Source organism: Onychostruthus taczanowskii, unplaced genomic scaffold (genome assembly GCF_017590055.1).
Source record: "Onychostruthus taczanowskii isolate IOZ18803 unplaced genomic scaffold, ASM1759005v1 scaffold35, whole genome shotgun sequence".
In the NCBI taxonomy this organism is placed as follows: Eukaryota; Metazoa; Chordata; class Aves; order Passeriformes; family Passeridae; genus Onychostruthus; species Onychostruthus taczanowskii.
The window spans coordinates 7,339,355-7,411,443 of record NW_024500905.1 but is presented as its reverse complement, the minus strand read 5'-3'; the positions used below and the strand labels follow the sequence as shown (position 1 = coordinate 7,411,443).

The 72,089-nt window shown below is 40.2% G+C and overlaps 1 protein-coding gene and 1 long non-coding RNA gene across 2 annotated transcripts in view; one reads left to right on the top strand and one right to left on the bottom strand.

Moving 5' to 3' along the window:
- Nucleotides 1-832, top strand: part of LOC121339491 — an 11,381-nt gene extending 10,549 nt beyond the window's left edge. The window contains exon 4 of the long non-coding RNA XR_005953188.1: nt 1-832. This exon is cut by the window's left edge and continues 703 nt beyond it. This is a non-coding gene — a long non-coding RNA (uncharacterized LOC121339491).
- A 30,776-nt stretch (nt 833-31,608) lies between these two features.
- Nucleotides 31,609-48,820, bottom strand: SLC38A4 (solute carrier family 38 member 4). The gene is made up of 15 exons (XM_041411299.1): nt 48,702-48,820; nt 47,812-47,902; nt 46,412-46,527; nt 43,418-43,491; nt 43,199-43,291; nt 41,539-41,620; nt 41,360-41,442; nt 41,192-41,250; nt 40,547-40,825; nt 40,349-40,428; nt 39,162-39,262; nt 38,095-38,219; nt 35,387-35,531; nt 34,305-34,402; nt 31,609-32,887 (listed from the first exon to the last, which is right to left on the bottom strand). The coding sequence occupies exons 1-15, from the start codon at nt 48,818-48,820 to the stop codon at nt 32,786-32,788; spliced, it is 1,647 nt and encodes a 548-aa protein (XP_041267233.1). The 3' UTR covers nt 31,609-32,785.
- Nucleotides 48,821-72,089: the final 23,269 nt, after the last annotated feature.

The following is a 72,089-nucleotide window of genomic DNA, read 5'->3' as shown; positions in this document are numbered from 1 at the left end:
CTATGCTTGGGCAGGGAAGGGAGGAACCGCTGTGAGCCGGTGGCTGCTTGGAGTAGCTGGGGTTGCAGTGAGGCTCAGCCTCCCTAGATTAAAGCAGTGTTTCATGTCATGTGTGCCCAGTCAGTGTTGTTCATGGCATAACCATTTCACAAACACTGGGCTTAGACACATCTTTGGGAATTATCTGAAACAAAGAGGAGAAAGCATCAATTACTGTGCCTGCCCATGTGCTCTGGTCTGTTCCCCTGCCAGAATTGTATTTCTGTCGGGTGTGAAAATTATTGGAGACTGGTAAAACTCCGGAGCACTGCATAGAGCTGCTGAGTGACAGGAGAGAATGTATTAGGTAGCTTCTGGGCCACCAGTGCAGGGGCAAGCAGCCGGGGATCTGAGACAGGTGCTGCTCCCAGGGATGGCTGGCTGTGAGCCAGCTTCATGTTGGGGCTGCTTTAGGTGGTACTGTGCTGGGGCAGGTGCATTCTATTGCATGGAAAACTCATAAGCCCACACAGAGCATCATGATAATGCAGCTCTCACCTTTCTGCTCTTAGAGTCTAGACAATTACAATAATCCTAGACAATGACTACTGCCACAAAGACAACTAAATCCTACCTGCAGGCACATTTAATTGAAAACTGCCACAATATTCATTGGCCCTAGAGGTGCTTTAGTTTTTACTAGCAATTTCCTAGAGGTGCTCTCAGTTTGGTGGCAGCACAGCACAGGCCATCAATGCCATGCTGGCTAAATGATAGGCTGCAAGGTGCTTCTCCCAGCCAAGACCTTGTACACATGGCTCAGCATCAAATCTGGAGACTTTGCAGTTGTGGGGCCGACATGCTGTCTAGTCATCCTGGGCTAACTTCCTATTCCCTGAAGAGAATTGAGTGTTTGTGGAAAGAGGTTTGTCTTATAATAAAATGGCTGATTGCCATAGGTATACAGTAGCTCCATGCCTAGACATCTTCCTGTGGGGTATAAGGCAGGGATTTAGATCTCTTCTCTGTCTGAGAGGATTCTCAAGCCCACTCCTTTCTGCTAGTCCCAAATCACTAAGCTATAAACCATACTGTGAGGGTAGGTTTGAGGGGGAGAAACATCATCCTTCCCTGTGCCCAAAAACCTTGGTGGATGAGAAGGCCACTGCCTTTACAAAACTTGGGCAAAACTGAAGAGCAACAATGAGAGGAATGGTGTGCTTCTCCTCTGCCAGTGCATATCTCTCAACAAAGAAAAAAAAAGCTTATAGCTGAAAGACGTGGCAGCAGGCAGAAGTTTCCCACCATTTGAGGAGAGCAGTGCTGTACTGGGCTATTTTCCTCTGTTCTGCTCCTGTGTTTTAATTAAGAGACAAGTGCCTGAGTAGCTGAGTGAAACCCAGGCTTTGTGGTTCTTTCATGTGCCAGGAGAGGCACCTGGAAGAGAACATCTGTGGTGAGCACAGCATAGCACAGCTGAACCTCTGAGAGCTGGGACAGGCAGGGATGAATATACAAAACTGAATTTTGGATGCAGACGCAGGAGTGGTTGGCACATGCCCTGGCCATCGAGGCAGTGCCTTGACTGGCAGCTCGTGATGGGCAGCTGAACATGTCCCCAGAAGCACTGGCAGCATCTGCAGGGCCTAAGGCCTTTTGGCACTGCAAGCTTGGGGACTGCCACAGGGGCTGAAGCACTGCTCTGCCTCCACTGCAGCAGAAGAAGTGATCTGCCCAGTACCAACTGAATATTTTAATCTGCCAAGGACTGATAGGCATGGGGGCCTGATTAGCTCTCTTTTGAGGAAGAAAGTTTTGGCTGCAGGAGAGGTTTCACAAAAATGTTGCCTTGCAATAAGCATAGGCTTTTAAAAAAGGCTTCAGGTTTAGACATATCCCCTAGGGCAGCCTTTGGGCTCTGTACCTCCTGTACCCTGAATGCCTGTGCTGCATCCATGGGGCACCTCTCTGGTGGGGCTGAACACCCTATTGTGTGGTGGAGCCCCCTGAGACAGTGCTCAGCCCCATGTGGGTTTTCCTGTAGCTGCTGCCCGGAGACATGTGCGGACTCCACCTTGCAAGTCACTTACTCTTAAAAAGGATCATCCTGGCCGTAGCTAGCACTGAAAAAGGGGTTGACAGTACTTGGATCTCCCCCATTTCTCATTCACATGTGAATTATCTGTGACTGGTCACACCTAGCCATGCTGCTGATGGGGCTGTGCCGAGGTGGGATGTGGTGCCAGCGCAGCGCTTACCCGCTTGGCTCTGGGACCAGCCTTCCCAGGCCCATCTGGGGGCAATGTCAGAGTGGTAGCATGTGGTGCCATTTTACCAAGATAATATTCACCTTTCAGTTTTCCTTATTATGCTTTTCCTTAGTAGGTTACAGAGGATGGTCTTTACCTCAAATATGAGGCATAGCCTGGTAAAGCCAGGGAGTGAACTCCCTGGATGGAGGTGGCTGCAGTCTACCTCCATCAGCCAGCAATAGGGTTGGGCAGGTAGGAGCATTGTCACCAGAGAAGGAATTAGTTAATGTTTTTTCTGCTGTACTGCTTTTTCTTAGTGCTGCAGACCACTTTGCTGTGCAGCTGGGAAAAAGATGCCCAAATTCCCTGCTTCCACCCACAGCAGAGTTGGCTGCTGCTTCATCACAGGAATTAAAAAGGGAGTTGGAAACCAGATAAATGCATTCATTAGGTGAGTTTGCCCTTTACTTACTTGGACTTTTTCTGCAAACACAGTACTGATATGAGAACCTAGGAAGGCCATGGGAACGTGCATTAAGGTTCCTGCAGGATTCAGACGGAGGGACTGGAGGTATGGTAGTCCCTGCATGGGCTCACCAGCAGCAGCTCTGCTGTGCTGCAGTGGGGTTGGTCCCCATGGAAGCCATGGGAACAGTCTGTCCCTGCGATGCAAATAAAACTTCAGCCAGGGCTGGTTGCTCGTGACAAGTAGTGGCACTGTTTCAAGGTTTCATGAACCTAAAGAAAGAGGGTGATTGAAGGGAGAGAGGTGTCCTTTATGTATCTGTTAAATCAAGTTTGAAGGAGATCTACTATTGTGTATGGAAGAAAAGACGGTTGTTATGGAGCAAAGGAGCTGAAGTGTCTGCCAAAGTGTCTAATACCATTCAAAGCCTTTTGACTTTATATAAAGAAACTACACAGCTCAACTAAGTAGGCTGATTAAAGCCAAGCAGTCTCTTACACTTTAAACAAAAACTAGATAAAAGCTTCTCTCGGCCACGTGGCTGGGGATAATGTGCTGCCTCTGGACTCCTTGAGCCTGACCTGGCAGGCACTAATTTATCTGCCATGACTGGGCAGCACTGAAGAGCCCTTCCTTACTTCAGGGAGGCTGTAAATATGCCCACAGTGACAAATGCAGCTCTTGCTTACACTACAGTAGGAAAAAACAACTTGCATAAAGAATACCTGACTCTAAGTTGGCAAGTTTTGGAGAGTATAGTGCCAATCAAATCTTAAAAATCAGTAAAAAGGTGCCATGGAAAAAAACCCCAAACTGCATTGTGTAAAGTGTCTTGGTTTTTTAAAGTGGTGATTGCTATGGCGATATAAGGTGGTATCTGTCCACTTCAGTGTATTTTAACAACAGAAGAAATATTTTCATGTCTGGAATTCAGACATTGAAGTGAGTCTGTGTGGTCCAGGGCCTGACCCTGGGAAGGGGGCCCAGCTTGAGGCATGGGAAGGCCCATCACATGGCTATGTAACAAATCTTATGAATGCTCTCTTCCATCAAAATACCAAAATTAAAAGCCCACTTTTTCTAAAATAAGCACTTCAATTAATACATGAGAAGTTGTGTGTAGAAAGAGCTGAGTACATAACTTTTTCCTATCAGTAGTGTGTCAGGTAGTTCAGAGATGTTCAAAATATGTCCGTGACAGACAGTGAGGCTTGACTGAAGCAGTGACTGGATAGAGAATGCTTCCTCCTGAAACAGCTACTGGCATTAAAGTTGCCCTTTGAATTTATGTCAGACAATATGCTGAATAGAACTGTTAATGGGCTACAAAATATATATGTTCTTCTTGAATAACTCAATTTCTATGTACATATCTTGTTTTTTTTTTTCTGGTTGGTTGGATTTCTTTTTGTTTACTTGCTTGTTTGTTTGCTTTCAGGATGTTTTCAAGAAAGTGCTCAGTTTTTCTGTTGGAGGGTGATACATCCACCATGTCACATTCACATTATCTGAAAAATCCCTTCACCCAGGATTTTTCTCCTGGGAAGATGAGAAGCCTCAGAGAAAAAGGAAAACAATATTATCTCATTTGCTTCTCCTGTGTTTTGTTCCTTTGGAATGTGTTTGGAGATTGTTTACCGACACGTGATTGTTTCACTGGTTTCTGCTGTGAATTATTTTGACTCATTGGGCAACCAGTGCCAAGCTGTGTTGGGGCTCTAGAGAGAGTCACGAGTTTTTATTATTATTTTTTTTAGCCTTCTGTAAGTGTCCTTTCTATATTCTTTAGTATAGTTTAGTATAGTATAGTATTCTTTAATATAATATAGTATCATAAAATAATAAATTAACTTTCTGAGAACATGGAGTCAGATTCATCATTCCTTCCAATGTTAAGGCACCCTGCAAATACAATACCATCAGGATGGGAAAACTCACTGGACCTTCCCAAAAATTTCATTTTAAGCACTCATTTGTTTAATACAGAGAACGAGTTTTATATCAAAACATGTCTGTTTTTGTTTAGGTAAGCATAGCAAACTTGGTGGTAGGGAAGTAATGCTCATTACTGCTATTATTATTGTTAGTTAGCCAAAACTTTTGAGTATGATTGGGTAAAAATATGAAAAAGTCACATTCTAGCATGTCTTCATCACATGACAGAGATTTTTTTTTAAAGTCATGCTTGGAAATTTTGTGTTACCTTGTGTTGACGACACTGGTATATTTTAAAATGCTGGGGTTTTTACCTTCACGTCAGAAGTCAATTCCATGAGTGTGAGTAAAACGCGTGTGTGTACTCTAGATACAGCTTCTTGGGGTGAAGACACTTTTGCCAGTGTCTGTAGACATTTCTCCATTTTTCCAATTGTCCAAATCTATCTTCCTGAGAATAGAGGACCTGGTGTGGGAGGTGCAGAGGGGGAGCATCCTACAGAGCTGTCTGCCATTGTGGTGGGGGCCCTGATCCTGCCTGCACGAGGGGCAGGAGTGCTGTGGGGAGCAGAACACTGGGGCTGAGAGACTCCCTTGCCCTGCTTGCCTTGCTCTCCTGCAGCGTGCAGAACTTGGTACCCATGGAATGCAGAGATGCAGACACACAAAGTAAGACAGAGGTTTCACCACTATGATGAGGAGAGAAAGAGGATGCCTGTGGGTTAGGATCAGCAGGGATTTTATAAGTGTAATTTTGGTCTCTGTGGATTTATAAATTGAAACATGTTTTTTGGAAGTTTTATATATTCTGAAGCCTTTGTCCAAAGCAATTATATGATTTATTAAAATTTTTTGATATGAAGGGAATCTCATATAGCAAGGATAAAACAGGAGAGATTTGTTGTCAAAAGTCATTAATAAGCTCCAAGGGGAAGAGACTGTCAGGAAAAGGAAATTCTCTGGCACGGCAGAATGGCAGGTAATTAATAATTGCTGCAATTATATTACATAATAACTAGAGTACATTCTGACGGTTCATCATTGTCTTGCCAGGCTTCATTGCTCCCAGGTTCTTTCTGGTAAAAAAGCCAAACCAACAAGCAAATCTCATCATGTTTTGGTGTGACTTCAGCTCTTCATGAAATTTAGGTGATGTTTGATGTTGAGTCAGAAATGGTCTGGATTTCAATTTACGGAGAGAAGTCCTTCTGAAGACTTTGACACAGCTGGACAGGGCTGTCACCAGAACCTGACAAGATCTCTGATGTAAAAGAATTTTGGCAAAACTATGTAGTGATTAAAAAATTAGAATTTTGTGTTGTGTTAAATATGGGAGGCAGAAGTAGTTGTGAGCAAAATTAGTGCTACTTAGATAGTGATGTCTGATAGTCATTAAAACTGTGTGGACAATAACTTGTTTATTTTCATTCATGAAAAACAGACAAATGCCTTTTGAATGCAGTGATCCAATGGTATGGGTGAGTGCTGGTCCATCGGCTGGCTTTTGCAGAACCCAGTGAAAAAACGCCTGAAGACTTCCTACCTGGGATGGAAGGTGTCTCAAAGAAACGACAGTGTTTCTTGACCAGGGAAAGGTCAGCTGTATTATGGCAGCCTCAGTGACATGGACTTGGAATCTGCACTTAAGAGAGTATATGCTTATAAGAGGAACGTGCAGCTCTAGCAAATTAAATGTTGTGGGATGGATACCTTAGAATAATTCATTTGACTGACAGAGAATATCTGCTGAGTCCTGAATTATGTGCCTTTTTTTCTGCTGTGTATAACTACCAGAGCATTGACAAAGAGGCCATGTTTGATGACAGTCGTGTTTGAGCCAAGGTTGTACAAGTGTGTGATGCTGTTCTGATATGTGCTGTTTTCAGGTAACTGAGCCATGGTGACACAAGGTGGAAATTATTTCTTTGACTATTGTTTAATGGATTATCTTTGTAAAAAAGCCTTAATGATAAAAGATGGATAAAGAAATGTAGCATGTCTAGTCGACAATTTAGGGCTCAAAAAGCATTTTAGACTATGACACCAGCATAAAATTTTAGTCCATGGCACACAATGATGCAATTATTGTGCGGTGACAGGTGTTGGAAAGGAAGAAGAGGATGCAGAAATCATGGGTGGGGGGTGAACTTCAGAGGAGGATGCAAAGCCTTGGGCAGAACTTGTCGTCTTTCTCAGAAGTGGCTTTGAAGGTGTGCAGATGTGAGGGAAGCCAGTGGTACTCCAGGCTCTTATGTAGGAGCTTCAAGAGCAATGGTGTTTTGTAAATGATTATAAAGCTGTTGATAAACCCAGAGCTTTTGGCTGTGATGAGCTCCCTTGCCATGAGCTTGGCAAGGTGAAATGTGGTACAGGGTCATTGGAAACTATCTGGTCATTATGATTCCATAATTAGACCAATGTGGTATCATAAATAAAACAAAGCAGTTGAAGATTCCAAGACTTTCACCAAAAAAAGAGACTTAGTGAGAGTATCAAATACTCCCCCTGACTCTCCCACTGAGCAACTGAAGGCAGAGAAACTGAGTGTCTCCTCATTTCAGAACTGAATGTGCTTCTGGCTTCCTCAAATTCATCATGGTGCTTCTGGATGTGCTATTAACTTGTGAACATGTGGAAGGGGAGAGTTTTCTTCAGAGAACAAGGATTTCTGCCAACTCCTCTGTGCTTTAAGTGTTCAAAATCAAAACCACCCTGTTGGTGTAGCAACAAGAAGAGGTGCAATGATGGCATTTGGTGCGCAGAAAACTTCCTTATACTTTTTTAAGAAGGCATGGAATTTGTGTGGCATTTGTCTCAGACAGCCAGACATGGTGCTTTCCTAAATTATCCATTTGACCCAAGCAAGTAGTACTAGGGTTTCTGTTGTGGTGGTTTGAAATATGGAGATTAAATGTAGCAAGTTCTTGGTTGTTTACCAAGAATGAGGGATGAGATATCTGAGAACTTGTGTGGATGTTGAGCCTTTCCAGGATTGGAGAAACTAAACTGAACAGTGCAAGCTAGATGGCATGGGAATTGAGTGAAAAAAAAGGCGGTATGCCTTTAAGATGATGAGAAATGAAGGTCATCTTTGGATGGTCTCCCAGATGCCTAGCTTGTGACAACATTAATAAGCAGCACAGAAAATATTGAAACACCTGTCTCCTTCCCTCTATATGGTTATGCAGCAGGTTGTGACAGCTTGTAAACTGTGAGGTGGCAACTTCCAACAAAGAGCTGCAGAGGCAGACAGATACAGAGGACAATCCTGTCTTGCTGTTGTTTTGCAGAGACCCTGTGAACCAGGAGCTGAGAACTCGATTTCTATTCCCTTCCATTCTTAAAAGGAGCTTTACCAGTGCACTAGAAGTCTGTCATAGTTGACATTAAGTGGGAGTTTTTATTCTTCTTCTGGTAAAAAAGTCCACAGTAATTCCCTCCCCCATCACCTTTAGAGTTGCAGGCAGACCTGTGTTTTGATGATGGTTAGATCCAGAAGGTATATGCTGCTTTAATAAGTGGTTTAAAATTTTGCTTAAAATACTTTCCTCTGCTTAATCTGTAATTTTCCAAAATAGTTTAAAAGGCCTTAGGGATTTCATTACCCATCTTGTCTTTTTAGGCTTAAGGCCCAGTTATTTTTGATAGATAGCCCGTCTCACTGCAGATGTACTTTGAAAGAGCTTTTTTTGGAGAGGTGCTGCATACCTATACCCTGTAATCTCCCAATGTGCATCTGCAGCTGACTCTCCCTACTGCTTCTTATAAAACTTAGTTTTGCTGGTTTGGGGAAAATATAGACAGTCTATAGTTGTAAAAGTTTTTGCCTGCCCCTGAATTATTATTTCTGTTTGTTGCAGAGGCCTTAAGCCCTTTCAAGCCCAATACCCCGTTGAGGCTGCAATAAATCTTGAAGATATTCTTCAGTGTAGTCATGTCTGGTAGATGTGCTGTTATATGCCAATGTCAGAATGGAAGTCCTGTTCACACTACAAAAATTGACATTTTAATGGTAAAAAACAGCATTTCACAGAAGCTGGAGAATAGGAGATATTTGTAAGTAGAAAAGTTAGAATCCCTTAAAACTATACTGTCATGGTTTGAGGCTGGCACTTATTTAGCTTACCCTCTTAAATACTAAATACTTGTTTAGCTTACCCTCTTAAACAGCCATATCACAAAAAGCAAAAAAATAGCTGTTAAATGAGAAAATAAATGCACGGGTTTGAAAAACCTCCAATTGAATTTTACAGTCAATGTGAAGAGACTTTAGAAAGAAGTGGGGCTAGTGAGGCACAGTGTTGGGCGTGGATGTACCTGGGATCATTTCCAAGCAAGACCCATCTATTCTGGAAAATTTTTCTGTAGAGATCTTTGGTTCAAACCATACACGGAGCAGTCCCAGCATGGGCTGCCTCTGTGCCCATTTGTTGTTAGCTTGTTAGCTAATGAACCACTGTCCTCTCCTTCTCCAGCTCAGATCCTCACTGCTGCTGCTCTCCTGCAGCCAGACCAGCTCTCTTTGGTCCAGGGTGTCCCTGGACAGCTGTGGTTGGTCTCCTGGGCTCGCCTGGGGCTTGTCTTCTGCTGGAGATTGTCTGGAGAAGATCAGCACCAGGATGCCCTGCTTCCTACCTCCACTCCTACTTTGCTAAAGAAAGAGGCTTGTGGAAGAGACTGCAAAGGTGGGATTTTGGATGTACACGGCCTGTACCATATTACATGGCATTTCGTTGCTTGGCACAAGGAAATATGCAATCTGCTCAGATGTTTCTAGGTGTCAGATGAGGCATATTCTGCTCTTACATCATAGGACTTGTGCCTTTTACTCTCAAAACCACCCCAAACTCAGCTGTAAATTAATACATATTTGTGGACTCCCTGAATAGGTACCACTAGGATTAAGCCTGACTCCAGATGAAAGCAGCTACCTTGGGCATCAGAAGAGCTGTATTTGAGCTATTGATCTGTTAGAAAAAAATTGCAAAGTCATTTGAAAATGGTGAAAAAACCCATGGCTAGCAGTTGAATTCATGGTACAATGGCACATAGCTTTACTTTCCATATGTGAGTTCCCCTAGCAGTAGTAGTAGTAGTAGTAATAATAATAATGAATGTTTATTTTGTAAACTTAAATATTTGAGAAGGTATTAAACACCTAAACCTGATCTCTTCCAACTTGCTCTCCAGTTCTCTGTTTTTGGAGCTATGACAAGCAGCACCAGCAAGAGCCTGTTATGTTCCAGCCCAGTGGTGTTTTCAGATGATACAACCCAGGCAGAAAGGTGGTTCACTGCAGAGTTTGTACCTAATAGATTGGATTACTTATTTGCAGGCAGCACCCCAGTTGAAGTATGTTCTTCACAACATACTTCCACAAAAATTAATTTTAAAATTATTTGAGACTTTTGTACTATCTTTAACGTATAATGTATGCTGATGTTCCTGTCTGAAAGCTTTATTATAAATCAGCTGGGACAGGGATTTTCACAACTCTTTTCATTAATATGAATACTGGGACAAGCAGTGAATGAATAATACTCAAAATTTCAAGCTGATGGTTTTGATTACAAAAGTTCATCCCATACATAACTCTGTGTTTCTGAATATCTCTGAAAATCTTCTTCTTGTTACTTCTGAATATGCATGGAATGGAGATTGTGCTGCAGCGTTGTAAAACTGTTCAATTTCTGAGTCTTTGGATTCTTGTGCATCTCTATCTTGTGCAACAAAAAAGGAAATCAGAACATAAAATTAACTTTTTTCCATCAAAATAGGCCATAATAGCTCTTTAAACAAGAGATGGCAAATTATATAGCTATCTGAAATTACCTGTATTTGCTCTTCTATTATATGCTTGTGGTAATTGAAATTAGGTAGAGGTTGAATACCAGCAGGTGTCTTAATTTCAATTCATTTTTCTTAAAATAAATCAGAAATGAATGCTAAAAAATATGTACACATATGCTGCTAGGAAGGCATTTGACACACTTGATACAACTATTACCTTTTAGAAGTTGTAAAACATTTTTGGCTGCTAATTATCCCCATTTCATGTATGTGAATAACAGCGGAGAATTAAAAAGTGAAAGTGTTTTGTTACAACAAAATGTCCTTTATATGTTAATGTGAATTCCAGAAGGTTTTTGCAGCTTGAATGTAGTGCTTGCTGGGCAACTGCTGTTACTGCAATGAGGTGCAATAACAGGAGCTTAATAGTTAGCTTTGGTACAGGGAGACTTGCAGGAGCCAGGAACTTCCATAAAGCACAAGACAAAGGGGCAACTTTTCAGATTCTTTCTTAAATATAGCTCTTTCTGGCAATCCCAGAAGTTAAACAAGCACTGGATGTTGTCATTAGACTCTCTGGAGTGAGATTGGAGGAAAGTGAGAGACTCCACCTTGAGCTCCCATGGAGGTCAGGGCCAGAGAGCAGAGTTGAGGGGTAGGTGAGGTGGGGGTTGCACCCACATGGAATTGAGTAATGCAGAGTTTGGATAACTCAGTGACAGTCTATCTTGATATAATCCTGAGGGATGGGGCCAGAGAGGTGAAAGAAAGTATGAGTTATGTCAATATGGGATTTATCTAGATTCCTTTCAGGCTCTTGATTTTGGCTGTGCATGACAAGGATGTGCAGCCCCTCCTGTCTCATGCTGTGATTTAGAGCTGTATTCTTGCCTATTGGTGTCTGCGAGGATTTTGACATGGACAAGTTTTCCAGATACTTAATTTTTAAATTTTCTCTCTTTGTCTCTGTTTGAAAAAATAAATCTCTCTTGCTTGTCTTAAAACCCATTTGGATATTAAAACAGCCAGATTTTTATTTTCTCTCATCAAATAGCTTGCTCCAAATACAACTTTAGCTTATCATGGGCTGCCTATGGATTGGGGATAAACTTGGCAACAGTACGGATTAAAAGAACAGAGAAGAATGTCTCATAATTTTATGAATGGTTTACTTTGATGTTTCAGAAAGAAACCAGATTTGCTACATAGAACAATTAAAAAAAGAAGCCAAAGGCTTAGGGGGTAACTGGTGAAGTCAACCTCTTCCTTCTCCCATCAAATATCCTCTGCTCGTCTGGGATTCTTCCTGAGACGGTGGTTTGCAGCCCTTCTCTGAATTTGACCTGTTTGCCCTCTGTGAGCTTGTTCTACCTGCTGGGAATAGGAAATTGGGTGGAATGTGTCCTGCAGCTTTGGGGTAATAGTATGTTGTCTAGTGGCATGAAAAATATAGTAACTCAATAAAAGTTAATATTTGTCATCAATTAAAAAAAATACCTTCTTCCATTCTTCTGTTCCCATTGTACCTCAAATCTCACCCATCATGAGAGACACTATGGGTAGTTTCTGTGAAGAACAGCCTGGGAAGAACAGTACTGTTTGCATGCTCCTACTGCCCTTCCATTCCTTACTGCAGGATTTAGCAGCTGAAGATGTTTGCCAGTAACAATATTTGGTGCAAAGACTGCTATACTGTGCTTCATGGTGATAAACAGGAATTGACTCTGCACTTTTGTCCAAAGAAGAAAAATGAAGAGAAATGTCATAAGGGACCCTGTATTTCCAAAACCAGCTCTGAGACACTGTGTACCCACCAGAGTGCTATGAATACTCCCACAGACTTAGCATGGTTTTCCATGCTGGAATGTGACAGGTGCCAGTCCTCTCTCCTATTGGCAGCACTGCCAGTGTAGCTGCACCCTGGTACAGTGGCTGTTCCTTCTTACACACAAACATACTTGTCCCTTTCCACTGGCACAGGGTCTGTGCCATGCTTTTAATGGAGAAACTATTTATTCTCTTTTCCCAGAGGTGGTGGTGCCTTAGTGTCATTTCCATGGTGATTTAATTTTGGTCATGGCTCCTCCTCAGGTGCCTTGTCAAGGCTTACTTGCAGCTGGCTTCAGGCTACCTTTGATGGCACCCATCTCTTGCAGAGTTAAGATGCCTGCATTGGGAAGGGAGAGCTATAGCAGGCTGGTGATTTCATGAGGGGGGCTTGGAAAGGCACAGATCCTCCTTGCACGGAGGAGTACTTCTCCTTCTGTGAGAAGTACTGTGGGAGGAAGCAAGAGTGTCTTTTGTGGCAGAATCCTGGCTCCTTGAGAGAGCCGTTAGCTTGCCTGCCTGACTTAACCTTCCCTTGGTGTCAGAAACTACACTGGCTATCCTGAGAGAGGCCAAGGACAACGGGGACCTGATCCATTCTGCTCTCCTCAAGAAGTCTGTTGCCTGTTGTGCCTATACCAGGAACCAGCCCTGTGTTGGATACACTGTTGGTGTGCTGGCATTTGGTGCAGGCCCCTCTAAGAGCTTCCCTGGATCCTCTCATTCATGAAGAGTGATATCCATGATAGACCAGCAACTGTGGCACAGTAGAAAGCCCCTCCTGGGAGAAAGCATGAACAGTTATGGGTTTTTTCCTACCATTAAAGATTTTCTTCGTAATGAAGAATTACTTCTGTAAGTGGATGAAACTTTGGTCTCTTGGAGGCCAAGTCAGCACATCTGTCAGCCTCAAGAGGCTAAAAGAGCTTTTTCACCCCCTTCTCTCCTGCATCTTCTGCAGGCTTGATCTTCACCCTTTGATCTCCGGATCTACAGCCCTGGAAAAACAACAGTTTCATTGGGTTGGGGCAGAGCCCTCACATCTTCCAGGCTGTAAATCTGACTATTGTGTTTGAGCATTGCCTGTGATGCTTCTTATCGAGATTATTGTTCCACCCTTTCCTGTTTGGTTTCTTTCACAACTCCTTTTGAATGGGCTCCCTAGTAAAGAGCCCATCATAAACAAACACATAGAGCTTTGCACAATGCAAAATAACATTGATTTCCCAGTTTTCCTCCCCAGCGGTATAAAAAATGCACCCCAAATATAAAATGAAAGGATCCCAAAGGGATGGAAATCATCCAAGAAAGTCATACCCTCGAGTGGCAAACCACCACTGGTGTAGCTGAGACCCACCCCCGTCCAGTTTCCAGCTTTCCCAGAGTTTTCATAAGTGGGAGAAGGCAGTGGTGTGCGCCCGCAGAGCCCCCCCCATCCCATTCCTAGCAGCACCCCGCACTTCAGCTCTCAGCAAGGTCTCATGTTGATTCAGTGTCCTCTAGCGGCAAACCTGCGACACACACACGAGAGCAGTGGGACGTGGGGACCCTCTGCCTGGCTTCAGGAGAATCAGGAGGATGTGTCCTTGAAGCAGATATCTTCGGGGAAAGAGGTCTACTGCACGCGTCATCCGAGCCGCGGGTGCAATGTGTGGCAACGTGTCAGCCAAGTAAGTCACAGTGCTACTGCAATCTGCTCCAGTCCTTGGAGTTGGACGTGCCAAAAAAGGCTTCTGGAGAGTGCTGTCAGTAAAATAATTCAAGATATTGTTATAAGTGAGCAAACTGTCTGAAAATTTTCAGGGTTCTTCAGTATGAATGATTGAGATACTTTCTTAAGGTAGAGTTTACAGCTTCACTTAGGTGAAAGATAGAGCGGCAAAGCTGTAGTAGTGAGATGGAGCCCCCAGCTTCCCTGCCATTGGCTGGGAGCCAGATTTGTGGTGCAGCAGCAGCAGTGCTCAGGGGGCTATCAGAATGGCCCCAAAATCTCTCATGTGTATCTTTGGGAATAGCACACTCATTCTTCATGTTTTTAGCATGTTGGCATAAATTCTTATCACATTCATGTGCCTTTAGTTACTTAAAGTATCATAACAAATTGCATTTAAGGTGTTTTAATTGATCCCCAAAATTTTATTGCAATTTCTAGCTCTTTGTTTTTCCCCAGCCTCTATTCCCATCCTACCAAATTCTTCTGATCTCTGTTGTTAGAAGCCATTTCCTGATCTATGATTTAGTGATTTCAAATCCCTCCAGACTCTGTCTGGAGATGGACTCTGGCTAAGCTCATTTCTAGTGGCGACATGAAGGCATGACTTGTTATTTTGGCATGCAGAACAAGTCGATAGAGAAATCAGATCAAATGGATCTCTGCATTAGATGAGCTTCCTGGAAAAGATGATGCACTTTTAGTTGTTATCACCACAAGCTCACAATTAAAAATATGTCATGACACTACCACTGAGGAATAATGAATCAGCTTCTCAGATAATGGAGTGTTTATTCACATCAGAACACAACATTTTTAGTGGCTGCAAAATGCCCCAGAATATCTTTCTGTGCTGTAAAACCACACATCAAACCTTTGGCCATAATCATCCCCCGCTAAACGTAAAATTGAGCACTGCCTAGTATTTTCCTTAAACAGATGCAGGAAAGACTTTTTCTTCCCCTCCTCTCCCTCCTCCTTCCCCCTCCTTTATTTTTTCTGTCACTGAAGGGCAAAGAAGACTATATAAAATGTCTGAGGCTTTTCAGATGGCACTGGTTGGCTGCTTTTATTCACTGTATTGGGACAAATCAAGACTGCAAAATGACCTTATTTCTACTTCTGTTTGCACAATGTTTTGCATCAGAAAAACTGGTTTGAACATGTCCAACATACTTTTTTCTTTAATAATCAGCATTGTTTGGATAAAATGCTGAGGCAGTTCTTGGAGGTTGTACAGGAACCCAAACCTTGTCCCAGCCTTACTAAGTGTTGAGAACCTCCTAAGGCCCCCGGGACATCCTCACTCTCTGGTCTCAGTGAAATTCCCTTGCAAGGCAGAACCACTTTGGAAAACAGGCTTAAGGACTTCAAAATTAAAGGCTGCTCTTGGGATCCATCTAGAAGGGAATCAGCAGCTACTGTACACTGGGAGAAACCCAGAACCTGATTCTTTACCCTGGTGAGGCAGGCGGAGGATCTGCTGAGGATGGCAGATGGTTTACCTGAGATGGTAAAACACCTCTGGTCTTACCACCAGGTTGGACCAAGCCACAGCTGTGTAAATACAGGTTTGCTGCCTTCTGCCACTTAGGGGTATGTTGTGACAGATGCTGAGTTCATGTCTGGCCATTGCCAGTGCAGCAATCATTACCTCCCTGTCACAGTGGGCTGTAGAAGTGAACAGTCTGACCCTCCTACACCATGCCATCCCTTCATGTTTCTCCCTTGCAAGGAATATCCTCTTCCAGTCCTTCAAACAGAGCATGGCAAACCACAGCTTTTCCCATGTCGCTAAAAGCCTGCTCCTCATTCAGATGGTGCTCATTGCATTAACTGTGCTCCAGGAATGGATGGAAAAGACAGGGCTCACACTAGGAGAAGGCAGTGAGGCTGCTTTAGGGCTCCACTGGAGGTATTTTGACTCAGATGCTCCTGTTTGCTGCTGTACATGGAAGCCCAGGGAAGCTGGGAGCATCTGCCTCTGTACTAACTGAACCAGGCTGCTCCTCTGTCTCTGCAGAAATAATGTTCCTTGTAATTCTTATCAATCTTTACCTTTTCCAGCATGTTCTTTAAACCTCTTTGTAGCTTCCTGTTCTTTCACCTAACTGCCGGCTGGGAAAGAGGCAGGACATTGTCTGTCTGTCTGGAGACATGGCCAAATAGCCAAATGGTCCAGAGGAAGAATGCTTGATTTAGTGATTTTCCTCTGGTGAAGATTTGAATCTCTTTTTTCTCTTGATGCTGATTTTCATGCAAATCTTAAAAACATTGATTATTTGAGGACTGTGAGGTCATGTCAGATTGCATTAAAACAAGCCAAAAATTGGTCCAGAAAACTGCAGGAAGAGCTGATGGAGAAAGAGAAATTACTTAATCTTCATTTCCAGGGGAACCCCAGGCTAACAGGAAGATTTTATCTTATCAGTCCAATCTGAGTAGTGAAAATATATGACAGATAATGTGATTTGTGAAACTGCAGGCTGTGACTTTCAGCAAGTCTTTATGCCCTCATGCATCTCCACCATCTACTCCTTGTCACCACTCAACCAGCAACGGTGGTCACGAATGCCAGCAATGCTGTTCCCATGACCCTGCAGAGAACAGCAGAGTAGCAGTTCTGTGGCCAGCTCTCACTCCCAATCACTTTGTGCATAGCAGGGTATGTGGAAGCTCAACAGGGATGTGAAGAAATGTGTTTTGTGACTGGAGAGTCTAGATCCTACTTTTATGTGCTCAAATTCTTTTGTTGTTGGACCAGAGTTCAAAAGCTCTCAAGGAGCTTTCCAATGGATTCATTGTAAGAGATTCTCAGTGAATTGAGGCACCCTCACGAGAACAGCACTGATGGACCATGATTTTAATTTGACATTTTGCTTCAGATTACCTAAAAAATTTGCTTTTATGTTCTGAAGAGTTATTTTGTAAGACAAATTAATAGTCCTGTATGGTTTTATGTTTCCAAGAACTTATTTTTTTCCCCCTGTATCCTAGATGCACCAGACTTTGATGCCTTGGAAGAAATGGGAAGTTTTCATGCTGTTGTACTAGTGTGGTGTCACCTTTCTTCTTGGAGAGACAAGGTGATATAGTGATAGTGCATATGCTTTCTTCTGAATAGGGACTTGACAAAAATTCCCACAATTAGCTATTCAGTAAACAAGGGGAAAAAGGTCAGGCCTGATGAAGTAAATGGTTAAAAACCCAGAAGGATCTGACTTGATAACACATAGATCTGTCTTGAATGATGGTTTGAAACTATTTGTCTTCATAAGCTCATGGAAGAGGGAGTGAAGAAAATCAGACATTAATCTTGCACATGGTTTTTCTAGTTTAATGAAAATAGTGTGACTCACTAGTCAGATGGACCAAACTCAGCTACCCAACACAATGATACACATCATATTAAATACTGCATATGCATGTGGAAAGAGTAATTTGGGCTGGAAAGGATTTTTAGTCACTAAGGAAATCAGAAGTCATTTTGGATAGCTCAGTGAAAACATCTGGTACAGAGGATCAAAGGCAAATGCTATTTTGGTTTGGAGTAGAGTGCTATTGAAAGTAATATGATAACATAATGTTTCAATCAATAGTGTTTGGTGGGTTGTTCAGTTTCAAATGTAGAGGCACAGCCAAAGAAGCACATTGGAAAGAACTAGATTTCAGAGGTGGTGGTGCTGAAGAGACAGGTGGATGCCGGGCCAACAGGGTGGCTGGGCTCTCCTCCTGGTACTGTTATTGGATTGTGGAACACTTAAATCAAGACACCATTTACTTATTTGCCATGAGGCAGGCAGTTGGAACTGCTTAGTTATGGCAGTGGTGGAGAATCCAGCACTAGAAATCTTTACCCCAGGGCTTGATTTCTTTTATTTCCACAAGAATTTAAGGAGACCTCTAGTGTATGTTGACCTGAGGAGAGGGTACATAGCAATCAGGATCAAATAAGAGAGGAAGGAGAACATAAGGACAAAATGAGTGACAGTTTAGAGATTACATAAATATTCTAGAAACACATTTGAAGTAGAGGAAGAAGCATGCTGATTAATTTCTCACTGAGGAAGACTGAACTGGTGAAATGTAATAGACCCAACAAAAAAGATGTGCTCCTAGTTCATCCACATATATGTAGCCAGATTATCCAGGTTTAAAATCACAAGATAGAAAATATTTTGTCTATGTCTGAAGACTTTTTGTTGTCCTAGAAAGAAATATGTCCCATGTGTCAAAACAGCACCTGTTTTCTTTCCTTTGACCAGTCTACAAAGAATAAGATGGGTCTGAAATAATCCACATTAGGTTTTTTTACTCCCAGATTTCCGGTTCCAAAATAATTTTACCCATGATGGGCTTTGTACATGCAGTAGAACAGCAAACATTTTGATAAATTATTTGGTTTAGTAGGGACTGATGAATTTTATCATGATCTAGTGGAGAAATACAAGGCCCAAGTCTAAGATGGATGGGGTTTACTGAGGAGAGTAGGAGAATTCCAAGGGAAATCCATTGGGGAAATGTCAGTATTAAACTTCAGCTTATTAATTGACAGGATCATAGAATTGTTAAGGTTGTAAAAGGTCTCTAAGATCATCAGGTAAGAAATTCTGTGTCTAGTGAAGTGAAATCAGATATAGGACTACAAACAAGATGCAGGCATTTGTGCCATAACAAAGCAAATACATGGGGATCTGGGGGCTATAATGGAGTGCAAACCAAACAGCAGTCAGCCATATGCAGAGCAAGGGCAGGAAGAAAAAGTCACCAAAAATCCCAAAAGCATCACAAAAAGCATCATTAAGGTTGGAAAAATCTCTTGGATCATTGAGTCAAACATGTTGCAATGGTTGAATTTACAACTTTGTTATCCACAGTGAGCAAAGCCAGTGTGAGACCAGTGCTGCAAATGCAATGGGCCATTATCAGGCCTTTTAAAAGAGGTAGTTGCCACATTTAAGTGTATCTCATAAACTTGGTTGAAATTCCCCCACCACCCCCAATTTTGCAAATGCCTGTTTATAATGAGGAATGATGGACCTCTGTGTTTAGTAGAAAGGAATACAGGTCTGAAAAATGAGATGTGAAAGTCTGCAGAGGCTGGAACTTTCATTTACTTTGCTCAAATTTGGTCTCAATTTCAAAATGAAAAGTGTTTAGACAGTAGTGACCATTCTACCTGCAAGGACAGCCCTCACCTGGGAACATCTCCTCTGCCACAATTTTCTGGCTTAAAGGACAAGCAGGTCACCCTTCAGCTGTGTGAAGTATCATAGATCTTGGCCTTTGGGCTACAAGCTGAACTGCAGCCTCAAGTTGCAGATAAAGCCATCAGCATGGTACTTAGACTAGCGGAGCCCAAGACAGCCGGGACCTTTTAGCACAGCAGCAGTACAAATGTTAATAATAAATCAGTGAATAGTTGAGAGATTTGCCCTAAAAGGAAATCTCCGAGCTCTATTCTTTCCAGCTATGTTGTTTCTGGGAGGTTGCTGTGCTGTTTTCTTACCAAATAAAAGGACCATTTTTTCCCCTCAATGTGAGATGCCAAGTCTTGAGGTCCCACTGCTCTGAATAATTAAGAACAGAAAGTCCTTTCCTACAATGTGACTTAGGCCTTGTGATCCGTTATGGTCTTCTGATTTCTGATTCTGCCTTAAAATGACCAGATCTTGAATTCAATATGAGGCTGAATAAGTAGTTACTCATATGTGCAACCTGATTTCATCAAATGGAGCTAACTGAGCATGACTGCTTAGCTGCTGGCATAAAGAGCTCATGACCTGCCTGCTATGACGGTATGGTCATTTTTAGCAGCAGTTCATTTTCCTTCCTTTTCAGATTTAGGGCAAATATGTTCCTGAACACAGGAAAGAAACACAGTATCTGAGGTTCCATGTAAAAAAGAGGAACTGACTAACTGAACAAAAAGTGGGGCAAGAGTCCTCAGCTGAGCATGTCAAGCCCATGAATCAAGTTGTATTATTATCTTTTGGTGTTTTTTTTTTTTTTAGCCAGCGTGCTAAACCTGTGATTCAAGTGGGTCTTAGGAAGCAGGAAAGGGCAGTCTGACCTCTTGTAGCCTCTGAGGGATGCCACTGTGATTTTTCCAAAGCATCAGTTGTTTATTCCAGAGGACTGGCAAAATGTAAACTCCGGATTAGAGCAGCCATCCTTGAACAACTACTACTGAATTGGTGAAAGCTTTGCTTCAATTGAGCTGGATGCAAACCAAAGATGGTCTCAGGGTCTGACCATGGAGGTCTTACCTATAATTCTTCCTGTTCTCAGTTGAAAAATTTGTTTTGTCTCTTTTCCTGCTTGTAGTTTTGCTGTTGTGTAGTTCTGTGTTTCAGCCCAGAAATGGTAACTTTTACTAGCAGCTGAAATACCTCATCTGTTACCTCATCAGTTAAAGAGGTGTTAGATAATGATACTTAGTCAGTTAAAGAGCAATCCAGGACACTTTGGATTTCATATGAAGACAGATTTGTAGATGTTAAGGCTGTTGAACAAACTTACATTCATGGCCCTAATTTGATTACAGAGTTATGAACAATCAGAAAGTATGGAAGGTAACATAAGCATTGTGCAGAACCCTGAGAGAGGCTGGAAGGCAACCTGACAGAGAAAACTAGTAACAGAGGTATCTGGGAATTACTTGGTATAAATCTCCCCATTATCAAATTTCCCTGTGGCCTCCACAACCAGTAGAAATCTCTCTATCTATAGAAAAGCTTATGGACAGCTGCCAGTAGATGATGCCTGGAAATCAGGAATGAGACAGCTGGTGCTTGACCTTGATTTACTTGATCCTGATTTATAAAAAAAGCTGGAAATCTCAGGGCTCCCATGACTCCAGTGGGAATCACCCTTTCCAGCCCTGTGGAACAGCCTTCTCAAGAAGATCTATAAACCACGAGTGAAATTTTCCATGTCCCCTGGAGACTTCCCCCAGCTTGCCGTTGAATCATACCCCCAAAGGGAGTTTCAAAGATGTTCATTGATGGTGATTGATTTTTTTTTCCAAAACTGACACTGGAGTCCTAGAATAGGCCATGCAATTGCAGCCTGAGAAAATCTAACAACTATGCAACAGATCCAGAAAATTGCACAACAGGACTTAAAACCTCTTAGTATATTGCCTGAGTGGCACAAGGATTTTCAGAGGTGTGTTGATAATTAAAATAAACTTGGCACGTTGACTAGAACTTGCAAGAAAAAGAGTGAGTTATATAAGAACTTCCCAAAGCTTTAATCCAGAGATAAGGACAAAACAAACAAACAAAAAAAAATTATGCCTCTTCTCTGTCTTTGCCCTCTGCCTGTGGCCTGTCCCTCAACCCAGCAAAAATAGCTCAGAAAAATTTAGCACTTCACACTAATTTCCAGAATTCTGGGGTCTTCCAGTAGAGGGAAGTATTGTTTCATTTCCTTTGACTTTGAAAAGCTTTGCCAGGGGAAATAAGGCAAAAGTACAGAGAGATCAATAATGTACAAAGAAGGAGATGGAAATGATCACTTAGACCTTAGTCTTGTAGGTACACACCTTCCTGCATAAGCAGGAACTCAAAATAAATGAATGTGTAAAAGCTGCAGGATAAGGCCCTACGTCATTTAATATTCATGTGAAATACGCAGAAATTGTACCAAACAAAAGTCCTGCAATGGAAGCTAAAAGTGAAAATTAATTTTTTCCCTGCTATTATCTGTGCTTTCCTAGATGATAGTCTGTAGCCAAAGCTTTTGCATGTTTCCTTACTTATGTCTGTCAGCTCTAATTATCCAGGGGAAAGTGGGGATGAAATATCTGAGTCATACAGATACCATGGCTTCCCAAGGCAGCTCTGCAAAAAACCAGCTTGAATTTCTGCATGATGCTGCTAGGTGAAATCATTCAGGGAGGTCTTCCCATTTATTGTGTGTTGTCCCGTGGGTGCTGGAAACTAGCTGAGGTGGGGTCAGGGTCATTGCTCCTGAGCTCCTGGAGCAAGAAGCAGGAGGGAGTCAGGCATGGAGCCTGCTCAGTGTACCAGCTCCTGGTGCCGTGCTCTGCGGCTGCGGACGTGATGCTTCCAGCTGGCTCAGTGGAAACAGAGCTGTGCCCAAACCAAATAAAACTCATTTGGGTGCCTCAACCATACTAAAAATATTAGGACCAGAGTATAAACTCTGACAGGCATCCTTAATTATTCACACACTCCTCAGCTGATTTTCCCTGTACTAATTAACTCTCCTGCAGACCGAAATAGGGACAATTTGGAGAGCATGGGCTGGAGGCAGAATGGACATAGTCATCTCAGTTGGGGCTGAAAGTAAATTTTCCATATGGAAAATGATCTATGTGGTGTTGCATAGAGCCACACTGCCTGAGTAGAGACAGCTTTGTTCTTTCTGTCCTGTGAGGTGTTATCTGCAGAGGGATTAAATTGCTGGCTGGTGAGGAGAGCAGATGGAGCAGATCACATTTCAGAGGCTTTCTTCTCCTCAGCCTGACCATACCTTATGTAGCTTTACTTTTTGAAGTGCTGATATCAGTATGAGCTCCAGCACTGTGAGCTGCAGCCGTGGCCTGGTGCCCTGGGTAATCATCAAGGGTTGAACCGCTCAGGGATCCCTTCTTCTGCTGCCCCATCTGCATGCCTCTTAGAATCCCCTCCAAAGTTACCCTTGATGCACCTCATGGAAAGTCTCAGAGGTGACTGAGTGAATCCTCTTTCCTGTGGAACAAATGAGATGATCCTGCTATGGTCTTGAATAATTTCTCCCAGCATTTAAGTTCTGTGATGAATTTAGCCTTGTCTCCTTAGCAGTTCAATGCTATTTGCAAAACTTCTTTTTCTGGCCAACCCAGTGCTGCCATTTTCCCAGTAAAGGCAAAGACAGGATTTTTGTGCACTTGAATATGATTGCTTCATGCTCTGTTATCTTTCTTACTACTCATGGCAACAGTAATTAAAATTTTAATGACTGAAACTTTGAACTTATGGACCGTGCCAATTATGTTTTTTTTCCTACCTATAAATACCATCTAAAGTTGTTCTTCCTTATTTACTTTTTATTTAAATCAATGAGATAAAATCTGTCTTCCCTCTGTATAGTCAAGACAGATGCAGCTTCTTTCTCCCAGTTCAAGAGCATATTAACCTAGGAACTTGCCTGGCATTTCCCCATCTAAAATATATTCTGGGAAATTTGTCATTTTAAAGTCAGGTTTATTTCTGCATTCCCACTTCTGCTGACTGCCTAATACCTCAGGAATCATGTGAAATTATTCTGCATGCAACAGCTCGTGGTGGCTTCCTGAAAACACGAGTCAAAGAGTTGGGCAGGCAGCACACCACTACTCTCTGCATGGTGGCATAGAGCAAATAGTGACTGTGTATGATCTGTCTCCATACTCAGCTCTTATTCAATCATTTTGAGAGTGATTTTTTTAAAAGACAAGGGTGGCTATGGCAGAAAAGCCTCCTCAGCTAGTTAGTGGTAGTTGTGAGGTTTAGTGTGTCATGCTTTGCAGGAACTCAAGAACCTGTTATACTCTTTGCACAAGCATGAACAATAGGGAAAGAGCAATGTAGAGATTATTCTAAAATACACATTTTTCTTCTGCACATTGTGGGTTACGGAGTACAGAGCTATTTAACATTGCCAGAAACGTCAGAGAAATTTTCTTTCCTCATACAGAACATAAAATGCAAGCAGAAACAATTTTGTTGGTTGCAATAGACAGATTAACTCAGAGAACAGGTATCAGCTGATTTGTTTTGCTCATAACCTGGAAGTTAAAGGATACCAGGCAGCTGCCTTCAGTGATCCTCCATATGATGACAGATGAGCGTGTGTTCTCTGGAAAAGGACTTCAGCACTTTGAAATAACACTTGTCTTCTGCCGTATTACTGCTCTTTGCCGGAGATGCTGTCCCATGGCAGAGCCACTGGAAGGGAGGAGTGGGTGCTCATCCAGGGTTTCAGAGCACCATCTGCCTGCTGGATTCTTGCTCTGGCAAGCCCTGGAGAGGATGCCTGGGCACCCCTGCTGGATGCACAGCTAGGGAAGGTGATCCCAATGGCCAGCAAACAGCTGTGTCTGCTGTCACTAGGTCCACTTCTCTTCCTTCTTCTGGAAAGATTTAGTGTCTGACTATTAGCAGTTTATAAGATTTTGCTAATGCTGAAAACTCTTGTCAGAAATATGTGGCTGCATGCTTTCTCCGGCAGAAGTGTCAGCAGAATTATCCACAGGCACCAGTCAGGGCAAGTGTCTGGCTGTTTCTGATTCCTTTGACTAAAGGCTGTTGCTGGCTCCAGCATGGAAGCATGCCAGTGAGCAGTGCCAATTAGGAAAGGGCATTTAACATGAAAAAAGATCTAATCAGTGTCTAGTAAACAAAGACATCTTGCCTTGTGTCAACAATACACTGGGCACATGGCTACAGCTTCCTCCAATTGTGTGTCCTACAATACACAACTTTGTAGCTAGAATAGCTACCCACATAAGCTGGTCTTAAAAAATGAATTTTTTTTTTTTTTTTTTTGTCTGAGGTTCATCAATATGATGACAGGCACTGTAAAAGAAAAGGCAAAATACAATTCTTTATATTGCATAAATCTCAGGACTGGATTATTGATTTTTTTTGCTGTTGTGTTTCACCCCTGCCTTCCTTCTTTCTCCCTATCACATGTAAGACTGTAACTATGGACAGATATGACAGAAGGAAACTGCTAAATGTTTTCTTAAAGATGGGACAAAATTTCATCTACTACTACTACTACTACTACTACTACTACTACTACTACTACTACAACTTTACACATTTCATTTCTGACTGGGATTTACCTCATTGAGTTTAAAATCTAAAAGAACTTTGGATGTAATTAAGCAGAATGTTTTCAAAGGACATGTTAATATTATCAGTAGATCAATGGAAACTGAATCCAAATGTATCATTTCACATTCAACTCAGCTCAAGTATCTGTGTGCAGAGTAAATGTAAATATAAGGTGATTTTAACCTACATGTTAGAAATATTGCCCATTTGGTTCAGTATGTCACATGCTTGGCATATCACATTTCGTGTTCATGGTTTCAATGAAAATCAGAAAACTGACACCCCAGAAGAAATCTCAGCAGTTTATGCTGTAATTGATATTTTATACAGGAGTAACAGACTCTATGAATAAACCACATGATTTTTTTTAGTGTGTGCATGATTGTTTTCCATTATAAGTTAATACATGGGGATCCTTAAAACAGAAGAAGGGAAACTATTTCAGGAATATGTAGAATATGTTCCTCCCTGTTTTGGTTGCCACTTTTCTTTGGGTGCATGTGAATCTTTTTACTTGCTTTTAATGGAGCAACTTCATGCCAGCCAATGATAGATGTATGTTACATCAAGTCTCCATACCTTGGCAGAGATTATCCAACTCTTCAGGGCAAAGAGTTAACTCCATATTTCCTAACTGATGGGCCTTGTCATAGGAAGATGATGTATTTTTATGAGTACTTTTGTTTTCCTCAGTTCTGGAGGGTTTCAGTTGAATGTTGGATTTCTCACAAACTATTTCCCATCACTTGTTTCAGCCCCAAGTGACCAGTAATTCATACAATACGTGGTGTGTTGGCTGCCTCCATCTCATGGGATTGTGTCTGCTCTCTCGCTGGCAAGCTGAAACTTTTCATGAAGACTTGAATGAGTCCCTCATGGATTGGATCTTTCTGAAAATATATATTTGTGTAAGTGTTGCTATAGCAATGTGTATTATCTGTCACAGCTTGCAAGTCCCCTCAAAGCAGCAGCAATCATTCTGACGAATTCATTTGCACATCGGTGCTTTTCAGGTCATCTCCTTGCATGAAAATTGTCATGAACAAAGTATTTCTGTGCTCAGGAATGAGAAAAGTGAAACACATGGGTGATACCTTAGCAGATGTTGTAGAAAAGTTAATATTTCCCTACTTCCTCGCCTTCTGCACTCCAGCTGAAGAAGAACAGTTTTGTATCTGGTCTGAGGTGGGATGTTTTTTTTGAGTCCAACAGGGCAAAAGAATTGCCTTTATTACTGACTGCTGATTAAAGAACAGAAAATGCTTCGCCTGGCTTCATGGTTCCTGAAAGCAATGCTCAGAAAGTCTTGCAGGGCCTCTGCTCCTAGGATTTATAGTTTATTGCTAGTACCCATACACTGGCTTAGTTCATATTATTCAATGATGGTGAGGTATCTGGTTAATAGAAAACCAAACATGGAATTGAAAAAAATCTCCTTTGTCAGAGAAGTAGTCCAGTTTGACTGTAGGAGACTTTTCTTATTCTCATTCTAGTGGTTTGCTTTGTGGTGTTTGCAGCAATAACCAATCAATATATTCTATCAGGTTATTCTAAGTATTACAAAAAACCCTTTCACATGTTCACACAGCTGTGAGGTCTTTCCCTAATGTGACATTGAATCTGGAAGAAGTTGACTGAGGACTGTGGGACTTAGTTGACTCCAGTGTTTTAGCAAAACGTCCCTCTGTTGCATAAATAACCTACCCCTGGTGGTGGTTGTGCTTCAGAGTGGCTGGAGTAAAGACTGAGGTGGTGCTAACTGCATGCTCCCAGTTTCTGAAGTTAAGGGTTGATCCCATTGTTGCTGGTGGCACAGTGTCTATGGGAGGGAAACAGTTTCAGTCCCATCCAGAGGATAATAGTGATACCTCTTTTTTTGTTTTTTAAACTGAAATACTGAACTTGTCCTTGTCTTTCTTTTGTACCTGAAACCAGGTAGAATATTCCCATTTAACCAGACTACATGTTCATAGCTTTGGCCGTGTATATGGCTGCATGTATGAAAATGAGTCATCCCAGACTAGGTTGCCTGAGTCACCCCATCAGGAATGTGCTAGTCTGAACGCAATTCAATCTATTTCATGCAGTAGTACTATGAGGTCTTGGGCATTGGAGACAATTTCAGGGAAACTTGTCTTCTGAGTAATCTTATCTTTGATTTCCCAATAGTGTCTAAGAGCACAGCTGCTTTAATTGCCAGCTGTTTCAGCCACAAATTGTGTGAACATTTGCCCAGCTTGATATAGGTGAGGTTAGTAGGAACATTCAGTGTCTTGCAGACTCCTAATGAGCAACACCAGGAACAACCACATTTCTTGCAACAGCTTAGGGTTTGGCATCTGATTTCCTGGAGGAAATAATGGGGAAATAATTTTCTGTTGAGCTTGTATCTGCCCAGTTACTCACAGGTGTAAAAGCAGGGGTAATTCTTATGTTTGTTTTCTTTGAGGATGGATTGTACAAAGGGCTATTTGCCATTTTGCAGAAGGTTTATCAGAAGAAATTTAGAGTGCAAAATAATTATTAATAGCAAAGGGGTAAATTAAGACAGGCCAGGCACCATCAGAAGATTTATATCAGTTCATTGCAAGTGCTAGATAGATGTAAGTTATATCACTCTGTAACTGAAGGAGGGAAACATGTGGCTCCTAACCCCTGAAATGGGGCTTTCAGAATGTAAGTAGGGCACCTATTTCTGCCCACTAGTGATATATTAGGCTGAAGTGCCTCTGAATGGTGAGGAGGTGTTACAAGCCAAGGGAATACCATCAAGTGACCCATAAGAAATGGTAAACAAGGGGAGGTATATGAAAAGGTACCTGCCTCAGCAGCTGCTTCTTCCTGGGGAACTTTGGGAATGTTTTGTGCCAAGTCCTGCAACTTTGCTTAGGATAGACCTAGTTAAATGTGGGGATTTCGAAGGAGAAGTGTCAATCCTAATATGAGCACTTGTATTAACTCCTGCATGTGGAGTTTGTTGGGTTAGTCTGACTGTGGCAGTCTGGAAACTAGCTCAATTGCTTGAGCTGCTAATGAAAAAGCCAAGCTCGGCCATCTTGGAAGGAAAGGGTGGCAAGATTGGGGCAGTCTGTGGTAGAAAAGACAGAAGTTCCACCTAGGTCAGAGAGTGAAAATGAGGATGATGCTGATGGTATGCAGTCATCGCCTCCTGCTGTCTGCAATCTTCCCCCTGAGAGGAGGTACTGACCCTGCTTTTGGGAATAAACAGGTAATAAATGATGTGTAGACAATCTGGTACTGAGTACAGGATAACTTTCCCAAGCCTCAAAATAAATGAGCCAGAAGAGGTGCGTGCTACATGTAAAGCTGAATGAATGCTGTGGACACTTTCCATTCAAGTGTGTGGAGCTTTGAAACATCCACTTCAAAGTGTCCTGGAGAGCTGCAGCCAAGCAAGAGTCCTTTTATGTTTAGTTTTGCGTTTGCTGGGGGATAAACACCTTCTGTTTCACTGTTAGTAACAGCATAAGGTCGCTTGCCCATTTTATGCAGCAAAATTAGGACATCTTGATTTCCAAGTTATCATTATGGGATGCACTGGGTTTAGAACTTCGTTCACCTGGTGGGCAAGGGGATTAGGCTCCACAGGACATAACTCCTGTTAGTGTTAATGCTGTGCCAATGAAGGCAGCAGCTCTGCAGCACTGTGAATGCCCCCACCACCTCTTTGTCCAGAGGGTACTGAGGTATCCATGATGTGTCCTGCATAGCTGGAAGCAGCATCTTTTACACACTGTAATGCTTGTGAGCCAGTTGGCATATCCAATTTTTTTCTTTGACTTAATTAAATCTTGGAAATGGACAGCTGGAGCCAATGTTGTTGGCTTCAAACACTAACCTAACACCACCTGATCCAGGTGTGGAAGAGGAGGCTACCTGAGATCCCTTTCAGCTCCATATAGCTCATAGTCTTAAGAAAACAGTTTTTATCACCCAGATTCAGCACAAGATTTTAAGTGTTTTCAGGAAGTGATGATATAATTAACTAAAACCATGTTGTGTTGTGGTTTTGTTTTTTTTTTTCACCCCAGGATGGTATTAGACAACACAATATGCCATGGAACTATTGACAGTCTGGCCACTACAGCACCAAGGCTGAGCTCCACAGAAAGAAACTCTGTGATTCTGAGCTCACCCTGAACACTCAGCCCAAGCACTGTTCATGCTGGGTGTGAATGGGCTGGCCCTTGCCCACTGCCAGGAGAGGTGGAGGCCAAGAACTGTAAGCCCCCCCGGAGCCCACAGCACTTCACCAGGCAGGTTAAAGGAAAACAGACCAGGTTCTCCCAGAATTTTGTTGCAATTGCACAATTTCAGTAAAACTTCCATTGAAATATAAAGTCAAATGAATGGAAATATTCCATCTATAGCACCACCTAGACCTCTTAGTGAGTAATTGCTGACTAGTTTTATTTACTATTATGTCAGCCATTGAGGAGGGTTTAAAGAAAATGAACACCAGATCCAACTACTCTGACTTAGGCCTGCTGCCCTTGTTTAAGATAGATGCTATTGAAGAGCCTTTGATTATTTATGAACTAGAGATTACTTTGCCCTCTAATGAACACCCCATTTTTTGCCCCTTACTACATCCAGAGCTGAAATATTCATTACTTCTGGTTTTGCTTTTTTCTATATCACTTCTGGCACTCTTGAAACATCCATTTAATGACATACCTCTACGGCCACTAAAATTTCTAACATTTTCATGGATTTTATTTTTTCTTCCTTGAAGACACACCTTTTACTTTTCTTTAACTCCCCTCATTCATTTACTATAACTGTAATTGTTTAATTAAAATAGCCTCCTGACACAAAGAAATTATACCTCAAGCGTCATCCAGACAGAGCAGAGCTGATGCTGCAGGGAATGAGGGCTGCCTAACTAGAAGGGAAGGAGAGGTCAGGGTGGATGTTTGCGGAATAGGTGTTGAGCATGTGTCTGGGGCTGCAGTGCCTCCCTCATTAGCAGGCAGGCTGCAAATGCTGGCTGGCCACGGGCATGGTTCTCACATGAGCTCATTGGTGCTGGAGCTGCATGCAGACCAGTATATTTTGGGCTGTGAGTATGCATCAGACAAGTATGTAACAGCGGGAAAACCTGCAGCTGCAATGATAGGAAGCATTTATACATAGTGGTACTATGTGGTGTGGGCTCCTATACTATAGTTAGCAATATTCTATATATAGTCCCATACTATATTTAGTTGCCATACCATGTATCCCAGCTAATCCAAAGAATGAGGCATTCAATAGTCACAGATAACCCCACTTTTAACACCAGCCATCCACCATACATGATGACATCAATGCAGCTCCACGAATAGAGGAAAACAGGGAATGCCAAAGGGTTATTATATGAAGGGGCTGCCATCTTGCTCATCTGCGAATACATGGATACACAAATTTCTCTCTTAAAAGGGAATGAAGTTTTAGCAATACCTGTGTTAAGGATACCACCTTGACTCCGCTTGGTTTTCAAACAAAAATTCTTCTGCTAGACTAAAGCAGATGAAGAATAATCTGTAGTCTTCAAAAAATTAATTTATTATACATTAATGGATGGTCTAATAATAAAAATCCTCACCAAACCTATTGTCAACATTGCAAAATGAATAAGAAACTCCAACAACCAGCATTCCCAGCAGTGCTAATAGTTAGTGAGCAATACTGCCCTTACTGCCAGAGTGTGCAGCAGCTGCATATCACTGTCTTCATTGTATTTCAACTCAAATCCTCAACATTTTACAGCCCCTCTACCCATGTCTTTTTTTTCCCATAAAAAGGCAATGAGTTATGCCATAGTTCTGTTACTTTTCTTGAGGTCATCTATATATTTTGGGTGGACTACATGAATTCCTAAGTCTCTACACTCAACTGTAGTCACAATATGTGTCTTAACTCTGAAGTAAAGATGCAGTTACCATTTCATACATACAACTCTCAGTAACAGGAAGAGAGGTATGGAGGTGTTTTATTATTAATTCTTCTCCATGTTAAAGGTCTCTTCAGTAATAAAGCAACATTGTTTGTATTAATCTGCTTAAACTAAAAATATTATTGGCACTATTTTCTTTAAAAAATGCAAAGCCAGACTTAGCATTCATAAGGAAGTGTTTCCCAGTATATTAAGGATACAGTACTCAAGTGAGCAGATAATACCGCTCAGAAAGGTAACATTTGACATGAAATACGTATATTCCTTTCCAGTTAATCTGTAAGTGTACACAATTTATACACAAACAGACACACAAGTAAACAGAATTTTGTGTGAAGACAAGGTGGGAGCACAGACAACTTTCGAGTACTTCACAGGTTTTTGAGTAAAATCTGTTTACTCAACAGATTTCTGAGTCAGAAAATGAAAACTCATTTTACATGAGCTTGGATCTGTGTAAGCGTGACAAACCCAACAGTGGCACCTTCCCACTCGTTCCCTCTGCTCAGGAGTCAGCACGACCTCTCTGGCTGATTTCCCTTGTTGTGTGCAGAGAGCATATGTAGTGAGTACTCCACAACACAGCCCAACTCATGATTTGACTGTTAATTAAACATGAATATAGCATGGAATGCAACATTTTTTCCTTGTCTTGCACAGCTGTATATCATGATACACTTGAGATTGTCAATAGTGCTGTCATCCTCGCATAACTCAACTGTACAGGATGTTGCTGAATGCTGATGTATGCATAGACAAGATGAGGTACAGCAACTGAGCAAATAATTCAAATTTGTGGCGTACAATGGTATCACAAAACTTCAAGAGATGCATTAAGAATTATCAAGAGGAAAACATCTTAAAATTTATTATAATGCAAGTAGTAAACATAGGAATGTGTTTTTACACAGGTGGCAGTTAGGGCTTGCTACAGGTATATTTCAACCACTGGTGAATAAAACCAGTTCTTTTACAAACCCACTAATTCAATATGCTTCCTTCAAAATAATATTAAGCGTGTGGCTATGAAAACAGAGTGACACATAAAAAAATTAAAAAATCATATACCACAGGATAACATTTTTATGACTAGAGGAAAACAAAAAAATTATGTACATAAATACATATATTTTTATATATAGCAAATTACAGTTTCCTGCACTGAACATTTATCAAATACACAAGTACTGAACAATACTGGATAGGGTGCTTTGTCACACCTTGTGGTCTTCTTAAATTCCTGTGAGAGTGGAAGACAAGTTTTTATGGAGGATACAACTTGTTCAGTGATGTAAGCTCACACAATAATTAAAAATTAAAGAACAAAAAAAATCCTACTGCAGAAATGACTGATATTTCCAGCACAGGCATCTTTAAAAACAAAATGAGAATACTCTACTGTTCTTCAAGCACTTGCCCCAAAAGACAATCTGTGTCAGAGAGCTTTATTCTGTACAACAGCTGGATGATGAATCAGGGCAACAAATCTAACACTCAGCTTCGTGCAATGGCCTGTCAAAGCCACTGTCTTTCTGATAGGCAGGTCAGTCTATCAGGCATGGAGGAATCACCTTCCAGATCCCCTCCAGAAACTGTACCATTTCTCTTGGACCTGGGCATCCACTCCCATGACCTTCAGATGGAAAAGGAGGCACTGGCCAGTTTTCTGGCCGTTACCTTTCCAAGGCTCCAGGAACTGTAGTTACGATCATCATGGGAGATTTTGAAAGGGGTGACACCAAGCTATTTTTGAGAAATATGTACAGAGTTATTTTGGTTTTGAAAACAGAAAGCATTCACACCACACTTTTCATTTCACCTGGCCAGAAATGCTAAGCTCAGATTCCTAATGCATAAATAACAATCCTTATTGACAAGGATGGTGTAGACTCTGTTGGGTTCTCGTAACCTTACCAGAAACTGTCTTCAAAGTACTGCAGTTGCTAGCTAGGAATAACAATCCCATTCAGATGTTCTTCAGAGCACACAATACAAATATTTTTGTTATAAAAAGCACTTGGTTGTTTTCACAGGTTAATGATGTCTTGAACTTGGGGGATTGTAAATCCAGTCCATTACAATAAGAGTCATACTCACAAGCATGAAGATTATGCCAACTATGAGGAAAATTAGAGCCTGCAATTAGAAAATGACATTTAATTAATAAAACAAGTGACTTAGCAGGGGGTAGCTCATAGATTGCCCCACTGGATCTGCATTAGTGTAATACCCATGGCCTAAGTTTGGCTTATTCTATGTGACTAAAGTCCAAGTAATGTTGTACAGGGATGCATGAATCAAAGTTAGTCCTGTGTGAATTTCAGTCCAAGAGAGATGGATTTTACACAGCTAGATCTGAAAACAACCCACTTTGGTACTGTGAACAATAATAAAAAATATACAACAAAGAAACAAATTTGTTTTTTATGATTAAAAAATGACAAATTTTCAGTCAGTGGTCATAGTCTCCAGCAAGAAGAACAACTTCAGATTTAGCCTGCTTAATCCTTATTAGACAAACATGTAAGCCCACATCTCTCATCTGACAGTGTTTCTGTACATATTCAAGTGATTCAGATGTTTGTAGTCACCATTTGCTTTAGTGGAGCTTTAGTTTACCATAATCTGTCCACACTTAATAACACTCTGTCCTTGTAAACAAAAGATGAATATTGTATGTGATCTCAGTGCAGGGTGTGAAATTCTAGATGTGCCTAACACACAGCAACATGAAGAGTGAACAAAGACATGACAAAATATTCAATCTTTCTACAATAACAGCTTCAAAAAACATTGTAGAAATAATTTTGTCATAATAAATTTATTTTATACTAGAAATATGTATCAGTTACACTCACATGACTTTTGTGAACATATATATATATAGATGTATATAAGCCCATTTGTTTACATTATGTGTCCACATACATATTTCATCAATAGGTTTTCTAATTACATTTTCAAAGAACATTTCCTCAGTGATAGTTAAATCTGCAGACAGTTATTGATGTTCAGGATGAAAGGTATTGCAGTGGCAGTCCAGCATGACATACAGACACATGCTGTGCATAAATGATAGACCTTCATGTATGTATCCTATAGGTGCGTGGATCTATCTCAGTGGAGAGCTCACTATTACTTATTTATCTCTGCAGTACAACTTCCTTCTTAACCTTGACCTCAAATCTTCCTGTTAATCCACAGCTGGTCATCTAGCATGAACCAACAAATTCTTATAGACTGTCTTGGTGCTATTTATGCAAATGTAGGTGTTAATTGGAGTTTAGATGGGATTAAAGTAAGTCCCTTTTTCTAGTGGTTTAAGACACACTTTATCCTGAATACTTAGGTGAGTGTTGGGAGCAGTAGGCCTCTAAAGGCTTTGTCTTGAGAAGCCTCAGGTGAATCCCACTGCCCAACCTGTATTTTGAGTGAGGCAGTACTGCTCAGGACCAAGTGCCAGATGTTGCAAGTCAATGGTCTGAGTATTAATCAAGAGTGGAAATCACACACCCTCCCACTCTTCCTTTTGCAATTGCCCCAGTCCTCTTACCCCAATCTTCTGGGGAGACCTCAGGGGTTCCTTCTTAACAATTCTCAGGTAGAAGGCACCAGGGAGGATGAAAATCAACATTGTAGCTGAAGAGGCTCCTGGAAGAGAGAGCAGAGCTGAGTGCTGCACCATTTGCAGAAGAGCAGAGTGGTGCATCTGCAAAAGAGAGCCCGTGGGGAGGCAGCTGCCCTTCTGAGCCAGGCTGTACTAAGGGGTCTCTCTGTTAACAGCATTCATGGAGACCTGTAGATGTTTGAACACTTATTTGGGTGCTTGGGGCCTGAAGAGACATTTGTTACTGGAAGGATTTTTTCAAAGTGGTGTGGCTGCCTGTGGTGGAGATGACTGCATGTCAGCGGAAGCCTGTCTGCTGTCAGATGAAGCAAAGACAATAGACATTCCCAGGTTGGGATGACCCTGGAAAGCAGGTACTGAAAAGAGAGTGGATGATCTGTGCCTAAGAAGCACCGACTCCTCTCTGGTCAGCAGAGTCCAGCATGAAGACCTGCGTATAAAAGGCAGGGAGGAGCAAACCAGCTGCAGAAACCCCATGGAGGTACCTTGCTCAAGGGCATCTGCATCCCTGAGTCCTCAAACACTTCAGATAATGAAGGCTCTTTATGGACCTCTTTGGTCAGAGGCCAAAACTGACCAAAAGAAAGTTGTAGGGAGAGAACTGTTAATGTCAAAAAGAAAAAAAAAAGTGTCACTTTTCTTCTTTTTCTAGCACAACAGTTTAGAAGTCAATACATTTTTTTCATGCAATAAGTGCTTGGAAAACAAAGGTGATTTCCCTCTCCTCCACATATATTAAATTCCTTTCTGGTCAAAATGGGAATTCCTCAACAGTTTCTATATCAGGATTATTGGTTTTCTTGTGCCTCATGCAAAGTAACAACAAAGTTGGGTAGCTTGTAGCTTTGTCTGTCAGCTGTTTGGGAGTTATTTCATCACTTTTGACGTAAATTTGTATTTATATTACTCTACCGTAAGACTCAAACAGAGATTGACTTTCAGTCCATGAATGTAAATATGTTGTAGAAAGGATAACAGAGTCAACAAAGAGTATTTATGAAACCTACCGATAAATCCAAAAATGTCTTTAATAGTTGGGACAAAAATTACAAGCAGATTATTAAAAGCCAAAATTACTGCTGCAATCAGGAAATGCCTTATCCAGCTGAATGGCCTTTTGGGAAACAGCAATGCACTGATAGATGAACGGATCTGCAAGATGAAAGACAACAGGGAAAGTAAGACAACAATTAATTTATCTTTTCTTTCCGTTGAAAAAAATCTATATTAGTTACATCTGCTGTGAGAAATTCTGACTGAAAAAATGTGTTTTCAGTCTTTGATTCCCATAATATAATCTCACTCTGATGTAGGTTTTTGAGAACTGGGTTCACAGTTTAATGCAGAAACTCAAATATTTGCCGTGTAGGAGAAAGTCAAGTAAATAGGGTGTAAAATCAGGGACATGAAATCTGTTCAACTGAAAGATGCTAATATCAGCAAAAAAAATCCTCAGAGAACCTCCCCACTATAAGTACTAATCAGCAGGCAAAAAAAGATCATGTCTGAAATATGAATTGCTGTATTCCTGAGCCTGATGAAAATCCCACATAAATTCTGTAATTTACTCTTCTGAGAGATAGAGGAAGCTGTTGTACTTAATCATTAAATATATACATATACATATCTGAAAAGAAAAGCATATTTTTCAATGCCACTTGAAAATTATAATCCTAAAACCTATTGCAGAGAATTCTTTTTTGCTTCACTGACTTTCTCACACATCATGGATTCTTTTTGCTTTTACCACATAAAAGATGGTAAGTAGAAAAAAAGCCAAAAGCAAATCCATTTGGTAGTGGGAGATAATGCTATTCTCAAGTACCAAAATTAACTTAAAAGTTGATATTTAGAAATTGGACAAAAATATTTTTATACTTAAAAAATTCCAAATGCACTTCTGTGTGGTTGTTTTAAAATAACATAACTGCTTTTAGGTGAGTTTGGCAATTGAATAAATATATGGGGTTCTCTCAGTGTAGTACCTCACTTGAAAACACACTATGAGTTTTTGTATTTTATGTTTTTCAGGTTGATGTAAACCAATATTAGGAAGAGGGAGGCAAATAGAAAATATTTTGTCCAGTTTTTGAGTTTGTGTAAAATAGGTTTATTACAGAAAAAATAAGCCTCCATTCCTGTGAGCTTACTGTCAACATATTGTGCATTATTCTTTTTGTGACACAGCCCTTAAAAGGAAGCAATCAAATTGAAGTTTTACAGTGACTAATGGTATATAGATGTATATTTAATTTATTTTCTGGCAACGCAATAACTTTTTTTTTTAATAAAGGACTCTGACTACTTCAAGAAAATACAAGTGGGATGATTAATTAAAAAAAGTAGTTGATATAGCTATACTGCTTATTTGAAGAACTAAGACCTGCTGAGATGGCTGTCCTGATAGAATGTGTAAATGTCTTTGATATTCTGGTTTACAAGCAAAAGATATTTTCTCAGGAGTAATTTTAATGGAAAAATCAGTGTTGTGGTTTGTAACTGCAAAGTATTCAAATATAAAAATTATTATACAGAAATCTAAAAAATACAAAATGCTACACCTGACAGACAGGCTTCTTCAATGCCCTTAGCTTGTTTTCCCATGAAGACTGTTCAATTTGTTAAGACTAATTTAAACATTTAGCCACTGGCTTAAACATGATGTTTAAGGCAGAGCAGAGGACCTCTCCAAGCTAAAAGGACTGACTGCTCAGGGTGCTTTATACCAGATTTTTTTTTTTTTTATTTAGTAGACAACATTGAAGAGTGATCACTGCTCTTAGGCATTTGTCAGCAAGCCTGGAAACAGTACCTACGCAGAGAGTGTATTGCATCCAGCACAACAGAGCAACAGGAATCCTGGGTTACTCAGATGGGAACACGGGTGTGATGCAGCTTGCTGGGAGCCCTCTTGCAGCATGATGCTGGGCTTGTACATGCTGTACTGATGACACACCAGCCTCAAAACCAAATGATGAGGATTAGCTGCTTTCTCCTCTGCTGCCTGGCAGCTCAGAGAAGACATGAGGCACAGTCTTATACATTCAGGAGCCTGGAGTTCTGCCCACTGTGGAAGACTGATCCCTGAGGAGGGTCAGTCCCTCTGCAGAGCAATTTCTGTAGCTGTGTCTTTCTGTCCCTGCTGCTGTGCTTATTGTGTTTTTCCCAGTAAAGAGCACACAGAAGTTCCAAACTTTGCTCAGACAACTGACTATGCAACTCTTTTATACCTCTTTTTTCTGGCATTTAGTTTCCTCACCTGTGCATAGACTCAAGCCTGTAAGGTGAGCATCGGGCCCTCTGTCCCTGTACTTTACAGCCCAGTGTGGGAGTCCTGCACAATGTGTGACCTAAGCTTCATGTGTCTGTCCTAAGTTTGGATGCTATAGTAGGTGCCTGTGTCTGTATTAGGAAATCTCATGAGTGGTTTCAGTATATCTCCAAGCCTTTGGTACTTAGCTCTGCTCTGACAAATATAGTACCGAAAGAGCCAGGGAGACAGAGAAGTAATTCCTGATATATTTATAAAGACTGATTTATTTCAGTCTTTCAGATTTTGCAGGCCTAAATGCCTAAGGTCCATGCTCTGGTCAAATGAGAAAACAGACCTCTCTAAATAAAAACTCAGGCTTACTTTTCCTCAGTGTTAAAATCTGTGCTGATCACATTCAGTCACTGTTCATGGGTTAGCCCTGATTTCAGCTCTGTTACTTACAGGGAAAAGGACAAGGGGCACGGTCAGGGTTACAGCCACCAGCACTGCCAGGCGAACTGACAGCAAAAGGGTGTCGAATGTGTACACTTTAGTGTATGTATGAAGAAGCTCATCTTCAACTTCTCCTATGAAAAGGAAACAGAAAAGAATTACATCACTTAAGCAGTACCTTCAACATTTAAAAGGTTCTTTATACTGCAGCCAGATAAGAGATAAGATTAACTTTAGCCCAGGTGCTGTCATTAGACGCAAGTTATGGGCTAGACATGAAAAAGGAATTTTCCCGTTGTGACTGATACTAGCCCATCATTCAGAGATGATGAGGGTAATACAGTACTCTAGTATCTTTGAGATGACTTTGAGAAAGTCATTAAGTGGATGTAGAACTTGAAGAAAAAATAATTTCTGTGATATGAAACAACTCACTGAACTGGTAACAGCTCCTTTTGACTTCCTCCCAGATATGTCAGCTCTCAAGCAGAGCCGTCTTGCCCCAGTGACAGGGAGCAGAGTGTGCTGTATCATTTACTTCTCTGCTGTGTGGAGGGACTAACAGGGTGAAAAGGTGGCGTTTGCACAAAATGGTGTGCTAACAGAGGGACTACTCTGTTTGCCTATCAGTTAGTTTAGCTCATCCAGTTTTTTTTTTACACTAGAATGATTTGCACCTGTTTTTCAGCATAGATGAAACTGAACTAGTGGCGTCAGAGACAGATTGGATAGCACTTAATAGTGTCATGTAAAACTGTTGAGCACTAGAGTATTTTTAGTTTACAGCAGCTTCTTGTCTGAGTTCACAAAGTCAAGGGAAACAAAACTAGTCCCCCTAGTAGGTGCCTTGGAATTTCTCACAGGTGAGGAACTTGTGGCCTGACAGTTGGATAAGTCTCACAGTTCACTCAGAAGGTTACACACTGTGTATTATAATTGAGTGTTGCTTAAACTTGGATTCAGGCCCCCATAATAAATGCAGAAAATGCATTAATACTTAAGTCTTTGTGATAGAACCAACCCGCCTGAATTAAAAAGTGAGGAAAAATTCTGCAGAGAACAGTGTTTTTACCTACCATAGAAGGTAAGATATCCAAACAGGGCAGCCAGAAGATACATGATAAGCATGCCAGTGATGGAGATGTTTGAGACATTCTGCATCCGCTTTCGGGAGCGACTGAAGTACAAAAGAAAGAGAATAACTGTCCTATAAAGCCTCTATTTGTACAAGAAGTGCTCTGAAGGGTCTTAGCTCTCTAACACACCCTCACCAGATAGAAAGTTAATAAGTTCATAGCAACTATATTAGTTACATAGAGTTCTTGATGCTTTACAACTCTGCAGTGCAGCACAGATTTATAAAATGTGTTGAAATTGCATTTCTAGTGCTTTTTCCGTGGCAACATAAAAAAGTGCCACATTATTTTGTATACCACTATTTATTAAATGTCAATCTCAAATGGTTTATTTTAGATTTAAAAAAAAAAGGCGGGACGAGAATTACAGGTCTGTTGACAATAATAGACAAGAGTTTTCAGCCATCTCCTATGAACATACCCTTAGATGTACATAGGGCTGTTCTGCAGGTTCAAGAACCCCTTGCAGATCACATCCTTCCTTCATAAATCTTTTGGTTAAAACAAATTTTCATCTTATAGGACCAGCAAGCATTTTCCCAAGTCATATTAAAATTTTTATGGCTTCTGAGGTTAAACCTACTGAAATAGGAGATAATGGTTCTTAATCTCCTTGAGTTTTGCAACACACCCTCCTGTGTGTTGCAATTATGCAATTTTTGCTGTTCAGCAAATGCCTTTTATTAGCCCTTCCCAGTTATGAACTCTGTGCTGTTTTAAGAAATTATATTTAATTTGTGATATTTGTTAAGCAAAACAGACTGAGTGAAGAGCCTATCTAAGACACCAAACCAAGGGCATCCCAAGAAACTTTAAGAGTAAGCAGCAACTGACACAGACACAGAACACATTTAGGTATTATTAGAAACTAGAATTATCTGTTTCAACCAAGTTCCCCAGTTTATTTCAGATCATTTGAAGGACTTTCCAGATTCCTTCTTTACTAAGTAACATTGATCAATGCAGTGGTTCTCTGTCACCAATATCTGACTATAAGACCAAAGCAAAGCCAAAATCTGCTTACTACGGAAAGCAATAATTCATTATCTTGTGGGTGTTCGCACACCAGCAATCAATGGACGGCATGTAGAAAATTGGAAGTACTGGACAAAATTTAAGAACCTTACTCTTTGAGTTCACTGTATATAGGTAGCACTTCAGGGTGGCATACGAATGCAAATGCCAGGATGGGTATTGCATAGGCAGTCTGTAAAATAAAGCTCCCATTAGTAAGAATGGTCACGGCTGTACCTCTGACTTTTGGCAGGCAGCACTTTAGCTGTGGTACAAGTGGTGGAAGACAAGTTCTACAGAACCTCCCTTACCCGTGAGTTGAACACAAAGTATTTTGGCTGGCACTTGTCACCATTGTCGCTGTGTGCTTCATATTCTACGCCGCTTTTCAGGGAGATATCTTTTGGCTCCTCAAGGCTTGGGAAGTGCCCAGCTGTGTTGTCCATCATGAAATTCACACCAGAACTGAGTGACTCATTTGATAACATGACCAGGTGCATTGGCACTGTGCTATTGGTGGCCGTCCAGTTTTCAACCCCGTGGTTCATGACAGGAAGAGGACAGGGAATTTGGGATTTCTTGAAGATCACCTACAAAAGAGTAGACAATGTAATCAGAAGAGTGCCACTATAGGAGATTACACATCTGTGGTATTCCAACAGAAGTATAAATAGACACTGAGGAAGAGAGGAAGCAAGAAACCAAGTGCTACCAATTCTGCTTCTTCTGCAAATATTTGTTGTTACTCTGCCTCTGCTGTTTTCCTGCTTAATTTTTTATTCTCAAGTGTTTTTTTAACCAATATTTTATTCTGACTTTATTCAGCAATACGTTGTTGATTTGATTCACTTGCAGGGGCTATTCTAACATAAAATTGCCACAGTATGAAGTATAAAAGTGTTTAAGGTTTACAGAGTCTGTATTTGTCTGGAGAAAATACCCAAACAGTCACCTACCACACTGACAAAGAAAACCATACAGGTCAGCGAAAACCCACTCGTATAACCAAGATAACCTGTGCAGCAAGAAAAACAAAACAAAACAGAATAAAATAGTTCAGTTACATAAAAATTCACAGTCCTAAAAGGACTAAGAAATGACCTTAAGCAGGGCATTAAGCTTACCTAAGCTTTTTAGAAGGGAGAGGGGAAGAATAATCACAACTGTTACAAGTATAACAAGGTAGTTCCCATTAAGGTACCATTCTCTAAAGAGGAAGAATTAAAAAAAAAAAAATCAAATCATCATTGACATCAAAGTGAAAATTTGTCATCTCAGGTTCAGGCTGGGAAAAGGCACCTACCCAGAATTCTCCTCAAGTTTCATAAATGCTCTGATGACTTCAGGAAGTTCATATTTAATAATAAAGAGGTAGCTTGACATTGCTGGAAAAAAACCCAAACAAAAAAACCACCTTCAGAGAACTGAGTTTCCAAAACTGTAGTTACAAAAAAAAATGTTTTTGCTAAAGTAGAGAAATTAGTTTTGCTTAAATAACAGTGTGACCAAATAAATAAATCCTTTATATTGTTATGAACATGTTCTTAATGACATCTAGCATTCTGTATTAGAATACAATACAGTTACTACTGAATTCATAGCATACTTAAATCACTATTAATTTTTCCTTTTGTTTTTTTTTTACATGGTTTTTTTCTCCAATGGATGCTGTCCATCCCCATTCTGCTGTAAGTTTAGATTTACTTCCTCTACATCTCTTCAGCTGTCTTATCCTTCCTACTTTCAACTTCTTTCTTCCAGTGTCTTCTCTATATATAAAGAAATTAAGTAGTTGTCAAGATTCCTGATGTAAGAGTGGACTTCTGTACATCTCATTTAAAATGTACTGCCAGAAGTAATACTTTTTAAATTTGTTTTTTTTCATTTGTTTTACATTTGTCACAGAGAGGTCTCTAAATGCCTATGGATCAGTCTAGACAAGAACTAGAGGAATAGCTATTCCTCTTTAATAGGAAAGCATACTTAATTTCTGAATTCAACCAATTTGATATCCAGGCTTGAAGGAGGAAAGGAATACCATAGAATAACACCTTTCATGAACAAAATCAAAAAGTCTTTTGCAGCACAGAGATGTGAACCACCTCTGTTTGTGCAGCAAAGTTGCTGTAACAGTATTGATCTATTGATGGAGATTTGCAAACATAGCAAGTTCCAATAGAGAAATCACCAAAAAACCTGCATAAATTTAATTGACTAATGGCACATTTAATTTAAGTTTCAATTACCTCTCCTTAAGGAATCTGTAAGAATTACAAACTCCCTTTTGCTTTCAGACTAGGTGCTCTTAAGCCTCCTAACAGGCTTCTTCCAGGATAGTAAAGGAAAAAAGCTTTGTTGAATTAATGTACCCTCTATCACTACTGTTTATATTGGTAAGTCTCCTGTTCTGAGAGGATGGAGGTTATTTGATAGATATTTCACAGGAAGTATCTTTGTGGGTGAGTACATTCAAAAGTTACTTTAAACACGCATTTTAGGAATAACACAACCCAACTTTTATTTGAAGGAATAATTAAAATATATTCATTCAGCTGAAAATGAACTACTGAAAAGCCTTTTATGCAGAAGTCAGAACCCTGTTCTGTTCCTTTCAGGTCAGACTAATATTTTCTAAGTTGAAGCAGATGCTTCAACTAGATGCTAAGAACAGACTGAGCCATACTCAATAAAGAGAATGGCCAGTTCCTTGAGGTCAGTCAGGCCACTTTAGCCATCATTGAAGCCTCTTCACTGGCCATGGAGAGATCCCAGGTAACTGTCTTTCACCATACACTGAAGTGTCAGCTGAAAATGAGACTAATTCCTCATATCCTTCATTTTACAATAGAATGTATGCTGTATCTGGCTCATCTCTGATTCCATTTAGCCAGACGGAGGAGGAAATGAAATCACTTGTCTTCTGTAGGAAGAGCATTGGAAGATAGAAAACTTTTGTCTCTTACCTCCAATATTCTGCATTGTGACTGAAATGAAAACACCACACTTCCCAGGCCAGCCAAATGCCTTTGCTCCCAGTTTTTCATATATTAATGATCCTGAAAAGAAACCCAAACAAAACCAAAACAGAAATGTGGGCCACTACATTGGACATACTTGATAAATTGCATTCCAAGGTAAAATAAGTGTATGCAGTACAGAATCTGTCAATCACAGCCTCCTACCTCCTTCTTTTGAAATCTTCAGTAAAAGGTGAACTGAGTAGAGTGACAAAATTGCTACGCTGAGCAGCAACACTCTGCAAGGAAAAGCAGAAATCAGAATCCTAAGCAGGACATCAGAGATACTCAAATGATTAGAATATACACTTGCTCGTTCTCGTGAAGTTCAATGTGTAGTTTTCTCAAAGTTTGTTCTTTGGTCTCCCAGTGCTAAATACAGAGCTAAGTGTCAACTGTAGCTTACTTGTGAGTACAGTTGCACCTTATGCACTCTAAGAGCCCCTGAAGGCTTGTTGAAGTCCACTAAGTGCTAGTTCTGTGCTAGTGCACAAGGACAAAATTTTATATCTTAACAAGATCCCACTAAAGTAAACAGATTTCTATGTAAGAATCTGGTCTTAGGATTTTCACCTGCCCACTGACCTCTCATCTTCAAATCTCTCCTTAATCAGAGCTGTCAAAAAACCCCACAAAAATGAAACCCAACACCAAATTGTGACTGGGACAACTTCAATGCTACCTCTTGGCTGGTCACTGCTTTTGACTTTTGCCATATCACTGTGCAGTGGAGGTTAGCTGCCTGCTGATGAGTACGTTAGAAATCTTGCATCATATTAAAGCATGGCACAACACTGGAAAACCTGCTCTTGGAGCACTGGTAGCTTAGCTTTTAGTCTTAGTCTGCTTGAAGGTACCAGTACCTGGCTTCAATAATTCTTGCTGCCATGTTCCTTCCACACAACAGATGCATCCTATGTGATTTCAGCTATCTGCCTCTTGTAAACTGCTTGTGAAAATGTAGCTTTGTATGACATTTTCGGGGCACAGCACTGTGCATGGCATATCTTATTACCTTAACTATCTTGTCATCTGCCTGCTCAAGCGCTGGTGAGGAAGAGAATAGCATGACAGAGATAGAAAATATGGATGCACTTTATCCCATGGCTGAACAGGAGGTTGTGCCCACAGCTTCCACTCCACTGAACACATGGTTTGGTATAGATAACAGGTTCATAAATGAGTTACAGTCTAGGAGCAGACTCGGGTCCTGGGGCCAGGTGATGACCAGCAGACCATCAGAATTTCCTCTGAAGTTTGCCTCTTCAAGAGTGACAGAGAGTGCTACCACCTTGGTGTGGGCAGGGTTGTCTCCTGCTGTGGGCTCATGCAGTATGGTAAAGGGGATCATGTCTGAGGTGGCAGTGTGTCCTGATGAGGTGGCATCCTCTTTGATCGGGGTTCCCATGCAACTGCTGTTCAGAGACATGATCTCTGTGTCCTGACACTTGAGGTGGGGAAAACCAAAGTCCTCCTGGTTGCACATGCTAAATCTTGCAGGGCAGCAGAAGTGCTGCTTTTGAAGTTTTGTGAACCTTCTATTTTCCTTCACCCTGTAGAACACCTTCCAGCATTAAGGCACTTGGGCAACATGAGAAGAGTAAATTACAAAAATCTAGACCACGCTGCCAGCATCATCTAAATAAGAATTCATGTCCACTAGTTTCCATTTTGTAGATGGGATTTTTCTGACCCTCTAGCACTAACATCATGTGCTGTGAAAACAGAGGAACTTCAAGCAAGTGGATAATTGCTGTGGGGTAACAGTACCTACACACAAGTTAATATTTTTAAATAAAATTCCTTCCTGTACCAAAAGGGAGAATGTTCTCATGCAGGAAATATGAAAATAGCATAGTAAAGAAAGTGAGCTGTGTGGAGGAGATACCTTTCTTTTTTGCTTTAGCATTACTCCCTACTTTAGCAATGCCAACAGAGTTAATATCATTAGGCTTGTATCAGAATTTTTAGCTGCCAGTCAGTATAAACAGAGTTTCAGAATAAAGATATTATAAAGGTAATATTTTTTTTCTGTTAGTGAGGCTTAACATACCACAGTTTTCTTTCCAGTGATCATTTATGAACATACCACTTAGTACAAGTGATCAGAGAAGTTGGAGGACAAAAAAAAATCCTGCATTTTTCTGATCCTGGTAAAATGTGAGTTTTAGAACTGGCTCCTAATTTTTGCTCTGCAAACACTTTAGCTAAACCAGTTGGGTGCAGGTGTTATGAAGTGCTTATACAGAACAGCATTTGAATCTACAATTAATTTTCAGTTAAAAATTCTATTGGCAAAACAGGAGATATTTCTTAGCAACTGTAAGCTACATGTAACATTTTCAATACTGTCGATGTCATAGATACACAGTCCCCACAAGCAAGAAGCTCTATAAAAACATGCTAGAGTTCAGTAATGTCAAAAAATGCCTCATTGTCACACAGTAGTATCATGGTTATTCCAGTCTCATGGGAAGTTAAATTAAAGCTTCAGGTTAAAATTAAAATCAGTTATTAAAAAAATCCGCAAAATTTATTTTTGATACAGTATGTCACACTAAAAAGAGCCAGATATTAGCCATCAATTAAAAAATGAGCTATGTGTTACTGTCTATCAAAACCCATTCTGTGTAGATACTGTTTGTCGGCCACAGACCAATGCTGTCCTTTGTGGACATTGGGTACAGACAGACTTGAAGCAGCAACATCAGATCTGTGAATGCCTTTGCACTCAAAGTGTGTTGCCATTTCAGATTATATCGAATGCTCTTCTGCCATTTCTACATAGTGATTAGATAATTGGGGTGATGCAAACATATTTATGGGTGATTTAATTCCCCTGTTGGATTCCCATACTGAACTGGCAAGACTGGTCTTGTTATTTTAGGACCAGCATGCTGTTCTTTCCTTCTGATTTTTGACTGCACAGTATCAATTCACAGTCATGTTTCTAACACAAAGGAGGTGTAAATATTAAAGAAATAAAAGGGTTTCTAGCAGTGGATGGTTCCTTGTGGTGAAGCTGAAATGCTTTCACTACAGAGGATCTTACAAGAATCTTCTGCTAGCAAACCAAGATTAACATACCTTTCTAACCACAAAAACTTCAGCTCCAGTCCCCTGCTTATATTCTATGTGCTTCTTTTTCTATGTACTTACATGAAAAGGATAATTCCTGTGTTGGCCATGGCATAGGAGAGCCCTAAGATGCCGCTGCCCATGATGGCATTGCTGAGGTTGAACGAGGACATTCCAAAGGAAGTTCTGCCCCTGTGCTGTTGGGGGCAAGAACAGAAAATGGAAATTCATTTGCATATTACTGAGCATGACTGGCTAATTATCCTCATTGCTGTACAGGTGTTCCCTGTACTGCTCCTTGATCCCTACAGGTGAAGCTTTTTCAAGGTTCTCAAGCCCAGAGACACTTGCCACCATAAGAGTCTATCCAAAACCAGCTGTGCTGGTAGTGTTTGCCTCTTCCCACACTTTCACTGTCTCAGTCAAGAGGAGGCTTACATTCCTGACAGGTGACTTAGATGACACAGTTACACTGGCTATGCTGGCCAGGCTCCATGGAAATACATGCTGTTATCAAACAGATTTCTCAATTACCAATTTTTAAATATTAAAAAAAAAATAAGAGTATAAAAGATTATTGAATTTGTCTCCAAGTAGAATGTGCTTTTTTTCTTTGGGGAACTAAAAAAGGTGTCTGAGTAAAGGAAAAAAGGAGTGCTGCATGCTTAGGGCTGGAAGCAGAAGAGTGGAAGGGGACAAAACCTAGGAGGGTGTGGATGGTGTGTGAATGAGTTACAACAGACACTAAGTGGAAAAGAAAAAGGGAACATGGCTCTTAATTTTAGTTTATAATCACAAATGATATTTTTGACTTTATGTGATCATTCCTTAATAAAATTTGCAACACCACTGATGAAATAATGCCTTTCATTTCATCAAATTCACTAAAAATTGAGTAACACTAAATCCTGAGCAGAGAGGTTCCTACATGGATGCCCCAGGAGCTGGTGCTGTGCTTCCACTTGCATGTGGAGCTGTCTAGGGAGCTGGAAGTGTGCTGATGTCCTCAGCATCATAAAGCCAAAACAATAAGGTTATTTCTTTAAAGCAGTGCAGCTGAATGTAGATTCATTTACACAGATGCTATGAACTAGAAATACAAGCATGTATGCACTAAGGCACAGATCTACTTGGCTGTAGGAACAACAATGTCCTTCTGAGCCCAATGTCCTGTTAGAAAAATTAATGCAAAAACCCGTCTGCACATCTCAGCTGGGATTACACGGAGATGCTACTGAAGCTCAAGTGTGATGTAAGGAATTTTTCTGATGATTGTGAAGAAAGACTCAGTTTTACTTGTAAGACAACAGAAAGTGTTTGCTGCACTGTTAGAAAATGTGTTTACTCTTTGAAAGCCAAGACTATGCTTGGAGCTGGCCAGGCTCCAGAGTAATTTTGCTTACTGATAGTTTAAGAAAAAAATCAGGTCAATAAGATCAACTTTGTCATTATTCACTCATTCAAAAAATAATAAAACTTACATATTCTTCATTATAGTCTTCCAATTTCTTTTTATCCAGATATCCATTTGTAAGGAACTTCTGACTTTCTGCATCATCAGTAGCAAAGGGACTGAACACAAAGAAAAATAAGAAAACATTAGATAAAGCTTATGACACACATTTTATTTGAGTAGTTCCTTTTGTCATCAGTGGAAGCTTTCCTTTGACATTGCTATGAATATTTAAAAATCCATCAAATAAAAAGCTCTGTTCTCCTGTAAAGTTCTTATGTCCAATGGCATGTTTAGTAGATCTTTGCTTTGATTTGGAATTTAGTTTTAGAGCCAGTAATCTTCAAATTACACCTAATTGCAGATGTTGGAAAGCAGATCCGTACTGTCAGTAACACGCTGAAGCTGAGCACGTGCTTCACGTCTGGGGAGCAAAGGGCCTTGCAACTGCCCTGTTGGAGATACGTGCTGGAGGCAGCAGCAAGCTGAGGACAAGAGACTGATGGCTGGTTTTGAGATGTCTTTTTCCAGCCACACAGGTGCTAGTGCTGTGGTAGGTTCTGCTGGAATGTCTGAGGGTGGGCTGTCTCCGCTGCCCTCCATACCTTGCCCTGGGGAACATTCCTCCTCAGTGTGCTCAGTCTGAGCTGCTCTGAGAGTGCATTAATTACACATGTATTATCCGACTGGAGTAGCTGGAAATTGCCAAGGGTTAGTCTGTGCTGGAAGCCTGAAGATATCAGTCCATGTGGTGGCAGGCCAGGGAGGACCTGGGCTGCCTTGCTGTTCTAGGCACACTGTCCTCCAGAGCACAGAGCACGGAGGGTCAGTGCTGCAGGGAAACTTCCCAGATGCCATTAGTGAAGATTATTTATTGATTACTTCTTTCTAGCCTTAACAGAACAGATGAATGCTTACCTGCTAATTGCAGCCTTTTCGGAATCAGCCAGCTCTCTGTAGTTTTCTTCGAGGCTTTCCCCGCTGTTGCTCTGATCATCAGGTTTGATGTTGACTTTTTGCAGCTCCATGCGATCCATTAGAGCAGTCAGTGCTTTCCAGCACACACACTCGCTTCTTCAGGGTAAACAGCACAGTGCCGTCTGCTTGCAGGTCCTCTCTGTCATGCAGGGACTGCCAGAACACTCTGTTCCGCAAACAAAACACAACAGAACTCATTAGAGTTTTCTTCAAATTAGATAAACCAGTGTGAATTGTTTGGTTTGTGTTTGAGCTTTGTAATAGCATTAAGAGGCGAAACTGGTGCAGACTGGGAAAATTCTGGGCAAGCATAAAAGTCTCTTTATATGCCAGCACTTGGTTCTCCTGTCTCCCTTCAAATGGTAAAGGGTGCAGAGGCAAACAGATGCACAGCGGATATCCAGCATCTGGATAAATACAAAGCCAGCAGAAAATAATTCCCTGAACTGCTGCTTTGGAGTTTCTAGGGAAGGGTGATGCAGAAATGTTTTCTGATAAAAACAGGAGTATAGCAGTATAAAGGCTTTCCCATTTGTTGGAAGATTCGTGTTGTCACAGGTTTAAATGTTTTGTAGATTTGTTCCTTTCTGACAGAGGTGAGCATCTCTGTATGATCATTTTTTGATAATTAGGAGGTGCAATTCTAATAGGCCAGTTTCTGTTTTTAAGGGAAGTGATGTTTAATTCTTACTTCACTGGAAGCTCTGTCTCACACACGATTATTACATGGATATTAGATTGATTATCTTTACCCCATGAGAAAAATTCTTGCCTTTTATAAATCACATGAATAAATGCTCAACTCTTTATTTTTTGTATGGGCAGATGAAACTGTATGACCCAAATTTACAAAGAGAACTTCACCTCTGGGATTTCAGTGGCTGTGTGCTACAGACTCATCTGTAGATACACATGCAAATTCATTTGTTTATGATGAGATTTAAGAGGAAAACACTGTTCAAGAAATGCTGCAGTTCTTCAATCCTTCTCCCTTCCCAAGGATATTCCTTGATGCTTTCTCTATTTCCATTCCACAGCTGAGGGGACACCAGTGAAGGGAGTGAGCAGAGATCAGACAGCACACACTTGGGGCCACAGTTACAGTTTCCTGGACATTTACCTGCTGCCTTGCAATCAGGCATGCTGGCCAGATTAATGACAATTTTCATAAATATGACATCTCAAACACAGGTCAGCATTCCATAATAACAATATCAGAAAACACCGCAACAAATAATTTCTAAGTCTGGCTCTTTACAACACTAAATCTGCAATTATTTAATAGCCTTTCTCCTGGATTTGTATTTATGGGTGTGTAGAGGTCCAGCTCAATGACTTTTGCTCTCCTCTCATACCGATCACATGCAGTTCTTAAGAACATCTACAAGCATATCTGTAGTGGCAAGATCTTGGAGTGCATGTGTTTAAAATGCAAATATAAACTTTAATACCAGTCCTGGAGGTTAAAACTGACTCCAGGCCAGAAATTAATGTCAAATTCCTTGCTTCTTACTAAAAGCATTCACCCAGATCAGACAACTGAACAGGAGAAGCAATATCACAGTGCATTAGGAAATTTCCTACCAAAGACAGTGGCTGGCTTTAATTGTTTCTGCTGCCTCAAGGAGTGTTTCTATGTGTGAGGGAGTGAGTGACTCAGGCATCAGGGCAGAGCTGCTGGCACTCACATGTCAGTGCCTGGGGGATTCTGCTCACTTGGGATATGAATAACTCCATGAGATAAAAAACCAGTAACACCCTCCTCACCCCTCCACCCCCAACAGAGCCCTGACAACTGCGGTTTCATTCACAGAACTGTCTTCAAACACAGACACTGTCTTGTCTGAGAAAGAGAGTTTTTCCAGTTCTTGATGCTTGTTTTTAACCCGTGGTCTAGAAGTCAGGAAAACAAATCTAACTGTGCTTATCCCTGTTCTGGTAAAGGGTAAAACCTCGTCTGTGTGCACTGCCTAATTGTTGTTGAAAAAATATCTTTTCCAGAAGTAGCAGTCCAAAAAATACAGATCTTCAAAGAGATGGGAAATGAAGGAAAAGTAAGCAAAAATGTTGCCAGGAGTTAAGCTGCTCAAAGATTAGGCTGAGGATAAAAGCTTGTGCAGCACAGCAAACAATATGGAAAAATTTACTGAAAATACATGTTACAGCATAAGAATCATCTGGACATTGCCCTGTCAAACATTTACACAAGTCATCTGATTTATGGGTGTCATCTCAAGATACTATGTAATCACTGCATAATGCAATGATTGTCTATTTTATTGTTTCTAATCTTTGAATTCCTAAAAGTCTTCTGCTGAAAGTAAAATCTTCAGGTGGCAAAATTAAGTCTATTTAGAACGTGTTTTTTTGCAGTTGTAATTTATTAGGGAGAGGCTGGTAGAACTCCAGAGGTTTGCAAACCATGAGCTGAAAGCCGTTGGCATAAATGTGGGGAGAGTGAGACCCATAAACAGGCCTGCTATTAGATTTGAATCCTGCAAACAATAATAACTCTGATTATGACCAATGGTGCCTTTGAACTTCAGTAGAAGTTGGCAGGGCTGGTCCTTAGTTGGTGGCAATCCATATCTTCAGGTTCCTAGCACTGCAGATACTGAAGGGGTTTGGGAGATGTGTAGGCATTGGTAGCATGTTCTCCCCACAAGTAACAGAGAGGAGGCAGAGCTGTCACTGCTTCACCTGAGGGGGACACGGGGTGACCCTGCACCTCTGGAGTTGTTACTCAGCCTGCAAGATATTTAGGTAAAGGGGATGCACTGACATTGGGCTCTCAGTTGCACCCCTTCAGGGGTTGTGCTGGCTGGATTGCTGCTCCTGGAGAGACCGCCAGGAACCAGGGCAGGGATGGCATGAAAGTACAGCCACCAAGGCTGGGCAGGCCAGGACCCTGCCAGAAACTTTGCCTTAATGGAGGAAAACCACCAAAGTTCATCTGCTTTAGCTTCCCTGGGATTTAATGCTTTCTGCTTCAGAGGTGTAATTTTGGTGCCTAAACATACAAGATCTCTTAGATTTCCAGTGTTCCTCAGACTTGCCTTCAATACAATGATTTTTTGCTTCCTCTTGTAGCACTTGGCTGAACAGAAAAGATTTTTCCTAAAGCATGGTATTAAAATGGAAATACTCATTGCAAAAGATATTCACCTATTATTAGAGGGCAGTTATTTATTCTTATAAAACTATTTTTCCTCTTCAAGTATAGGGTACTGTTTGGCATCATTTATTAAGTAATGGTTTTCAGCAATGATTCAGAAAATTATGAAATTTTTGGAATCTGATTTCATAAGGTTATTGATTTCTGTCCAGTCAGCAGTTAGAACTTTAGGCAAATGGACAACCACTGGGCAAATAATGCTGGGTCATAGATATGACTAACACTTTCATGGGTTTTGCAATATCAATATTTGTAATCTCTGCCACGGTATCCGATGTAGCAGATTTTGCCAGATTCTTTGTCTTTATGACAGTGACTTTATAAGGTTATTTTCTATGTGGCTATTTCAAAATGAAATAATTGTTGCAGCTGTGAAATAAATAATTAAAATGTAAAGTCCGCTTTCCCAAATTAATTTGTTCAAAGAAATATTAGCCAAGTAATTCAAGAGCCTGGAAAAAAATTTCTCAGAAGATAGCCAAGGGCTGCAAAGAAAAGCAATCATTCATTTCTTAATTGACTGGGAAATTTTGAATACTTTTTCTGTTCTGTGGTTGCTTGAGTTTTGATTTTCTGTACAAAAGAGAAGCCTAAATTTAATTTCTGAAGAAATACCAAAGATATTTGCCAGTACAAATTACCATGTCAGTAAATCTTAAGGAGCCCATCCTTCATATTGCACTTATATTTACAGATTAATTAAATTTATAATTCCCAATTTCTGAAGATATGGTCAGCATCTAAAATACATTGATAAAATTTTATAAAGAAAAAAAGTTTACCTCTGAGTTAAGCAGGTTCCTTTCCTCACTTGCTAGACAGGTTATATCTTTTAGGAATTGCACCTGTAAGAAAAAGTTTACTCATATGCAACCTGGAGCAGTTGAACAGTGATTTAAAGACAAATGGGAGTGTATGGGATAAACCAATCAACAGCTGCTACACCCAACAACTCCCTTTGACAAACTTGCGTCAGCTCTTAAAAAAACGTGGAAAAAAAAGAAGAAAGGTAAATCAGTTTATTGGAGCACACTGAGGGCAAACATCTCAGTTACCGGAGCTATTTGCTCTCTGAGCTGAGCGCTATTTCAAAATGCTTCTCCCCAGAACACGCCACCCAAGCTTGATCACACTTTCATTTGACAGTCTGGGTTTTTGAATAATGTGCCTGCATTAATCTTGCAGTAGCACAATAATAAAGAGCCTGAAAAATAAGTTCTGGAAGAAATACCTGTTTGATCCCACACTGTTCTTATCTCTGTGACAACAGAGCTACATCTTGCACTGCCTGTCTGGACTTGGTCTGAAGTGGGTGCTTTCAAAGGGGCTGTTTGACCTGTGCCTTAGTTTCCCAGTTGAAATATTTAGTGTAATGTCAACTGAGGAGATATATGTCCAGTGACAAATGTTATTCATTTAATGGCAATATAGGCCTGTGGAGAAGTATTTAATTATCTTTGATGTGCCTGCAATACTTCAGAATTTACTGTAGAATTTTATCCAATTACATAATGACCATGATTAAAACCTACAAGTAACCCTCCAGTTCTCCCACCCATGTAAGTTTTGTGATTAAAGCCCTCAGACTGGCCTGACTGTGAAGGCAGGAGGGCAAGTGAGGGGATGTAATTTTTAATTCTTAGAGTTTCCTGTGGAGCACTCAGACTGCTTTAGCTCAGGCTGGGTGACAACCTGTGGGAACCCAACCCTGCTCCAGCGTGACCAGACCTTCTGCTTGCTTGCTGCCAGCTATGCTGTGCTGGTTTCAGAGTTCCCCCCACAAAAAGAAATCTGAGTTCCGATATAGACTCAGACAAATGGTTTAACAAAAATAAGCTCTGTCTCCCTCACTTCTGCATTCCCATGAAAAGACAACTGATTGTAAGGCCAGTCATGCCATACGATGCCAAAAGTAGTGCAATCCAAAGAGTAGGAGGTGCAAGGTTTGGAGCCAGAGGTCCAATCTTGGTTTAAACATAGCTGGAAAAATGAACAACTTTTTGGGCCTAGATTGGTTGAATGGACTTTGAGTCTGAAAGCTCCCTGTGTTTTCCATTTCATCAGTTGATCTAATGAGAGAAACAGGCTTTCCCTCTAAGGCATATGACCAAGAATAGGTGTCCTTAATGTATTAAGGCAGTCCTCAGCACAAGTTTGGCACCAAGTTGTCCTATGCCATTGCCAGGGTAGGGGAGCAGAGCTGCTGGGGGAGCTGGGGCAGGCAGCTGTGCTCTGCTTGAGCCTGTTTGCTTTGCACACTTGACAGAGCTGTGGGTATGGACAGCCTCTTGTTGCTCTGTTGATCATGTGGCTTGTTTCACGTAACAATAGGGGAGAGAAAAACATTTCTTTAAACAAAGGAAAATAAGACTGCAAACCATAAAGAAAACAGCATGGAGATTTGGGGATACATGTACTAACAAATCAGCAACAGCTGTGAAAATGACTTCTGATACATTTTTTTGAACCTGATTAAATAAATAATAATCAAGATTAGAGATAATTTCCTTTTCAAATGCCACAAGCCTAAGCAGTGTGGTACAATTCTCCCTGTAGTCACATCATGGTAGTTGGGTGGATCTTTCCTCAGTGCATGGGGGGATGGATTTGTCAGGGGTGATGGTGCTCAGCAGTGCCCCTGTCCCAGCACCTGATACTTCAAAGATGCTGGGCAAAGTGTGCAGGCAGCTGTGGCTGGCAGAAACCACTTATTTGCCTCTAAGCATTTTTTTTCTGCAGCGAAGAGCCAGCTAACACCATTTCTTAACACAGGTTTTTTTGACTCTGCAAGTTATTTCTGCCTATCTCTAACTAGAAAAGCACTGCTTAATTTTCATCAGAAAAGTCTTCTTTCAGCAGAGCACAAATGTCAGTGTCCAATCTTCCTACTGAAGGGAGGCACATGCTAACTCAAGACCCTTTCTGTTTTATCTTCAGCTTGGCTGATTTCACTATTTGTAAAGAAAACTTTGTATTTGCTAGTATTGCTTGAGGTGGTGCAAGAGTTCAAAGAAAAAACTCAAAATATTTTCTTTTTGATTTCTGACAAAGAACAGGATTAAATTCTCGATTAGAATGCTGGAAACAGTGAACAAAAGAAAGCACAACATTGTGATGTCCGCCCTTGCCTCTTGTAGCTGGAACCAGCTTTGTCACACACTAACATGTGTGACATGTCTCTGCCACAGAGTCATGCAGTCAGAGTAGCTCCACTTACATTCAAAAAAAGGGCCAACTGTACTCTTGGTTACTTTTTCATCAAAAGCTTCTAAGTAAAGCTCTTCTTTGTTAATTTGTGGGATCATACTACAAGCTCTGTTAGTCACCTCAGTGCCCATGGAGCACCCTGAAGCTCACCAGGGAGTGTTTGCCCAGCCCAGACCCCTGTTTACCCTTTCTCTGAGGAAGCCAGATTAACTGCAATTAAAATTATGATATTGGGTAGATGTTATATTTTTCTCTCCTGGTGCCTTTTGGTTACCTTATGTGTTATAGAGAAAACTGCTGCAGTAATACCTGCCATTGCTGACAGGAGAAATGTCCAGGCACAGCAGATCTGAGGACTGAGGCCACATTTCCTGAACAGAGGAAGCATGAACAATCTTCTGTAGCTATAATTGTGTATTTCCAGTCTTCTAGAGTTAGAAGGGTGTTTCTGGAACAGAGGTTTTTGGCAGAACCTAGAGCTGGCAGTGGTGGTAGTGTCATTACAAAAGGCTCAGTGATCTTTTGCCCCCCAGGCACAGCCTCCCACATTTGCCACACAACAGCTTATATTTTCTGAAGACTATAATGCTCTTTAGGGCACAAAGCCTCTCAGCCCATTGCTTAGAGCCCTTGTTTGAGCCAAAGAGTAATCAGAGATGGTCTGCTTGTGTGAGTTGGAGGTGCTGGCTCAGAGCTTGGTACTTGGGATCCCCAAACATGGGGACCGCTGCTGGGGGAAGTCCAGCATGTTCTGCTGCCTGCCTCTGCCCCAGCTTTTGCCCCCCATGCAGCTGGTGGTCAGCCTCCAGGATCTGGTCTTGGGCAACACACGTCAGGGCTGTGGTGCTGCCCTTGTGTCTGCTTACATTGCTGTGTCTGGAGCCTAGGTTGATAAAAAGGCTTTACAGCATGAAATGAGATTCACAAAACATGCTGGAGATGTCTTTTACCAAAATAATAAACACTTTTCCCCCCTGTATTTTGGCCTTGTTTTCATGGAGCTTGAGGTTGTGTTAAATGTTTCATTAACATTTTCCTGTTTTGTAGTAATTGCTGCTCTCTGACTCCTGAGACTTTCCTTTTGACACAAGAGCCTTTATCTTTCTGTGTTTGCTTCTTGCTCAGGTACTATCACCTGAAGTTGAAGGAGATTTTGTTGTAGCTCTGTGTTTAGTTTTCACTCTGTATTCATTGTCATTGGCACTGAGACAGTGTGCAGGGCAAACCAAAGTGTATTTTGCCATTTTGTTGTGGCTGTCTGCTCTACGCTAATGCACTACAAGTAAAAGTAATCCTTATCATGATAAACCAGCTGCATTCAAAGCACCTGACCCTACAGACCCATGTATACAAAGGTCCAAACCCCACCTTAAAAGGGTTAGGAAGCTTTTTGCAGGGATCTTGTCAGTATTATTTGATTCTTGCTATATTTTACCCTTAGAAGTACCCATTAAAGATTAGAATTTTTTCTTAGTTTTATAAAGTGTAAGGCCAAGAGGGACAGTGATACCTCCTGCACCTCAAGCAACCTGAATTCTCATTCAGATCCTGCAAATTCAAGATGCTTCATGATTTCAGCTGGAAAGAAACATTTGAATTTTTCAAAATAGGAAAGTTTGGAAAAGGGACATTTGTTTAAGCTGGGGGAAGATAAAGGGAGGCATGAGAGCAAGCTACAGCTACTTGAAGGGTAGTTACAAAGATTACAGAGGCAGATTCTTCTCAGTTGGGCCAGGAAGCCCAGACATAGGGCAGAAGCCACCAGAGTGTGGGAGGTTCAGATTGGACATGAGGAGAATGGTAGTGCAAATTTGGGACAGGTTGGTGAGGGAGCAGAGGCTGCAGAGCCACTGTCCTTGAAGGTTTTGAGGATTTACGAGGCAAAGTCTTGTCTGGGATGACCTGGTGTTGGTGTCAGCTGCTCCTGGTGCAGGACGCTGCAGCAGCTCTCTCCACAAGTCTCTTACAATCAGTGTTTTGATGAGTCTGTGAAACTGCTTAGTGCCACAGGCAGGGACACAAAGATATTAAAGATATTCTGAAAAATACTGATGGCAGGAATGTATTTAGGTGAGACATGGCCAGACATTAGGCAAACAACACTCCATGTGCCAGAAACAAGTTATAAAAAGGACTTACTGAGGAATTCAATAGTCCACTGACTTCTTGAAGAGATTTGCTGAAGAAAGTGGGCAGGTTTTGGCTTAAGGGTCTTTTTGTCTTCACACATACATATGTAAATATGTAACTACCCACAAAAGAACTCAAAGTGCTCTTTTAAAATATTAATATTCACAAATTTTGCAAAACAAAACTGAGGATTGTTGGTAAATGTATTAAGTTATGTGTAGCAGAATAACTGGCACGTTCTGAAAAAGATTGCAACATCCTGTGTTTCCTTTCCAAAACCAGAATTTCTTCTTATCCCCAAGTTTATTTCAGTCTCTCTGGCAATAATGATCTTCAAAGAGCAAGTATGAAAATCTGCATTTGCAATTGGCTACAGTGAACTAAGAGGAAGAGTTAAGAAGTGTATTAAATAATGCTCATGTGATTAATTTTATTAAATAGGATTCCTAATAACAAACACAAGTTTCAGAGTTATGACTATAATTTCCTATATATTAACTGCTTTTATACTGCACATTTTGACTTAGGGTGCTTGTAATATTAAGTGTGACTGCAGACAGCACAGGATTTTTCCTTTGTGACATTTGTACCTCTCCCTGTTGAAATGATTCCTGCCACTGCAGAGTGTATTTATTGCTACCCAATATTTTTAAGTAAAAAAGGAAAACTGGAGGTTCATAACACTTAACAAAAGGCAATTCACTGCGATGACTAAGAATGGAAGCAATTTACCTCAGTGTCTGTATAATCTCAATAGAGGGAGAGAGGAATGTCTCTGAAAATGATTCAAACCTCCTAGAAGGGGCTTATGGTCACTAGCTAGCTTCTTTAATGCACTTCAGATTGCTGCTTAAAGGCTTGCAGTATGAGTCTAGGCTCTGGGAAGGGTATAAGGTATTATTCATACTATTTCAAAGAAGAATTTGCCACACAATTTTTTTTGTCTGCTTTCTATTTTAATGATGTCAGGAACAGAGGAAAAATGTCCCATAGATTTTTACCCCATACTTTCTGTTCTACATCTTCACCTAAAAAATTACTTCAGTGGTTTCCCCCCTCCATTACTTCCAGAATACATCTGGGAATATCTTGCACTGTCAGGGCAATTATTCCTGGCTTCAAGCATAGCCTGAGCAAAACAGGGGCTACCTGAATATTTTCACCACGAGCTTGTGTCTATTGTTTGCTCCAAAAATGACCCTGTGTGCTAGAAAGAGCATATTGTCCATGCTGTACATGGAATGAAGCTGAGCAAACAAAGCTGCATGGCAAAAGAATGATGAATTCACTAAAGTAGTAAATTGGCATTGCAGTGTATTACAGAGTATAAAACCATGATTTTATGGTTTTTAAAATATAGTAGCTGAGTAATATTGAGCTACTATATCCCTTTCTGTACTGATATATATGAGAAGTCTTATTGCAATTTATCCAGTCTCTTTTCACTCTGCCTTTTGCTAAGGGTAGAGAACTGCATTTTCAGCTGGCTGCTGAGTGCCTGGGGTTTCTCACAGCTGCTGCCGTGTTCTGCTCAAACGTGAGCAAGTGATTTGGGCTCTCAAATGTGCCACTGGTTTGACAACTATGATTTGGGCAGTGAGAGGTGCTGAGACTCAGGAGTTCTAGGAACATCATATTAGGCATGGCTTTGGAACCTCTGCTTCTTTCAAGATCTGGAGAACATGCAGGTCCAGAAAGAAAAGGAGTTAAACTCTCCATCCTTATTTTAGGAGGCTAATTTTTGCAGCAGCTGCAATGACTCGCTAAATCCCAAACAATTCATCAGAACTGGCGCAGCTCAGATCCAACCTGCCAGAACATCCCATCTGAGTGGTTTCTACCTCTGCTGCCACCTCTCACTGAGGCCCTTCAGCTGTAAGGAAAGGTTTCCAGCAGGATTACATGCTAGGCTAGCCTGCTTATGGATCCTTCTTTGCTGAGGCCCAGTGCCTGTCCCATTGCATGACCAGTCGTGTCCACTATAGCTTGTATCTGCAGTTATCTACTGTGAGATAAGCACACTCCCAGTCACACACCTGGGAAGAGCTCACTGTTCATTATTTAACAGGGAACACATGGAACATATACATTCATTTTTGTTCATGTTTAGTGAGCCAGAGGAGCCTATATCTGCTTATATAAGTAGTGTACAGTTCTCAAATGCCTCTGTATGTGCCAGAATGATGTGCTGTGGTGGAAGGCCTGGCCATCATGGCTCCTAACCCCATGGTCACAGAGTGAAGGCTGGGAAGACTTCTCATGAAACCACCTGGATTGTATTAGCTGGAGCACAGCCAGCAGGTCAAAGGTGTGGAAGAGATTATTCTCCTCCATCAGGCAATTTTGAGTTTTGCTCCCCCAGGAAGGAGTACAACAAAATGGTGGTGGAGTGCAAGGCATACAAGGTAAGGTTGAAGCAGTTAACCTGCAGAAAAAAAAAAGACAAGTAGGGATATTAATGCTGTCTACAGCAACCTAATGGGCATATGAGAAGAGAGAAACAGGTTCTCCTTGGAAGCAGAGAGGCACAAGTTTTATAAAACATATAAAGAAAGCTACTAAAAAATAAGTTTCATCAGTAATACTACACTTCTGTTAATAAAAGTAATAAGATATTAATGTAAACAAGATGCATTTAAAACCAGCCTTAGAAAACAATCAGATTCCATCTTTCATTAAGACTTTGTGGGAGACCAGTATTACTATTTGTGCTGTCCGAACAGTATTCCTTGCACCATTTAACAACATTTCTCAGACCCTGAAAACAGAGTCAGCTCCTTAGAAGCAGTCACATTGAGATATGATTCTTAAAAAGGTTTATCTTCACACAAGGGTAAAAGCACGCCTTCAGAGACATATGGGTGCTGTCCTTACAACAATTTCCCATTTATTAAAATCAATGACAGAGAGGTGAAGCCAATACATTTCTGGCCCAGCAGAGTCTAAGCCCATTAAACTCTTCTGGCAGTGAGAGCAATATGCTGTACTCCCAGAGTTCTCCCCAGGGGTCCTGCAGTTCGTCCAGGGGAAAAAAAACCCCTTAATTCTTGGTTCTGCTGCAGACTTTTCCTCCTTATTAAACACACCTCTAAGGCAACATTCATGGAGAGCTTAGGCATCAGAGTGGCAGCCAGTGCTCACACTCCAGTGTGCTAAGCACTGATATTTTCCCCAGGGAGAGAGTGTCTCATCTGGCATGGCCACTACCTGGCAGGGCTACGCAGCTCAGCACCTTAGCAACTCAGGCTCTGTAAAGTCAAAGCTCCTCCCCTGTTCAATCTACCCAATCTGTTCAAAAGACACCAAGCACACACATGCTGGTGTGGGATGTGACAGCCTAACAAAGTTTCAGTTCTCCTCTGTTCCATGGGCTGGACTGACTTTGAGCTTGGGCAGTGTTGGTGCATGTCCATCCAAAACATACCTTTCACATCAACTCACAACAGCTCAGGATCAGGTGTTGCAATGTCCTTGGTGAATTTAATCCACTCTCTGCTCCACAGCCCTCAGACTGCAAAACTGGGAATGTAGCACATCTCTGTTTCATTTGGACATCATAGGGATAAGTACATTCAAGGCTGAACAGCAGAGGGGCGTGTAAAGTCCTCAGGAAAACTGTCTGCCATTTATCAGCTATTTAATGATGTAAAAAAGCCGCATGAAATAAAAGGCAATGCAGAAAAGATTAAAAACATACTCTATATGACACATTCTTGTTCTTATAATTTTTTCTTTTGAAACTTCATAGCTTGAAAAACTTTGTCTCTATCAGTTTCACATATTTCTTTTGGTAGTATACCACACCCCATGGTAGTGACTTTCTATAATGCTTTATGGTTTATAAAAAAAAAAATTAAATCACCAGATGACTTATAACTATGATTCATGTTATTGTGATTGCTCATTATTATCATTTGTCATATGAGACAATGCCTGGCTATGCACTTTTCCTCTTTTGTAAGAGAAATCTGGCTCAGCTCTGAAGGCTCCAAATTCTGTTTATTATACTAGCTGAAACATGTTTATTACACTGTCATGTTTTTACATCCCTCCTGCTACCTCGTGCAAAACATACTTTTGGACTGACCAAATTGTGAAAATTCTGCGAGGCTTTGCTCTCTCTGATCAAGCCACTGATCCACCGAGTTTAGCAGACTCATGTGGTGGCAGCCGGTATCTGACCCAGCAGTGGCCTCTCCCTCCCAGTACCACACCTAATCCTGAGAGGCCTTTCATGGGGACGTGCCTTCATGACTTCCAATGCTAAGATTTCCTGAGTTTTAAGCGCTATTCATTCCTCAAAAAAAGTGAATTAGAAAAAGTACTACTTGCCCGTATGTTGTTATGGTGTAATAGCTTTTGATTGAGAGGTAAAGCCTCAGGAGACATATATGTAATAGCTAAAAATAACAGTGATGTTAAAAGTAACAGTAATGACAACCCTATTTTCATGCTGCAGCTGCAGTGAGTTTCTGCATAACTTCAACCAAGAGGCTTTTAATACATTTTGGCCAAAGCCTTTTGAACCCCTGAGCTACACTGACTGCACAACTTGATGGCAGCAAGTCTGTCGAGTGACATTCTGAACACAAATAATAGTCAAAGAAAATCAGCTTATGAAAACTCAGTCACTGCTGCTCCCTCTTTGATTTTGTACCACTTCTGAAAGACTAACTAGCTCTACCTCTGGACATCCAGAACTGTGATTGTTTCCTCCTGATTTCTGCCATTGGGTCTAATAAGTTACATTACCTCCCCCTCAAAAACTTACGTCATCAAGTTTGCTGTGACTCAATAACCAGAGGGATATTGCTAGAAACACATGAAGGGTTCATGGCTGCATGAAAACCTCCCTCCCTTTGCTTGGCTTTGCAATGATGTCAATATTTATTGTGACTATCACAGACACAGAAAGATTACACAGACACAGCCAGGATACCGCACTTGCAGTTTGTATAGGGTTACATGCAGCACTCTCCATCTGGCTTTGAATTTAAGAGATTTTGCATCAGAACTGGTGTCAATAAGATGAATTTTTCATTCAGCCTGAACATTGTTGGGAGAGGAAGGGAACTAGTGGCTGACATATCTGAGTTCCTGTTTCTTGCTCCACAGATCCCAGCTGGGTTTGAGCCTCATAGGAGTAATGCTAATTCTGGAGTCCCGCAACTCCCTTAAGTCAACAAAAGCAAATGCTGATGCTAAAAGAGGCAGTGCCAACTTCCCACTGACCCAATCAGTGTTTTCACTCTCTTTGCTTCCCCAGTGACTGCAAATAGTCATATATACATATGGGAGGGGAAAAAAAAGAAGTTAGTTTTAACCCAGAGTGTTGTCCTGTTCCCACTCACTGTGTGGCTGCATGAACATCTGGCAGATGGCAGAGAGAGATGCAAATGGCAATAAGCTGGCAGAGTACTGGAAGGTAAGCCAGGACTGCTTATTACAGTTTAAATGGATTTGCTAATTCTGGAACTTGCAAGAAAATTACAGCACTTGTACAATGTCCCCTCATGGCTAAACAGGAGTGAAGAGAGGGTGTGCAAAAGCACACAATCCCTGATCCATTATCTCTGGATTAGATGAAACAAATTTTCTGACTCAGAAAAGGCCATCAGACCTGTTTAAACTAGACTAAACATACCTAAAGAACCCCTTACTTACAAAGTGTTTCACACTATCCATGATCATGTCCAAAATCAAGTACTGGTAGTTTCTAATAAAACATAGCCTAGTCAAGATGCTCTTTTAAATCAAAACCATTGTCTCATCCTTTTTTTTTTAAATGAAAATAACTTGCTTCATAAAAAGTTTTTATGTTTGATAAAATTATATTGAGAATAATGTTTCTTAATAATGACTCTTATAATGGCATTACTTAAAACAATTAAATCAATTAGTTCAATAAAATTCTTCAACTGAACTGCAATATTTTGACATTATGACTGATTGAGTTTACTGCCTTTGCAATTAATGAAAGATTGGTTCCTTTAGCAATTACGCTCTGATTAGTCCACAGCAAGAACATTTTCCATTACTCATCCCCCACTGCTACAAAGGGCCTTTACTTTGGGCTTTTATTTCTGTCTTTAATACTAAATTAACAGAATTTGTCAAAGTCCTTGCTCACTAGAACTCTTGGAGAAAATTTGATTTTGTATTTTACCTGTGCTAAAACATCATCAAAATAAGAAAATCCAAGAAGTAACTAGACACTAAGGCACAGGTACCTAATATTTAGGTTTAATTAAAATCATGGTAGTTTTGTCTGTTCAATAACAAGTAAGAGTTAATGTTTAAAACCTGTGATAAAAAAATAACTCTTTATTACAAAACAGCATAAAGAATCTTTTCATAGCCCATGTAATCAAGCTTCTGTCAAAGTGAGATAATTGTCAATCACACTTTCAATTCAAACACAGCTGCTAAAAATCAGAGAAGAGAAGCCAGACACTTCACTCCACTTTGAGCACTAAGTCAGAAATGAGTACAGAGGCTTGGCAGTAGCTGAGACCTTGTAAATCTGCACAGTTCTAGAAGCACTCAGAAAACAAATCCCTAAACTGGGGAGTTTTGTCTTTCTGAAGTTGAAAACAAATGTATTTACCATGCTGTTTAAAATGGTACTTAATGAGAAAAACCTGTTAGTATATTAGCTTTTTTATTTTTAATTTTTTTTTTAATCCCCAAAGTCCTAAAGGTGGCTTTTGATTTCCAGTACGCAATTAATATTTCTTTTAGTCCAATCCTATTAGTAAAGCATTTTCCTGGCTCAACAGATTGAATGAACATGGCAGGGAAGATGGTGAGCCCAGTACAATGAGCAGACACCATTCCTGCAAAGACTCCTCATATTTTACTCTGCTGTTGCCTGTTGAATATAATCAGAAATTAAATATACAGGTATTGCTAAAACAGAGCTGTATTATATATTGATTTTGTCACCATTGGTTTCCATTTATTTTTTTCCCTCAAATGTTAAAAATTGTTTAACATGGTATAAGTTTAGTTGTTTACTCTGCTTGACTCTCTTTAGTAGAGTCTGAAGTAAAATCTGGAAAACAACAACTCTCACAGGAAATTAATGTTCTGCTTATATGTGCTGCATATTCATACCCCACTATTGTTCATTATACTATTTTGCAAGTGTGCACAAATATCAACTAGTAATTTCATAGATCTGAAAACCACAATTCCCAGATGATGACCATGACCCTAGAAAAAGCCTAGAGAAAACAACCTCTTTACGAGACATACCTTGCAATAGATGTTTGTTTAACTGGAAATCCACAAGAGCAGCTGCCCAGTGCAATGGTACATATTTGCTTCTGAATCCTTTCTCAAAGACACTATTTAAACATGCTCATGAATTGAGCTGGATTTTCCCCCGCCTCTATTACAGCAAAATAAGGAGACTCAGAAGATAAAATTTGTTTTGTTATTGTAAGTAGTGCTATGTGGTAAGTGAGAAATTTACTTTCTATAATCCTATGTAATTATGAAAGTGGGAAATGTCCATTTCCTCTACAGAAGCAATGTCTGTGTGTACTGCTCAGTGATATTTCTATTCTATTTGAAAATGAACATACTTCTATTTCTAGAAGTGTTTGTGTATAGAGCTCCTTCTTGTCCATATTTGGCTTGATGTTAAAGATCTGCTGCTCTAGCTTCACCACATTGGCAAGAAGAAACAAGTATTTCTTGTACTGAGACTGTAACTCCAAGCTATAGAACGTGTTTCAGTATGGTTCTGATTTATGCTAAGCTGTAAACAACTGAGATTTTTAGCATAGGTTTTATGATGTGTGCAGCTGGGCTAGCTATCACCAAGTTTCATTCAGCATCCTGAATAGGAACAGTGATAATAGAGATTTTTTCAAATGTCCCAGTTCTGCGCTAAGTTTGATGCTTTCACTTAGAGGGAAAAATTTGTGCCTCCTAAGAGAGTCACGCTTTGCACTTTCTTCTTGGACTCTGTTTTAGCCTTTCCTCTGCCATTTTCTGGATTAGAATCCCTTCACCCAATGAACAACTTTAATTGGCAGAAGAAATTTCTAAAGTGCTCCTTCTCTCCTAGAGCTATTTCTGCAACCATTCTTTCTCCAAAATCAAAGGAATTGGGAATGACCATAGCTGAGGTGGTGTCACTCATCTTCTCCTCCACACTGGCCAATGGTGTAAATTGTCAGAAAGGACTTGACTTAAGAGTCCCTCCTACTCCTGTAGGCAGTATTTATGCATGTGACAAACTCCACCCTTGAATGGAGAAAGATCTGATCTGAGGGTACACTGAGTGACACAAAATAACTTTCTCAGAGTAGGAATGATATTTTCCATAGTAAAATAGGAACAAAAAAGGTACAAGATGAGTCATGCTTTTAAGGTGTGTGAAGTCCTGTGACACCTGATTCAAACAAAACTAAAAATGTCCATCAGCCGCTTAGTCTTCTATTTGCTCTGTGTTTTCACTTGCTTTGGAGTTTGTAGGCAATAAATCATAAAGTCAAAACATGGGCTGAATCCCAAGATATTTATTCAGACTAAAGTCTCATGACTGGGAAAGGTCTGCCTGAGTAGCCTTGTCGTCCCCTAATTTTTTACTGCAAAAAGGAAATATACTAAAAAATCATATTTCTGCAGCATCCAGCAATTTTGCTTCTCTCAGTTTCAATAATCAAAACATTTCCCACTAATCTGCTTTAAAAGAATAAGGGTAAAACCATGCTTTCTAACAAGATTTGTGGTGAGCTTGGGGAACACAGGTTTATTCCTTAGATATCAACCTGGTTTCATAGTGGAATTTTCTGGTTCTGGCTAACTTACCCCGTCTTTTCTCATCCCCTGCAATGACTTTAACAATAGTTTCTGAAAAAATTACTTTTATATTTTCAGATCAAATTTCTCCATAAATTAAAAAAACCAAAAACCATAAAATGAGCTGTATTTGGAATCACAGGTACTTTGTAAATGAAGATAATTTTTAGATTTCTAGGAAGACAAGATGTTATACCTTTTGTTGCAATGTTTTGAAATTTTCTATTTACTTTGAAGAAAACTTTGCCTTTAAGCAAAATGATGGTTTAGTAGTGAATAGAGAAACTGTCCATGGTGGCTATGAAATCCAAACTGAATCATCAAGACCAGATGGTAATCTTAACTATTATTACGATTATTTTCAGGATCCATCAGAGGTGGTAATGTGAGAGATGTTTTAAGACCTAATTTTCAGTTCTGATGAGAAGGAAATTGTGACAATAATTTTCTATACATTTCACAATGATTTTATGAAAATCTGTTAGTATTTGTAGGATTTTTTGAATGAATAAATGCTTAATGAACATTCATCTTTTCATTGGAGAGCTGAACTTAATGCAATATTCTTAAACATTCTTTGTATGTTACTTAATTACATAACTCTTATATTTTTTTATTTTTTCCTTCAAACTCTGAACTTTTTAGCATGACATAATATAACATCTCTTATTTTACACAAGGTTGTGTTTTCCTTGATAGGAAAGTAAAATTAAAAATATTGACAAGATGATGAATTTTTCCCTTCTGTATACTTTACACATGTGGATAATGATAAAAATCATCATACTGTGGTTTTTTACTTTCTGGTTCTAATAGTTCATGGTAGTAGATGAAAATCATGTCAAATTATTCACCAAGGGTGTCTGCTCCACAGTCTCCAAGGCCTAGGATCTGTGTTTATCACTTTACCTGAAATTTTCTGTCATAAGAATAAAGAAGGTAACATCAAATAATTTTAACTGCCAATGACTGTCACTAAGAAGTTCTGGACTTACCACTAAAAAAAAGGAATGAATTTGTATTGATTACCTTAACACAATTTATTGTGATCCAGAAAAGTGATACATACAACAAATGCTATCGTGCTGGTACAAATTTTTAACCACGGACCAAGATTTTTAAAAACCTCTTCCATGTATTCTATTCTATACTTTTATAGTCTCAAGGCTGTACTTTGAATGTACTCTAAAGATAATGGCCATAAGGGAGCCAGAGGTGTCAGCTGTTCCAACATGTACACACTGACCACCTAAGGGATGGTGGGAGGTGGCTCTTAGCATGTCAGTTCTTTTATGCACAAGTGAAGGAAAGAGAAAGAAACGACATGCTGACTTATTGTCTTAGAAGGATTTCTTAGTACATTAATACAACTGAAGATAATTGGTATGGAAAATATGAGTACAGCATCCCAATAAAGGAAAAAAAATATTACTAGTCTTCTTAATGATAATTCTTTTGAAATATGGGTAGGCTTACTCCTGTTCTACTCATAGGCACATACCACAAGAAAAGTAAAATTCACTATGTTCTGTTACTCCTTTATTTATGTTATTGGACAGTATTTTCTAAAATTTCTAGTGTTGCTGCTTTTGACCCTAATACTGCAATGTCAGATATTGCCTTTGGAATAAAGGCCTTACAGCAGATTGAAAGGACATTTCTCATCTTCTACTGCTGTAGAATTTAGTTTTGTAGAGCTTGAGGTCTATCCTATGCAGGAACTGAGCAACAAGTTGTGCAGTAACATCCAAATATCACAGCATTTAAAACTTGGAGCCACTCCCCAAAACACCATCAACACTAATTCAACGATATCTATGACTCCATTTAATATGAAGGGCCCTAATTTAAGCTGTGTAAAAGACCAAGTTTCTATGGTTTATGCCAGGGCAACATCTAAAACCTATCACACCTCTCTCTTACTGATTATTGGAGTAAATTCTCTAAAATAACTTTCCCTTCTTGTTACCAGCTAATGATGTACCTTTATGATCTGAGTTTCTCTATCCAACCTGACTGTTTTTTCCTGACTTTTGAGGAAGATGTGTTTGTTCAGCCACACTGTTTATCCACTCAGAAATGATCATCCACTCTTCTGGCTGACATGAAGCACAGAAGAAAGTGTTTCACTTAAAAGTACAGCTTTTACAAGGTCAATATGGAAGCATACATGCACATCCCAGGATAATAATCAGACCTTACGGAAAAGTTGGTTAAAGTTTTTTTTTTTTTTTATGGTAAATTTTGAGTTTTCCACCCCGGTCCTTAAAACCTACAGTTTGAGTGAACATTGAAATGTAGTGAAATATGTATTTAGAAACATTTTTGTAGCAGTTTTTCTTAATAAGTATTATTATCTGTTTTAAGAGATTTTGTCAAATATAGACATTTCCCACAAAAGTTTGTTAAAAATGCCAATGAAAGGAAAACATTTAATCAGGGAAACATAAAAATGTATACAAGAATTGTTCTGATATACACAGGGTAGCTCATGGAGAAAAATATTTTCAGAAACTTACACTCTCTTTTGCAAAGCAAATGATTAGGACAGTAAATAGGTGCCAAAAAGATAAAAGTATTCAATTACTTTCAACTAAGCACTCATTTCATAAATATTAGGCTGGAAAGTCACTCAAATAATTGCTCAACAAGAATGCACTGGAGTCTACATGTTATACTTCTGATGCCATTTAGTTAAATTGAATCTTTAAGTACAAGAACTAAGGACCTTGTTCTCCTTTATACAAAAGTGTCTTTATGTGACTCTGGCACTACACATGGGCTGTAAAACTAGTGCAGTAATTAATGCCTGACTGAATGACCACTGGTACTGACTGGAACAGTGAAATGCAAACTAACCCCCAAATTTTCCTAAACATTTTTCTGAATGAGAAATACCAGAATAACTGTAATCAAAATTACTAACTACTAAAGAGAAGAAGCAAATGCATTGATTTTTTAATTTAATTTTTGTGACTGAAGACGTCAGAAAGGTATTGATGTCGTGTTAAAAATACACTGGAAGAGTACAAGGGACTTCTGTGGATTTGGTTTAGGAATAGCTTTCTTTGTTTTTTGGCCAAGTCATAACAGGAAAACAAGTATTTTTCATAGAAATGCTGACATAACTTTACTAATAGCACCTTTAACAGAGGTTGTTACAATGTGTATTTACTCAAGTACAGGATTAAATAAGAGATGTGAACTCACCATAGCAACCCCTGCATTACATTGTAGATATGCTGCTTCTAAGATACGGCAAATGTTTCTGAAGAAATACACATGAATATGAGGTAAACATCTATCAATTCCAAATTGTGTTTCAAAAACACTTTGCCATACAGCATAACAAAAATACAGCATAACTTGATGCTCTGCAAATTAATGTATTACTGGATTATGTTATTATATATGTTAGTTATATTATATTATATTATATTATATTATATTATATTATATTATGTTATATTAATAATTGTTTATTTATTATAAAATACTGGATGGTATTTTCATTGTGTTATGCATTTTGGCTCAAATATAAATTTAGATAATTTCCCAATTCACTATAGCAAAAATAGCGACAAACGTGATATTGAAGTCCTCGCAAATACTGCTGTGAATCCTTACACTCAATAGGAATCCAGTAAACTCACCTGTCTGTTTTGAACCACCTCCTGCTGATGTTCTGAGATCTTGCAGTAATACTAATGGTCACCATAAGATATTCAGCAGAATTTTGTGAAAACAGTTAAAGTTGGAAGTAAGTCTTTTTACCCACTTTTAAGCACTTTACTTTTTCCACTTCAGTATCCCTCTGCATCTTGAATTCTTTCAGCTAATGCATGTCCCTTCAATTTATTCAGGTTGTCTTTCTTGCTTTGCTTAAAAAACCTGTCATTGTATTTACAAATTTGCTGTTTTGTTTTGTTTTTTTTTTTCTTTAAATGTTTTCATTTTCACCTTCAAACCACTTAGGCAGTACCTGAGGTGAGGTTCTAATGATATCCAGTGGGGTTGCTATACCTCTGGAAATTAAATACAGCTTTTGCTGCTGTACCTTTTTTATACTTTACCCAACAATTCATGGCAGAATTGACTCCTGCAAGGAGAACTAAGTGATCATATTTCTTTGGGTTCTTTCTAGATATTAAGGGACCCTATAGTTTCTCCCCAGATTTCAGTTGTAGATGGGCAACACCAATTTTCTCACACTGCCCGAGATGACTGATAAAGAAGGCAACAAGTATTCTGAACCGCCACATAAAGTTGACTCCATTCATTCTTCCATCACCATTCAAGGTTTGTCTCTGTGGTACAGAAATGCAGGAACACTAAATAAATTTTGAATATTTTTGGTAGCAGAAGCAGAGGTTTAATTAAAATCTCAAAGCATTTTATTAAGTCTGAAAACCGCATTGTTAATCTCCATACCTACATTTTATCAGAAGAAAATGTTTTTTTATTCTTACAAATGAACAAGTTTGTTCATTGAGGATGTTAAAAATCTGTTTAAAAATCTACTGATAAAATGCATCTCCCCGTATGCAACTTATTTTTATTTCAACACCATTTCCCCATTAGTTTCCCATGTTTTTTCACAGAGGGCTATCTCTGCTTGGGATAAGGGATGATGTACAGTGCCTGAATGGTTTGTTCCTGGTGTTTCTGTGCACTGAGGACATGCCCTGCTGCCAGGTAACCCTGGTTATTATGGGGTTCAAGGGCTTACCTTACTCATGAGTTGGAGTCCAAGTGCTGCTTGGTGGCGCTCCTGCCCTGGCTCTGTGTTCCCTGGGATGGTGCCTTGATCCTGGTGGGAGCTGAGGCTGAGTGCCCCAGGGCGTGGGAGAGGTGTTCAGCTTGTAGTCCCACCGGGACTGGTGGCCTCCTCCCAGACGACCTGTGCAAAAAGCTAAATTTCATCTCTGGTTTTTATTCCTTTGTCATGGCTACATATTGGTGCAAAACATGCAGCTGCTCAGGTGAGAAGGGGGGTTCAGTCAGCATGGGTGAAACCCTGCCACAAAATTCCTGCCTGAGAAGTTGTGTGACAATTTCCACCTTTGCTATAATTCAAAACTTCCTTTACGCAGCTCACCGTGCTCAGTTTTGACTGTCCCTTTGCTCAGCTTAAGGATAATATTAATTGTGACTCTGTGCTGGCAGAGGTTGTCACAGGGTATTTGAGCTCTTCCCTTGGCTTCTTTATATCTGTAGTCCTCCTAGGTTTTCTTTGTTTTGTTGGTTTTTTTTTTTGGTTTTTATTTTTTTTATTTTTTTTTTTTTTTTTTTTTTTTTTAGTTGTATTTTTGTTTGTTTTTTTTGCCTGGCTGATTGATTCAAGATACACCCACCCCAAGTTTATGAGCTTCCGAAACAAGAAGCTGCTGACTGTGGTCCTCAGATGGCTGAAATGATAACAATAATATGGCCAAAATATGTTTCTTATAAAACAATAACATTCTAGATTACTTCTCATGACCCAGGTTTACACACTTTAGTTTAACTGATGGAAATAACCTACTCACCATGACATTGAGTTTCTTATATTAGCTTGAGACCTTTGTGATTAACTGTCACAGGAATATAACCACACTGCACTTGTTGTTGTAACTCCAGATCACTAAACCCTTCACAAACTGTATCAAAATGAGTCAAATGTCTGCCTACATGACTCTCCAAATAACCATGATCAATGGGTACCATTTTCTGAAAGTAGTGACAGTCATGGGTGTGATGTGGCCAGCATCATGTTCAGCTGCCTTTGAGACCCTGCATTAAACAGAGTTTCTATTTATAACTATTTCTATTTATTGAAAATGGCTGTTGGCACCAGGACAGGCCAGAGCTTGCTCTTTGGTCTCTGGATCTACTAGGGAGAGCACTGTCTGTTTCCCACACCCTGCCTTTTCCCTGTCCAAAACAACAGCCATGTACAGAGCTGTGGAAATAGCTCATGACTTCCTGCTATACATGCTGTACACATTGGGTGAACCCAATTC

What these genes read in the sequence shown, in the direction of transcription:
- SLC38A4 (XM_041411299.1), bottom strand. Translation starts at nt 48,820, where the DNA reads ATGGATCGCATGGAGCTGCAAAAAGTCAACATCAAACCTGATGATCAG. An exon ending in TGGATATCTTACCTTCTATG is followed by an intron (nt 38,220 to 39,161) that starts GTAGGTAAAAAC and finishes TCCTTTTCATAG; the next exon opens with GAGAAGTTGAAGATGAGCTT. An exon ending in AGACATTTTTGGATTTATCG is followed by an intron (nt 34,403 to 35,386) that starts GTAGGTTTCATA and finishes TCTCTCTTCCAG; the next exon opens with GAGCCTCTTCAGCTACAATG.